At 32.4% G+C, this 72,089-nt stretch overlaps 2 protein-coding genes and 1 long non-coding RNA gene across 8 annotated transcripts; 2 read left to right on the top strand and 1 right to left on the bottom strand.

Moving 5' to 3' along the window:
- The first annotated feature begins 31,614 nt into the window (after nucleotides 1-31,614).
- LOC139890023 (cationic amino acid transporter 1-like) lies at nucleotides 31,615-33,426 on the top strand. The gene has a single exon (XM_071872929.1). It carries the CDS (start codon nucleotides 31,615-31,617, stop codon nucleotides 33,424-33,426), a length of 1,812 nt encoding a protein of 603 aa, XP_071729030.1.
- Nucleotides 33,427-33,679: 253 nt separating this feature from the next.
- On the bottom strand, nucleotides 33,680-34,238 carry LOC139893500 (protein EARLY FLOWERING 4-like). Its single transcript, XM_071876666.1, has one exon. The coding sequence runs from the start codon at nucleotides 34,192-34,194 to the stop codon at nucleotides 33,826-33,828; it is 369 nt and encodes a 122-aa protein (XP_071732767.1). The 5' UTR covers nucleotides 34,195-34,238; the 3' UTR covers nucleotides 33,680-33,825.
- A 470-nt stretch (nucleotides 34,239-34,708) lies between these two features.
- LOC139893501 (uncharacterized) lies at nucleotides 34,709-39,004 on the top strand. 6 transcript variants are annotated; one of them, XR_011774568.1, is made up of 10 exons: nucleotides 34,709-34,913; nucleotides 35,085-35,143; nucleotides 35,287-35,336; nucleotides 36,415-36,544; nucleotides 37,077-37,137; nucleotides 37,334-37,364; nucleotides 37,635-37,751; nucleotides 38,008-38,108; nucleotides 38,235-38,391; nucleotides 38,734-39,004. It is a non-coding gene; the product is annotated as an uncharacterized lncRNA (long non-coding RNA). The 6 variants fall into 6 exon arrangements; XR_011774567.1 differs by having other exon boundaries at nucleotides 37,077-37,364; XR_011774565.1 differs by lacking the exon at nucleotides 37,334-37,364.
- Nucleotides 39,005-72,089: the final 33,085 nt, after the last annotated feature.

Consider the following 72,089-nt stretch of genomic DNA (forward strand, 5'->3'; position numbering starts at 1 on the left):
TCCTTGAAAAAGGATTATCGTACCAAAGACGAAAGAAATTCTTCAGTGATATAAAACACTATTTCTGAGAAGATCCACATTTGTTTAAAAGTTGTCCCGATGGAATAATACGCCGATGTGTATTTGGAGATGAAGCTAGTAAAATATTAAATCATTGTCACACAGGACCAACAGGAGGGCATTATGGGCCTCAACTAAAAGCAAGGAAAGTTTATGATGCTGGATTCTATTGGCCTACAATTTACAAAGACGCACACTTTCTTTGCAAATCCTGTGATGCTTGTCAAAGGGCCAGAAAAATAAATCAACGTGATGAAATGCCACAAAATGTCATCCAAGTATGTGAAGTATTTGACATTTGGGGTATTGACTTTATGGGTCCATTTCCAAAATCTCATAATAATCTATATATACTCGTAGCCATTGATTATGTATCTAAATGGGCGGAAGCACAAGCTCTCCCAACTAACGATGCACGAGTTGTAGTCAACTATTTAAAACGTCTTTTTGCAAGGTTTGGAACACCGAAAGCTTTGATAAGTGATCGGGGTACTCATTTCTGTAATAATCAACTTGAGAAAGTTCTTAAAAGATATGGAGTAACTCATAAAATCTCCACCGCATATCATCCACAAACAAGTGGACAAGTTGAAAATACCAACCGAGCTTTAAAACGTATTCTAGAGAAAACCGTAGGATCAAATCCGAAGGAATGGTCCATTAAATTGGAGGATGCACTCTGGGCTTTTAGAATAGCCTACAAAACTCCAATTAGAACCACACCTTTTAGACTTGTTTATAGAAAAGCATGTCATCTTCCAGTAGAAATTGAACACAAAGCATTTTGGGCTTTGAAGACATGTAATCTTGATTTACATGAAGCCGGACATCTACGATTAAGTCAACTAAACGAATTAGAAGAATTAAGACATGAAGCATACGATAATTCGTTAATCTATAAAGAAAGAATGAAGAAATGGCATGATAAAAGAATCAGAAGTTCAAAAGAATTTAAAGAAGGAGACAGAGTTCTTCTTTTCAATTCACGATTCAAGCTATTTCCTGGAAAATTGAAATCAAGATGGTCTGGACCATTCATGGTCAAAAGAGTTTTCCCATACGGAACGATAGAATTAATAAATTCAAATGGGATTGAATTTAAAGTTAATGGTCACAGAGTTAAACATTACATACATGGTCCGATGGAAGTTGACAACGAAGTTAATCACAATTTCGACACAACAGCTAACTAAGTATGGGGAGAATCAAGTCTTTAAAGGATAATATGTATTTCTGTTAGAGTTAGATTGTCTGTTTTCGTGTAGTTCTCGAAAATGGAACCCGAATGGTCTTTCCCTAGCAGACCCTAAAGAACTAGTCTTCTCCCCCCATTCTGAATTTTTTTTTTTTTTTTTAGGTTTTTACAAAATTAAGACTGCCTGTGAACTAAACCATGGTCTAATGCTACACGCTTTGATCACTAAAAGAAATAATGACATACTACCAAGTGAAATAGTATCAGTAATCAGAGAAAGAATGGACGGAGTTAGAAAAGAATCCAGATGCGAAGATAATAAGTTACAATTTGGTAAAGGAAAATCAAAATCCGCAGCGAAAAGAAGAGCACGACACCTAGAAAGATGTCACAAATGCGGAAAATGGTCACATGGAGGTAAATGTTTAAATAATCAAACCTATTCAAATACCGAATTTGTTACTTTATGCAGAGACAGACCATTCATATGTTTAGAAGAAAAGACACTGAATGCTCGAGGTTACGCCTATGTAGCTATGGAAAACCAATTAAACCGACTATCTTATGAATAGGATAGATCATATAACTAAGAAATCTATTTCACAAGTATGTCTGTACAGTTTTTATTTTTATTTTTATTTTTAACCTTTTGATAATAAACGCTAATTTGTTCGCTAAAAAGTATTAAATTGGTATTGAATAAAATTAGGTTTGGCGACCGAAATTATTGATATCATTCAAAAATTTATTACATCACTGCGAAATTTAACGTTTATTCTTAAGGTATAAATATCTTTAAACAATCAAACACAAAATATTTCAAAAATTCGTCATGAGTTAAATTAGGTCTTGGAACCGAAATTACTTTACCGAAAAGAGGGGCGCATATTTTTGATAATATTTGATTGATTAAAGTGGGATAAAAAGACAAAAAGATTTTTAATTTTATTTTTACCATGTTTTTAAAATTAATATTTAAATCTTAAATTAATATTGTAAACTTTGTAAAACAATATTTTTAAAATTGTAAATATTTGAAAAATTAATATAAGTTTGGTGTGAATTTATAATATGAATTTTTAAATTAAGTTTGGTGTGAATTTTTAAAATATAAATTTTTAATTTTATGCATTTTAAATTTTAAGTTTAGTGTGAATTTTTAATATTAATTTTGAATTTCATATTTAAGTTGTGTGAATTTAAAAACAAAAATTTACTTTATCTCATTAAGTTAAAAATATGATTTTTAAAATTCGTCGTAAGTTGAAGACTAGGTCTTTGAACCGAAATTGCTTTACCCGAGGGAGGGACGAGAACTTTTATTATCATTATTTTTAATCTTATTGAATTAAAGTATGCCAAAAACATTAAAAAACCAAAAATCTTAGCTTTTAAAACAATCGCTACAAAAAGACAAATTTTAAAATTTTGTCGAGGGACGGACTAGGACATCGATCCGAAACGACCTCGTCCTAAATAACAAGGGAAACAAAATTTTAAAATTAATTACTTAATTGTTTTAATAAGTTAAAGTTAAAAAAAAAAAAAAAAATTTACCAAGCTCCGCGACTCGCGGAGTTTGGAGGATTAATCCCCGCGACTCGCGGGAGGACCGGAAATCAGAAAAAAAATAAAGAGCTGCAAACTGATCAGTCCACACCCTCAAAACCGAAAAACACAACGAAAAAAGACTCCGAAAATACACCAAAAACACCCCAAAAATCACAATTTTTAACCGTTAATCACCAAATTTTTTACTAAAATCATGTTGAGAAGGATGCTATCTAGGAATTACTAAAGAAAAACGGTAAATTTCTACACCTAAACACCATTTAATCCGAAATTAGTGTTCTTGTGCCATTTTTTTACCCAATTTGATTTTGATGCTTTTTAGTGTAATTAGTCTTAAATTGTTTATGTATTATGCTTGTATAACCTAGATTGATGTTGTTTAACATGATTAGAAGCCTTAAACTTCAAATTTTGAGTAATCTAGGGTTTGTGTTCTTGAGCAAATTTGGGGCCATTTGAGACTTGTTTAATTGCTAGTAATGATTATTTTGACATGTTGTTTGAGTTGAATGCTTATGAACTTGGCGAACATTTTCGTATATGCTTATTTGAAAAAGTGTAGATTTGATAAAAATGTGAAAATAAGCTTAAGTTTAATATAAATTGATAATGTCATTGTAATTATTTTGATTGATGATTTTGCTGACACTAATGCATATTTGGATGCACAAAAATTGTGTTTGATGTGTTTTGCAGACTGAAAGGGGTGAATCTTCATCCCAAGCCCGTAATGCTCCTGCTGAGAATGCGGAACAACAGGAGGTGGATAACTACTACAAGCAGGATATACCTCATCCAGTCATGACCTTTTCTGATATGCACTTGGAAGAGTTGCACCCGAACCTGAGATTTGACAGACTTTGGATAGATTATCCAAAATATCAAAGGGGTTTGCATACTCTTCATTCTAAGGTTGTTTAGGTACCGAGGGTCATAGAATGGGGACCCTTAGAAGCTGTAGAATTGGCCGGGCCAATTAGGGAATTACTTGTACAGAGGTATGGTAATTCTACTTTTAATGACTGGGTACGTTTATTCACCATGCATAGACCTGTATATAAAGTATGGTGTGAAGAATTGTTATGTAGTATAGAGTTGAATGATCGGGTAGCTAGTTTAACCGATCGTTCTTTTATTAGATTTTTGTTAGGCGGTTCGATGCGCCACATGTCTTTACTGGACATGGCTCAGGCTTTACGTATATATACGCCTGAGGAGTTAGCATCTGCCGATTGTAGAGGGTTGATACTAAATGGTAGAAAGATAGATGAAAATTTTGATACACACGGTGTGTGGAGTCAAATGACAAGCCATCACCGTTTCAAAGGGGGAAATTACTCTTATTTGGATATAGATAGAGCCGAATTAAGAGTGATTCATAGGTTTTTAGCTAATTCGATTACACAAAGGGGTAAGAATAAGGAAAAAGTAAATGAACAGGATTTGTTTTACCATATGTGTATTCGAGACCCACAAAGCGCTGTAAGTATACCATATTGTGTGAGTTATTATTTATCAGCTATGGTTCGAGGGATGCGACCGCATAGCATAATAGGAGGTGGTATTTTTATTACTTTGATTGGTGAATATCTCGGTGTGGATATAAGTCGGGGGGGATTATTAGTAGAAGAACCGGAACCCCGCGATACTATAGGTTTAAATGTATACCATGGTGCGAAAGTTTTGAAGAGGCGAAATAACGCCACAGTACGATACCATGGTAGACATCCACAGGTGGAGAGAAACCAACAGCAAGGTAATGTAGGAGAGGGGAATGAGATGCAAGAAATGCAAAGGTTTATAGCTTCTCAGGAATACGAAAATGCTAGACAGAGAGCATTTGAAGATTGGCAAGTTCATCAGAACCAAATCATAGCTCATTGCCAACATATAGGTAGAAACTATATTCCTACACTGAAACCCATCTTCCCTCCCTGGTCTATAGAGATGCAGCCACCATATCCTACGTATAACGCTGCCGAAGCATTCTATAGCACCTATGGTTATGCCTGGAATCCCTATTGGTACCAGTATCATCCCTAGTATAATTTTTTTTTTTTGTAATTTGTAATTATTGATACGTTTAATACTTTTGTTAATATTGTAATCATTTTTATAATTATCTAACTTTTATTCTTAGATTTTAATAATTTTTGAATGTGGGGTAATATACCAAACTTCAAAAATATGTATATATGTTTGCAGTTGATCTTATGTACACAACAGGGTAAAACAACGCATTTTCAAAGACTGGCATTAAGTTCAGCAAAAGCAACTAATTTTGACGACAAGATGCAAAATATATGTGAAATAACAACAAGACGGAATGAACAAATGATGTGCACCATTTATCATTCAGCAAACAAACGCCAATATATTTGGAAACTTTGGTAAAAATTTAATCATTTTCACACAAATCACCCTCAATAATTTAAATTGTTACTGATTTCTTGCAAATGAGGGCATTGCAAGATCTTAAGTGTGGGAAGGGGTTAAATTCTTTCGGATTTTAAAATTTTTACTTTATACACTTGGTTACCATTAAAAATACTAGTAAAGCAGTAGTTGTATTAGAATCTAGTGCTCTCTGATAATAAAGAACAGCCCTAGTCTTATATACTGACTACCCAATTCTAGTAAAATTTTTCAAAATTTTCAATTAAATGAACTCAAAATCATGTTTATACATATTTATGAACAATAAAACTAGGTTTTAACACCGAAATTATTGTTACCTCGGAAAGGACATAAATTGAGAAACAAACTAAAATGTTAAAATTCATTTAAAATGGAATAGAGGACGATAAAAAGGAAAATAAAAGCCAAGTGTGGGAAAATTTACCAAGTTATCTTAAACATATGTCACATATATCTGTAACAAATAACTGAAAATACTTTTGCTTTGGACTAAACTAAACTGTTTTACCCGATGAAAGAAAAGAAAAGATGGATCTACACGATGAATCAATTCCATCATTAAAAGGAAGTAAAGTCTTCCGAAAAAGACACGCGCTTCTTGATTTAGGTCATGAAGTTGTCGTCCAGACCAGCTGTAGGTTGACGAAAAATCTAGAAAAGTCATCACTAAAATCAGCAGGAAATCTACGGACCTCAGCATTAAACAGGGTCGCCAAGTGGTCAGATTTATCCTAACCATGAGAAGGATTTATCTTGTACAATGGGGGGCACCATGCAAATTAGCTTGATAAGACTAATGAATCAGATCCCCAGAAACGATAATCTCCTTAAAAGATCAAAAATCAGCTTTTAAGCCTGATATTACTCAATCCTTGAGATTGACCTTAAAGATTGAGAATTACAAACTCATGGAATTCAATGATATCTAAACTTGAGCTTGAACGAGAAAATATTTTGATCAAAATTACAAACCGATTTGTTTTCTGAAAACCCTATTTTCAATGCGTTCATTACCATTGAACGTAAAATCCTAGGAATTCACTTGGAATTCATTAGGTCACCAGAACTAAAACGGGTGTCAACCGTAAGAACGGTGGTTGCATAGTGGTCAAAGACAGGACCTTGTGCCAGACCGAAAAATTATAAGGGTGAGCTTTACTATTGCTCCTACCAAGGATAGTAATTACGTCCGACACATTATAGACCATAATTAAAAGCATGTCAGGGGACATTGCCTTAACAGTTGCTTGTTCAACGCTTTCCTTTACAACCGGACGGTAGTTTACCGAAAGGTAATATACGGGACAAGTAAACTGGACGTGTTGCTTTCCAAATACAAGGTTAGCAAGTGGGTGACACAAAACCATAAGTTTTGAGCTAAAATTTTCAAATCTGAAATCCACCAAACCCACAAAAATATTTTGCAAACACCGGTAAAGGGTTATTCCGGAAAACTTATCTAGGGTAAAAAACTAGATTTAATTTTCAAAAGATCAAATGTTTTCATAAAGATCCAATTTCCTTAATGGATCTAAATTTTTATAGTCATGTGGGACTGTAAACCATATCGTTACTACCATTGTTTATACCGCCGTATAGAAATCACTGATGTACAAAGTGTGAAGAATAAAGAAGTGATTCTAGTATTTCAAGACGATATTGCTTGAGGACAAGCAACGCTCAAGTGTGGGAATATTTGATAATGCTAAAAACAAACATATATTTCATAGCATTATTCCTCAAGAAAGACAAGCTTTTAGTTGCAATTGTTCTATTTACAAGTGATATTCGTTTAAATAATAAAAGGTGAAGACAAAAGACAGATTCGACGAATTGAAGACGCAAACGACCAAAAAGCTCAAAAGTACAAAAGACAATCAAAAAGGTTCAAATTATTGATAAGAAACGTCTCGAAATTACAAGAGTACAAGATTCAAAACGCAAAGTACAAAATATAAAATTGTACGCAAGGACGTTCGAAAATCCGGAACCGGGACCAGAGTCAACTCTCAACGCTCGACGCAACGGACTAAAAATTACAAGTTAACTATGTATATAAATATAATATAATATATAATTAATTATATTAATTATATATATATATTATATTTATAAATAAAAACCGTCGGCAGAGAAAGACTCCAAAGTTGTGAGCTGTAATTTCAATCTCTGCGACTCGCGGAGTTTGAAGGCAAAAATGCCGCGAGTCGCGGAGCCCCAAAATGAAATTCTGCCTATAAAGCCAACCGAATTCTGATCACTTTTTTTCATCTTTTTCTTCTTCTCCTCATACGTAAAACATATATATATATTTATAATTTATATTTTAATTTTAATTATAATTCTAATAATAAGGGTATGTTAGCGAATGTTGTAAGGGTGTAAGTCGAAATTCTGTCCGTGTAACGCTACGCTATTTTTAATCATTGTAAGTTATGTTCAACCTTTTTATATTAATGTCTCGTAGCTAAGTTATTATTATGCTTATTTAAAACGAAGTAATCATGATATTGGGCTAATTACTAAAATTGGGTAATTGGGCTTTGTACCATAATTGGGGTTTGGACAAAAGAACGACACTCGTGGAAATTAGACTATGAGCTATTAATGGGTTTTATATTAACTAAACAATACCTTGTTAATTTAATATACAAACTTATAATTCGACGTATTTATATATAACCACATACGCTTGACTGGGTACGGTGGGCGGGATATCTATAAATACCAATAATTATTCATTTTACCGGATACGGAACTGGATTAATAGTTAATAAACTTGTTGAAACAGGGGTGAATTACATTCAAGGGTAATTGGTGTAATTGTTAACAAAGTAGTAAAACCTTGGTTTACACGCAGTCGATAACCTGGTGTATTCATTAAACAAAGTATTAAAACCTTGTTACAATTCGAATCCCCAATTAGTTGGAATATTTGACTTCGGGAATAAGAATAATTTGACGAAGGCTTTCGCTCTTTATATTTATGACTGATGGATTATTATGGACAAATCCGTATGGACATATTAAATAATCCAGGACAAAGGACAATTAACCCATGGGCATAAAACTAAAATCAACACGTCAAACATCATGATTACGGAAGTTTAAATAAGCATAATTCTTTTATTTCATATTTAATTTCCTTTATTTCATATTTAATTGCACTTCTAATTATCGCATTTTTATTTATTGTTATTGTATTTAATTGCACTTTTAATTATCGTAAGTTTATTTTATCGCACTTTTATTATTCGCAATTTCATTATCGATATTTACTTTACGCTTTAATTTAAGTCTTGTATTTATTTTTAATATTTTACATTTGGTTTTAACTGCGACTAAAGTTTTAAAATCGACAAACCGGTCATTAAACGGTAAACCCCCCCCCCCTTTATAATAATAATATTACTTATATATATATATTTGTATTTTTATAAAAGTAAACTAATATAGCGTTAAGCTTTGTTTAAAAAGATTCCCTGTGGAACGAACCGGACTTACTAAAAACTAAACTACTGTACGATTAGGTACACTGCCTATAAGTGTTGTAGCAAGGTTTAAGTATATCCGTTCTCTAAATAAATAAATATCTTGCGTAAAATTGTATCGTATTTAATAGTATTTCTTGCAAAAATATAAGCTATTTTATATACTACCCCGCTGCACATCAAACACCCATTAAATGAATATTAATTTCTGTTTTTACGAATGAATTGAAGAAGACAAAGCCGATTCTTTTGTTCCTTTTTCTTTCTATTTTAATTAGACCCATTATGTAAACCAACCTATGTGTTTTATTGTTGAAGTTACTTTTGACGAATGATGATATCCATCCATTAAATTATTCAATGAATAAAGGAGATGAGCTGTAAAGGAGATGACAGCTAATTGTTTCACTTTTCCTTTCTTTTGTGGCTGGTCCCATCGACAGGAAAAAGAAAACACAAGGTTAAAACTGCTACTGTTCTCCTGGCCTACTATAATGTTTGACAAACAATAATCCAAAACCATCATTCTTATTATTCATCGTCTCTGTGATTTTTAAACTGCTACGGTTTTAAGAAAGAAGGATGAAGAAGGTACCGATGATGTTGAGATCGACGATTTAATTATGATAATGAGTATTCGATGTTGAAAAGAATGATGATGATTATAAAGTTACAGTTAGATACATGAAATAATTCGATATGATCACGAGAATGATGTTGATAATGATTAGATGATACATGATGATAAGGTTAACGACTTGATTATGATCGTGGTATGTTATATTGATGGTAACGGTGAAAAACGATAATGTTGTTGTTGTGTTGCTGTACGAAACCCAAAAACCACCACAGAAGTCGACTACTATTGTTTCCGTTATGATTCGAGCTAATTGCTGCTGCTTCCTGTTCGTATACCATATAACCTAAACTCACGATCCATGTTTCTACTTCATTACTACTACTGGACTCAGTTTCCTTTCCAAACATGATTGGGCCAATTGATATTAAATGGACTTAATCAAAATGGGCTTAGTTATTTTGTCACTTAGGCGTAGTTTTAATGTTGGGCCATATCAAACCCACTTGAGTTGCTACTACACTTTTGTTCTCAATTAACTCCCAAAACCGAAACCCATGGTCGACTGCTGTTGCTAATCGTGTTCATATTTCTACTGTTGCAAACCGAGAACAAAATCACCCTTCATTTGATCATTCCTCGGTAAACGACTGAACTTTATGTTTTAATAAATACTTTATATTATGAACAATTTGTTAAACTCAAAAATGGTTTTGATTATAATAAAAATAGTTATGAATAGAAATTTAATATGTTTATTAATTAATAAGTTTATTATAATATAATTACGATTATGCCTAAGATTATGAATTACATATTGATATCATTAAGTTCATTATTGTGATTAATAAGTTTATTTATAGGATATAAATATGATATTAACATATAATGGGGATGATGGTATAATTTAAGCATTTAAGATGAAATGTATGATCTTAACATTATGATCTAAGTATTATAATTATTATTATAATTATTATCATTTTTATTATTAATTTTATTATTAATATCATTATTATTATTAAGTATTAAGTATTATTATCAAAACTATTATTTTCATTATCATTATTATTAAACTTATCATTTTATTAAAATTATTATTTTTATCATTATTATTATTATTATTATTAGTATTAGTATTATTATTAGTATTAGTATTAACATTTCTTTTATTATTATTCTTGACCTTATTATTATTATTATTATTATTATTATTATTATTATTATTATTATTATTATTATTATTATTATTATTATTATTATTATTATTATTATCATTATTAGTATTTTTATTATTACTATAAATTATTTTAGTATTATTATAAGTATTATTTATTTTACAAACAAAAGATATTTATATAGAAATATATTTATTACATATATCATAAGTATATCTAATTTACTAATTGATATAAAAATAACATATAGAGATATATATATATATATATATATATATATATATATATATATATATATATATATATAACATTGGAAATAGTAAATACAGTACTATTTTAAATAAGGAATATATTAAATAATTAATATATATATATATATATATATATATATATATATATATATATAACCTAGTCTGAACGCTATTGTATGTTCGTTATATGTTTTAATATATATAACTGATATAGGTTCGTGAATCCGAGGCCAACCCTGCATTGTTCAGTTTCGTAGTATGAATATTTTTACTACAAAATATTCGATGGTGAGTTTCATTTGCTCCCTTTTACTCTTTATATTTTTGGGACTGAGAATACATGCGTTGTTTTTATAACTGCTTTATTAAATGCTTTTGAAATATATTTTGAACTGCGAATACATGAAATGCTTTTATAAATGTTTGACGAGATAGACACAAGCAAAACATTCCTCGAATGAATTATTATGCAGACAGAAGTTCTGCAGATTATTATTGAATTATGAGGACATGATAATTGCCACCATTGAATTATGTGGACATGATAATTGCCATCAATTGATGTGAATGTTATGTATCGAGAGAATGATTTTTATACACAGGTTATGTGTATTAGTTTTTGTGCACGAGATATGTGTACGGTTACTAAGATTTGTGAAAATGGTTTCGTACACGAGAAAGGTGTACTGTATTTAAAAGATATCGCATGTACATTACAGGTGGGTATAGGATTCGGGCCCATTTGTACCATGCAGCATTTAAATCTTGTGGTCTATCAAAATGACGAATTTTATTATTTTATGATAAACTTATGAACTCACCAACCTTTTGGTTGACACTTGAAAGCATGTTTATTCTCAGGTATGAAAGAAACATTCCGCTGTGCATTTGTTCATTTTAAGGACATTACTTGGAGTCGATCATCGCTCTGGGATCAAATGTTGATGACTTCGTCCAGATGGATTAGGACGGGGCATGACAATATGTATGTCTAGGTATGTTTCTGGTTGTTGGTATGTGGTCATATATGTTTACTGTTCTTTTAGTGTAACATTCCTCGTTGTCTGGAGCTCCGCACAACAGTCTAAGGTACGTTTCCATATATATATATATATATATATATATATATATATATATATATATATATATATATATATAATTTTATTTATTTATTTATTTATTATTACCATTATTATTATTATTATTATTATTATTATTATTATTATTATTATTATTTATTATATATACGGCCCTATTTAAAGGAGGCAATTTCAAGCGTCGATTTATTGGCGACTTGACTGCCGCTTAGGAGCTAAATTGAACTCCAGGCTTGATTAAAACCCATGTAAATTTGATTTTACCATTTCCATGGCGTCTCTTTTTTTATTACTTTTTATCATGCAGGTATTTATTATATTATTTGTATTATCTATTAATTTCATTTTATTTAAATTATTTACTTCATTTAAATCTACTTTTTTTTTTTGGGTCGGAGGTCCTCTTGGAAGCAATCTCTTTATCCGGCGAATACAGAGAGGGAGGACTTTCCTTACTCTTGTGAGTGTTTCACTTGGGGTGGAGAAATGATTTTTCTTTATTCTAGGATAGAGGAAGGACTGTCTACGTTTCACCTCCCCCATACCTCACTCATGTGGGATTGGGTCTGTTGTTGTTGTTGTTGTATATCCAACGATTGATTAAAATCTTCACTACGAAAATAATGTATATTAGGTAGCCAATAAATAACATTTGTTAAGTAAATTATATGTGTTATAATTCAGTAGGCTTATAACTACCTTTAGTGGCTTAGTTCTTGACTGTAGACTACTAATAAGTATATAGAGAGAATATGAGAGAATATGAGAGAATATATTTAGTGTGTGTTTTATAAACTCATAACACACATATTTATACTCAAAAAATCTACTATACAATATCTATAATAATAATAAAATTAACATCCAATTTAACTTTTATAACACTCCCCCTTGGATGACAATTTTATTAGAGAATAACTAGTACTGCCTCGTTAAAAACCTTGCTAAAGAAAACCCATTGGGATAAAACTTTAGCTAAGGGAAAAAGAGTGCAGCATAGAGTTGACTCCCCTTCAAGTAGGCAACGCCTGAATTGTTACATCTTCTGAACACGCCTCATGCCAATATTATGAATGTGTGTTCTGAAAATAGCAGTTAGCAGTGCTTTGGTATAAAGATCAGCAGAGTTGTTGATTGAACGTATCTCATTTTAATCTGGTTGTCTTTTACGATATCTTGAGTATATGAGAAAAATCTGAGGTTTTCATCTGAAACTGTATCATCTAAATCTTTTATGTACAAGTTTGGCCCTCGTGATTTGTCTACAGTCTCCTTCATGGTTTGTTCAAACCGTTGTTTCAGTTCCTATTCCCTTTCAGTCTTTTTCTGAGCCTTACCAATATACCATTCTTTTCCATCAAACTTATGACCGTTAAGACCGTTTATAGCTTTAGCGCCTCGTCAGCATTTATGTTTTGTTCTGTCATTTTTGATACTCTTCTTTCATTTGTATTATGTAAGCTGTATTATCTTCATATATAGTTGTTACGCTTTTATAGCGTTCTAGTCCACAAGAATCAATAATGATTTGTATCATTGATCTTAACTAAAATCATTCCCGAGTAGCTTCATGTAATGCAATCACTTCGGCATGATTTGATGATGTTGCAACAAGTGTTTGTTTTGAGAACGTCATGATATTGCGGTGCCTCCATTTAGGAATACATATCCAGTTTGAGATTTAGCTTTATGTAGATCGGATAAATAATCTGCATCTGTATAACCAAACAAATCTTGTTTCGAGTTGTTAGAATAAAATAATTATAAATCAGTAGTTCCCCGAAGGTATCAAACTATTTGTTTGATCCCATTCCAATGTCTTTTGGTAGGGGCTGAGTTGAACCTTGTCAACAAATTAACTGTAAAAGAAATGTCAGATCTTGTATAATCTATAAGATACATAAGAACCTCAATTGCACTAAAATATAGAACTTCCGATCTGTTAAAATTTTCATGATCTTCGCAGGGATGAAATAGATCAGTGTCAATATTGAGTGATCTAACAACAATGAGTTTGTCTTTAAAAAAAAATGTTTTAAAATCTTTTCGGTATAAGTTGTTTGATGTACAAGTAAACTATTAGGCATATGCTCAATTTGCAATCCAAGGTAATACTTGGTTTTTTCAAGATCTTTCATTTCAAAATAATTCTTTAGAAGTTGAATGATTTCATAGATCTCTTTATTTGTTCATATGATGTTAAGAACATTGACATAAACAACTACGATCTCATATCCGAACATTGTTTTTATAAAACATACGTGCAAAATAAGTTTATATTTATACCCTTTTTTTTTATCAAGTAGTCATTTAATCCGTTATACTATTGTATCAACCCATATAAAAATCTTTGTGATTCAATGGAATACATTTCTTTAGGTTTTGCGTTAGATGTTTCTGATACCTTAAACCCTTCAGGTATATTCATATATATCACTATCAAGTGATCCATATAGATAAGTAGTAACAACATCCATGAGATGCATTTAAGTAACTACCAAGTTGATTAAGTATCTAATAAGTAATTGTATCCATTACATAAGGATAAGTTTTCCTCATAATTCATTTCTGGTCTTTGTGGGAAACCTTGAGTTACAAGTCTAGTTTTGCCTTGTATCTTCATTTGCACATTTCTTTTTCGGATAAAAATTCATTTATATCCCATACGTTTCACATCTTTAAAAGTGATAACGATTGATCCGAAAACTTTTCTTTTATTGAGTGATTCTAATTCAGCTCTTATTGCTCCTTTCCATTGAGCTCAATCATGTCCATTTTGTATATTCAATGACAGATTTTAGTTCCAGATCATCATCTTTATTCATGATGTCATTGTAACATTATATGAAAATATCTCATCAAGATTTTTCATTTCATTTCAGTTTCATAATATTTCATAATTTATTGCAATTTATGTATTTACATTTATCAATATCCTCTGCAGAAGGAGTATTGATTTGTGGTTCTTGTTGAACACTTTCTTTTACCTCATTATCAGCTGATTTTTTTTCGAGGATTTTTATCTTTGGAACCAATTGGTCTCCCACGTTTCTGCCGTAGCAAAGACTCATGAGTGACATTATTGCCAGCTTTTGTAATTTCAATTCTAGCTGAAGCATTTACTGCTGGTATATATGATTTAGTCACTTATTTTTTTTGTATCTTTAAATGCATAAAGTAATTAATTTGCAAGTTCTTGCATATGCATTATATTTGAACTTTCTTTTCGCATTCTTTTGTGCGATGATCAATATTCCTTAATTGATGTTCACACCATGAAATATCATTTTATTTATATTTCATTTCTCCCCCTAATATAGGGAACAATGTTTCATTAAAGTGACAATTGACAAAACTTGCTGTAAAAACATCACCCGTCATGGGTTCAATATATCTTATGATTGAAGATGTTTCATATCTAACATATATTTCAATCCTTCTTTGAGGAACCATTTGTTGTGGGTGTTCAATTAAAAATACACTGCACAACCAAATGTTTTAAGGTAGAAAATATTTGGCTCTTGGTCAAAATCAAGTATTAAGTGAAAATATTTACGACTTCCACATGGTATAATGCGAATTAATGTCGCAGCATGTAAATTTACATGTCCACATATAAATATTGAGAGATTTGTACTCATTATCAATTGTCTAGTTATTAGCTGTAAGCGTTTATCTATTGATTCAGCTAAACCAATTTTGTGTATGCACATGAGCAACTGGATGTTCAACAACAATCCCTGTAGATATATAATGATCATTAAATGCTTGAGATGTTAACTCACCAGCATTATCAAGTCTCATCCTTTTAATGGTGTAATCAGAATAATGTGTTCTCAATTTAATAATTTGTGCAAGAAACTTTGCAAATGCCATATTACGGCTTGATAACATACAAATATGAGACCATCCGCTAGATGCGTCTATTAGAACCATGAAATATCAAAATGGTTCACATGATGGATGAATTGGTTCATATATCTTACCTTGAATTCTTTCAAGAAACATTTGTGATTCTTTTTCACAATATACTTTTCATTAATCACCATATGTGCTTTCCATTAATCACCATATGTGTTTTTTTTTTTTTTTATAAATCACCATATGTGTTTTTTTTTATCATATATCCTTTTCACCATATACGCTTTTAATCATATGCGCTGTGTTTTTCACCATATGCGCTTTTAATCATATGCGATTTTCATCATATGCATTGTGCTTTTCATCATATTCGCTTTTTATCATATGCGCTTATCATATGCGATGCGCTTTTTATCATATGCGCTTTTTTATGTGAATAGTAAATTAATTAATTTCGTTTTACTATTCATATGAATTAATTTAGATTTACTATTTTGTTAATTGAGTAATATATTGATGATGTAGCGTGAGGGTACGAAATAGTATTATTTTTAATACAAAATACTACAAAATATGACACAAGTTTTATTAATTTACGGATGGGATATACCTAAACCTTGCTACAACACTATAGGCAGTGTACCTAATCGTAGAGTAGTGTAGTTTTTAGTAAGTCCGGTTCGTTCCACAGGGAGCTGGTGATACTTACTATATTTTTAACTATATTTATACAAAATATATATAATTATATAAGTAGTAATATTATTATAAAAGGGGGGTTTTACCGTTTAATGACCGGTTTGTCGATTCTATATTTTAAGCGTAAAGATAAATGACGATAATTAAAGTGCGTAAAATAATGACAATAAATAAAATGACAGTAAATAAAATTGCGAGTAATAAAATGACAGTAAATAAAGATACGATGAGAAATATAATAAAAGAATTATGCTTATTTAAACTTCCGTAATCATGATGTTTGACGTGTTGATTTTAATTTATTACCATGGGTTAATTGTCCTTTGTCCTGGTTTATTTGATACGTCTATCTGGTTTTTGTCCATAATAGTCCATCGGTCATAAATATAAAGTGCGAGTATCCTCGTCAAATTACCCTTATACCCGAAGTCAAATATTCCAACTGATTAAGGATTTAAACTGTGACGCAGTTATCACTTCTGTCAACAATTACACCATTTATCACTGTATGTAATCCACCCCTGTTTTAATTAGTTTATGAATATTAATTCATCCACTTGATCAGAATGAATAATCAATTACCCAACCCAATTGATTAATTAAATGATTATAACAGATTCCATATGAACATCACTAAATAGGACAACCATAACCATTATTAATTATTAGGTTAATTAATTTGAAGATAGTTTCGATAGACTCCAATGAGTTGTCACTCAATTAGACAATACCCCCCATCTATTAATAGTCAATAGTTCAATTTCCACAAGTGTCGGTCTTTTGCCCAAACCTTAATTATGGTCCAAAGTTCAATAACCCCTTCTTAATATTTTAGCCCAACATCACGATTACTTTGGCTCAAATAAGCATAATAATAACTTAGTTACGATACATTAATTTAAAAAGGAAGAACATAGCTTACAGTGGTGATTAATCGCGTAGCGTTACACGGGCAGAGTTTCGACTTTAAAACCCGTAAAATATTTCTTACAATAACCCAATTATTATTAAACTTAAATTAAACTTAATATTATAAATATAAATATATATATTCTTACAGAGGGAAAGAAAGAAAAATGAAGTGAAGGTGTTCTTTTTCATTACTACGTGAATTCCATTTTATAGGCAAATGTTGATTTGAAATTTTCACTTATGACCCCTTAACTATGCTCAATTAACAACTTTTTATTATTTATTATTATTCTTATTATGAATTATTTAAATATTATATTATATTCTTGTGCATAGTTGACTTGTACTTTCAGCTCCGTTGCGTCGAGCGTTGATAGTTGGCTCGGGTACCGGTTTCGGATTTTCGAACGTCCTTTCGTATAATTTAATATCTTGTACTTTGCGTTTTGTAACTTGTACTCTTGTCATTTTTAGACGTTTCTCATCAATAAATTGAACCTTTTGAATTGTATCTTGTACATTTGAGCTTTTTGGACGTTTTGGTCTTTCAAATCTTCGTTTTTGTCTTTAAATCTTCATTTTCGAGCGATTTGCGTCTTTCGTCTTCGCACTTATTTATTTAACTATTACAACTAAAAATAAGGAAATTACATTTAAAAACTTTACATATTGGAACGATATTGCTACTAAATATATGTTCATTTGGAGCACTATCAAATATCCCCACACTTGAGCGTTGCTTGTCCTCAAGCAATACAGAACTTGAAATAAAAACATACATGAATCACTTTTTTATTCATCACATTTTGTACATCAGTGATTTTGATATAGCGGTATAAACAATGACAGTAATGATGGTTAAAGGTGGGTGTGTCATCCACAGTTGCCTCGGGTTTAGGTCAACGACACTTGCAATCAAATAGCCGATTTACTTTCGGTTTCCAAAGCAAAGTGCACATTTGAAAGGTGGTTTACAGTCCCACATGACTATGAAAATGTAGATCCTTAAGGAAATTGGATCTTTATGAAAACATTTGATCTTTTTGAAAATTTAATCTAGCTTTTACCCTAGATAAGTTTTCCGGAATAACCCTTCACCGGTGTTTGCAAAATATTTTTGTGGGTTGTGTGGGTTTCAGATTTGAAAATTTTAGCTCAACACTTGTGGTTTTGTGTTACCCACTTGCTAACCTTGTATTAGGAAAGCAACACGTCCAGTTTACTTGTCCCGTATATTACCTTTCGGCAAACTACCGTCCGGTTGTAAAGGAAAGCGATGAACAAGAAACTGTTAAGGCAATGTCCCGTGACATGCTTTTAATTATGGTCCAAAAACGTGTCGGATGCTTTTACTATCCTTTGTAGGAGCAATAGTAAAGCTCACCCTTATAATTTGTCGGTTTGACACAAGGTCCTGTCTCCGACCATGCTATGCAATCACCGTTCTTACGGTTGACACCCGATTTGGTTCAGGTGACCTAATGAATTCCAATGAATTCTCAGGATTTTACGTTCAATGGTAATGAACGCATTGAGAATAGGTTTTCAGAAAACAAATCGGTTTTATTTTTGATCAAAATATTTTCTCGTTCAAGCTCGAGTTTAGATATCATTGAATTCCATGAGTTTGTAATTCTCAATCTTTAAGGTCAATCTCTAGGATTGAGTAATATCAGTCTTAAAAGCTGATTTTTGATCTTTAAGGAGATTATCCTTTCTGGGGATTTGATTCATTAGTCTTATCAAGCTAATTTGCACGGTGCCCCCCCATTATGCGAGATAAATCCTTCTCATAGTTAGGATAAATCTGACCACATGGCGACCCTGTTTGATGCTGAGGCCCGTGGATTTCCTGCTGATTTTAGAGATGACTTTTCTAGATTTTTCGTCAACCTACAGCTGGTCTGGACGACAACTTCATGACCTAAATCAAGAAGCGCGTGTCTTTTTCGGAAGACTTTACTTCCTTTTAATGATGGAATTGATTCATCGTGTAGATCCATCTTTCTTTAAAATATATTACAGTAAACCGGGTAAAACTGATTAGTATCGTCCAAAGCAAAAGTACCTGCAATAATTCTTATACAAAAATGTGATAGATAGTTTTTAATTGAATAACTTGGTACATTCTCCCCACACTTAGCTTTTATTTATTCTTTTCTTTGCCTTTTTATTCTCTTCTATCCCATTTTAAATGAATTCAAGCGTTTTGGGTTGTTTCTCAATTTATGTCCTCGAGGTAACAATAATTTCGGCATTAACACCTAGTTTTATCGTTCATAAATATGTATAAACATGATTTTGAATTCATTTAGTTGAAATTTTTTTCAAATTTTCACAAAATTTGGCAATTAAAACAAGTGTAAACCCGAAAGAATTTATAACCCTTCCCCACACTTGAGATCTTGCAATGCCCTCATTTGCAAGAAATCAGTAAAAATTTAAATTCATGAGGGTGATTAGTGTAGAAAAATGATTAAAAATACCGAGTTTGCAAACATATTGTTGTTATTTCACATTTGATATTTTGTTTCTTGTCGTCAAAATTAGTACCTTTTTCTGAACTTAATGACAGTCTTTGAAAGTGCGTTATTTTACCCTGTTTTGTATATAACATAAAATACAAACATACATAATTTTGAAGTTGGGTATATTACCCCACGTTCAAAAATTTATAAAATCTAATATTTTTTTTTGGCATACTTTAAATCAATTAAATTAAAAATAATGATAACAAAATTTCTCGTCCCGACCTCGGTTAAAGTAATTTCGGTTCAACTACCTAATCTTCAACTCACGACGAATTTTAGAAATCATTTTTTTACTTAATGAAATAAAGTAAATTTTGTTTTTAAATTCACACAAAACTTAAATTTAAAAAGCATATTAATTTCATATAAAACCTATAAAATAAAAAAAAATCAGAATGGGGGGAGAAAACTAGTTCTTTAGTGTCTGCTAGCGGAAAAGACCAATCGAATTCCATTCTCGGAACTACACGAGAACAGAACAACTAACTCCAAACAGCATTTTCTTTTTAGAATATTTGAATCTCCTCACACTTAGGTAGATGTGGTGTTGAAATTGTGATTAACTTCATCGTCAATTTCTCTTGGACCATAATCAACTTGCATATCTGTGACTTTTGCTTTAAGCCAGTGACCAGCTTTTTCCGTAATATCCACAAATTCAACTAGCTTCGCCTTTTCTTTAGGCGACAGATTGGATACTAACCGGTTATATAACTTAAAGTTTCCCTTACTTTTAGCATCAATAACCCGTTTAAAAAGTTTCTTCATTGAACTGTTAATAACGGGGTTATTTAATTTCGTATCAACTATGGGGTTCTTTATTATCAAGTCATCATTAGGTGTTACTTCATTTTCCCCACACTTAGGCGTTCTATTATTGTTAAGCATTACCGTTGGAGTTGGTAAAACAACATGGTTCTTACCAATCATTTTTGTCGGTTCAACGGTTTTGGTTTGTGGATATTTAGACTGTCGAATCATAAAGGTGATCGATTTCTCATCATTACTAAGTGTCATTCTACCCTTTCTTACATCAAATAACGCCCCGGTGGACGCTAAGAATGGTCGACCTAAAATTAGAGGAACGTTTGAGTCCTCTTCTATGTCAATGACAATGAATTCGACTAGAAAGGTTAAATTACCTACTTGAACGGGTAGGTTGTCAACAATTCCAACTGGGTGCTTAATGGTTTGATCAAGGAGTCGAACACTCATATCCGTTGGAGTTAACTCACCTACACCTAATCTCTTATATAATGAAAGAGGCATAACACTCACACTTGAACCTAAATCTGCTAGTGCATCATACATGACACAGTCACTAAGTAGACAAGGAACAATAAATTCACCCGGATCACCTACCCTAGGTGGAGGATTTGGTGGAACTGTCTTCACCGGGTTACTTCTATTGTTTTTGTTTCTTGCACTTTTTTATTCTTCTTCTTCTTCTTTCCAGAGGTATCACAAACTTTATTACCTATTACTTGCTCATACTCAACTCCTTTTCTTGGAAACGGGATGGGTGGTCAGTATGGTGCCACCACTGGCTTTACATACTCGGGTGGTGGTGGTGGTGTAACTTCTTTATTGTTACTTACATCTAAAACTTTCCCATCTTCTGGTATTGGTTTTTCAGAATTTGTTGATATCATGTTAACATTTTCATTCCGAGGATTTACTTCATTATTACTCGGTAGCTTTCCTTGTTCCCTTTCACTCATCAATCTAACAAGAGTACCTACTTGTTTTTCTAGATTCAAAATGGAAGCTTGTTGAGTTCTAAATGACTGATCAAACCTCTCATTCGTTTGGGTTTGAGTTTCAATAAATTGTGTTTGAGATTCAACTAGCTTAAATACCACTTCTTCCAGATTTGACTTCTTCTCGTCGGTTTGTTGTGGTGGTTTATACAAGCCAGGTCTTTGTTGATTGAAAGTGTTGTTTTGAGTTGGTTGGTTATTCGGACCTTGTTGGTTATACGAGTTATTGTCGGGTCCTTTTGGATTGTAAAGAATGTTTTGATTTCGATTGAAGTTTGGCCTTGGCGGTTGATAATTATTCTGATAACTATTTTCCAGCCTTTGGTTCATGTAGACAACATTCTCACGTTGTTCCATCGTTTGTTCAATGTGACAGTCTTTCATTAAGTGTGGTCCACCGCATTGCTCACAACTGATTCGTATTGCGTGAATATCTTTATTCATCTTTTCCATTCGTCTCTCGAAAGCATCTATTTTTGCGAAAATGGAATCAAAGTTATGGCTAGAATCGGCTCTAACCGCTTTAGATGAACGATATATATCTTTCTCTTGGTGCCACTCATGAGAGTGGGAGGCTGTGTTATCAATAATTTTGTAAGCTTCAGTTGCGGTTTTCTTCATAATGGAACCACCAGCTGTTATGTCGATGTCTTTTCGTGTAGCAACGTTGACACCTTGGTAGAATATTTGTACTATTTGATAAGTGTCTAAACCGTGTTGAGGACATCCTCTCAACAACTTTCCAAATCTTGTCCACGCCTCATATAGAGTTTCATTTGACTTTTGTGTGAACATAACAATTTCTCCTTGAAGTCTCACGGCTTTAGATGCCGGAAAGAATCTTTTAAGAAATTTCTCAACTAAAACATCCCATGTGTCAATCGCCCCTTCAGGTAACGATTCTAACCAATCTTTGGCTTCTCCCTTTAAAGTCCAGGGAAACAACATGAGATAGATCTGTTCATCCTCAACTTCTCGGATTTTGAATAGTGTACAGATCCTATTAAACGTACGAAGATGTTCGTTTGGATCTTCCTTCGGCGCACCACTATATTGGCACTGATTAGTTACCATGTGTAGGATTTGTCCTTTGATTTCATAATCTGGCGCATTAATGTCTGGCTTAATAATGGCGTGACCTTGACCCGTGCGTGTGGCTCTCATTCGGTCTTCCATACTTAGAGGTTCCAGATTTTCCATAATTGAATTTGTGAATACGAATCACTAGAAGATTCTGATTTAATGGTTTGTGGTTCAGGAGGAATGATTAGTGGTTCTGGATCTTGGAATTGTCCCTGAATATTCTCCGAATTCTCAATTGTGAGGTCGGGTTCAAAAGATGGATTATCGGAAATTTGAGTTGGAGTTCTTGGTCGACTAGATGATGATTCTAAAGAAAAATCAACGGCGACAATATTGGCTAGATGTCTTGATCGAGTTATAGGTGGTGAACGTATGAAAGGTGGTGAACGTTTTACTCGGTGCATTCACTGAATATCCTATTAGTTTTTAAAAGGAAAGAAAAATTATATAAGTTATCCAATTAATAGACTTTTCTGATTTTGCCCACGTTTCGAATAGCCAAAAGATGCAGCAAAGGGGCAGGATTCGTTTGGTCTCAATATAATTGAGTACTGTTTGGCTCCAATAACCCGGTCCACGTACAAATCCAACTATTACTACGAACCAGAAAATTTTGATGTCTATCAATTTAACCACTTAAAATAAATTTTCGTAATTTTAAGAAATTTAGATAAGAAGTAGAATAAAAATCTTATCCTAAAACTAGAATAGCGAGAAATAAGAAAGAAAAAGATTGCGCGTCGAAAAAGGTCGAAAAATAAAAGGTCGAAAAATAGGCGTCGAAAAATAAAAATAAGAAAGTAGCGCGAAAAACGGCGTCGCAAAATTCTAAAGCACATAAATCTTAGTCTAAGGAATAAACACTTAAGGGATTTTACGGCAAACCTAAAAATTCTAGAAATAAAAATAACTATGGCAAAACTAAACTTAATACTAAAAATTGTAACTAGAGTCTAAAAATCTAAAGGTAATAAAAAAAAAACTTTTTTTTTAATTTTTTTTTATTTCGTTTTTTAAGGATTTTAAAATTTTTTTTGTTTTTAAAAAAAAAAATTTTTTTTATATAATTTTTTTTAAAACTTTTTTTTTTTAAATTTTTTTAAAAAAAACGATTTTTTTTACAATTTTTTTTTTAAAACGAATTTTTTTTTACACAAATTTTTTTTTTTTTTTAAAAACGAAATTTTTTTTCCCTTAAAAAAAACGATTTTTTTACCCAATTTTTTTTAAAGGAATTAATAATTTTTTTATTATTATTATTATTTTTTCAAAACTTTTTTTTTAACTCATTTACTATTTATGAATAGTAAATGAAAAGAAATTAATTAATTTACTATTCACATGAAAGCGACATGATAGAAATTATTAATTGCAAGTTACATAATATACCCTTGAAATATTTAATAAATACGACTTTTTAAAACTTTTACGATTCAAAATAGTAAAGGAAAGAAATTAATTAATTTACTATTCACATGAAAGCGACATTGTAGAAATTATTAATTATAAGTTACATAATATACCCCTGAAATATTTAATAAATACGACTTTTTAAAACTTTTAAAACTTTTACGTATCAAATTTGATTCTAAAATATTATTATATTATTATATTTTATTTCAATATTATTATATTTATTAAATTAATATATTTAAATTAATATATCTTTAATCAATCAAAAACTAAAAAAAAAACTTTAATACCCCGTGAAAACACAAAAAGTGTCCCCGAAATTACTTTTTTATAACTATATTTTTACAGATATAAATTAAAAATATAGCGTTTTAGCGCTCCCCGGCAGCGGCGCCAAAAACTTGATGATGTAGCGTGAGGGTACGAAATAGTATTATTTTTAATACAAAATACTACAAAATATGACACAAGTTTTATTAATTTACGGATGGGATATACCTAAACCTTGCTACAACACTATAGGCAGTGTACCTAATCGTAGAGTAGTGTAGTTTTTAGTAAGTCCGGTTCGTTCCACAGGGAGCTGGTGATACTTACTATATTTTTAACTATATTTATACAAAATATATATAATTATATAAGTAGTAATATTATTATAAAAGGGGGGTTTTACCGTTTAATGACCGGTTTGTCGATTCTATATTTTAAGCGTAAAGATAAAGACGATAATTAAAGTGCGTAAAATAATGACAATAAATAAAATGACAGTAAATAAAATTGCGAGTAATAAAATGACAGTAAATAAAGATACGATGAGAAATATAATAAAAGAATTATGCTTATTTAAACTTCCGTAATCATGATGTTTGACGTGTTGATTTTAATTTATTACCATGGGTTAATTGTCCTTTGTCCTGGTTTATTTGATACGTCTATCTGGTTTTTGTCCATAATAGTCCATCGGTCATAAATATAAAGTGCGAGTATCCTCGTCAAATTACCCTTATACCCGAAGTCAAATATTCCAACTGATTAAGGATTTAAACTGTGACGCAGTTATCACTTCTGTCAACAATTACACCATTTATCACTGTATGTAATCCACCCCTGTTTTAATTAGTTTATGAATATTAATTCATCCACTTGATCAGAATGAATAATCAATTACCCAACCCAATTGATTAATTAAATGATTATAACAGATTCCATATGAACATCACTAAATAGGACAACCATAACCATTATTAATTATTAGGTTAATTAATTTGAAGATAGTTTCGATAGACTCCAATGAGTTGTCACTCAATTAGACAATACCCCCCATCTATTAATAGTCAATAGTTCAATTTCCACAAGTGTCGGTCTTTTGCCCAAACCTTAATTATGGTCCAAAGTTCAATAACCCCTTCTTAATATTTTAGCCCAACATCACGATTACTTCGGCTCAAATAAGCATAATAATAACTTAGTTACGATACATTAATTTAAAAAGGAAGAACATAGCTTACAGTGGTGATTAATAGCGTAGCGTTACACGGGCAGAGTTTCGACTTTAAAACCCGTAAAATATTTCTTACAATAACCCAATTATTATTAAACTTAATATTATAAATATAAATATATATATTCTTACAGAGGGAAAGAAAGAAAAATGAAGTGAAGGTGTTCTTTTTCATTACTACGTGAATTCCATTTTATAGGCAAATGTTGATTTGAAATTTTCACTTATGACCCCTTAACTATGCTCAATTAACAACTTTTTATTATTTATTATTATTCTTATTATGAATTATTTAAATATTATATTATATTCTTGTGCATAGTTGACTTGTACTTTCAGCTCCGTTGCGTCGAGCGTTGATAGTTGGCTCGGGTACCGGTTCCGGATTTTCGAACGTCCTTTCGTATAATTTAATATCTTGTACTTTGCGTTTTGTAACTTGTACTCTTGTCATTTTTAGACGTTTCTCATCAATAAATTGAACCTTTTGAATTGTATCTTGTACATTTGAGCTTTTTGGACGTTTTGGTCTTTCAAATCTTCGTTTTTGTCTTTAAATCTTCATTTTCGAGCGATTTGCGTCTTTCGTCTTCGCACTTATTTATTTAACTATTACAACTAAAAATAAGGAAATTACATTTAAAAACTTTACATATTGGAACGATATTGCTACTAAATATATGTTCATTTGGAGCACTATCATATATATATACATCATATACTTGTGACTCCGAAGGCTCAAATGAATTTGACCATATAGTTATACGTTGTACCTTGCACATTAATTTTCAGTAGAAGCTTTAGATGCATATTATTTTCAGTAGAAGCTTTAGATTCACTTTTTTTTAATCACCAAATACCACAAACACTTTGTTTGCGTTTGTTCATAGTCATCAATGAAAACCATTTTCTTTAATTTTATTTTATACAATAAAATTAACGCATCATTATTCTTTTCAAAAACAATAATCTATTGTTATTGTTCACTTGTGCCATGTTTAACAACAAAAGTCAACAACCTCTATCTTGTTTGTTGTGGCAACCAAAAACAACCTTTGCTTTTGTTACCGAGAATCCAAGACCAAAAAACAATTAATTTTTAATTAATCTTTTATCAAAACCATAAATGATTTTATTGATCTACGTTGATATGGCCATAAAGAATTGACGGCTGACCTACTTTTGTAAGTGTATTTCGGCTATCATCCCGAAAACGCACAACGACTTTTTTTTTTATGAACTATTTGTTTCATATCTAGCTTAGGCAATTATTGTGAACATTTGGTCCCTATAAGAGCATTTATTTTTAGACTTTTAGTTGATTTGTACTTGTCACAATTAGGGATAGCACCCGCGGGTCGTGGATGCGGATCCATTGGATCCATCACCCGTACCCGCGGATTTTTTTTAAGAGACATCCAATTGAACCCTTGTTCGTTGAAACAATTTGACTATATTTTTACTCCCCATTATTAAACGGGCCATTTTGATGCACACTCTTAAAAAAATAATTTGTTTTTTAAGTTTTATTATTCAACCTTCTTTTTTCAACGGTCACGTTTTTAACAAAACATTTGACAAGTTTGAAAAAAAGTTTTTTATTGATTATCATCAAAAGTTTTCTATTGTCACTCTACTGGATGGAATTATGGCATACAACCAAAATTGCAACCCAACACTACATAAGAACAAAAAGGTTGTTTTTAATTAACATATGTATATGTGTTAAACTCGGAATAATAATAACTTATTTTAGAAAATTAACATAAGACATGTTGAAACATTTTTGTCACATTTAGCTCATCAAGTCTAATACTTATCATTGATAGATTTTATCACGTCTAGGAGATGTTTACTTTTTTCTTGTATTAAGTCCTACTTTCATTTACCTTTGTTTGGAAATTTTTTTTTTTTTTTACTTTGCTTTCCCCCTTTCTGTAAAACTCATTTAAACACTTTCTTTGTTTTTTTTTTTAAAAAAAAACTTCCTTTTTTTTACGTTACCCGTAAATTATAAATATATAAAAAAAACTTTTTGTTTAAATTTTTTTTCTAGTTTTTAAAAGGCCACTTGACCAATTTTTTAATTCTTTCACAACACCTGATATCGTGATCGTGACCTTTCACCAAAGCAAGAGATATTCTTGATAAACTAAACACGGACTCGTGTTTGAAATTGTCGGCCACAAAAAAATTCATTTGATAAAAGTATATATATTTTTTTTTAGTTATAGAAGGAGACCACTTCATTTTCAATACTTCATTTTTGACAAAAAACTATTCCATTTTACCATCCCCTTTTTTTTTTCTTCTTACTTTAACTTTTAAGATATACTTTTAATAAAAATACAAACTACTTTTTCTTATTTTAACTTTTAAGATTTACTTTTAATAAAAATACAAACTACTTTTTGTATTTTAACTTTTAAGATTTACTTTTAATAAAAGTACAAACTACTTTTTCTTATTTTAACTTTTAAGATTTACTTTTAATAAAAATACAAACTATTTTTTTATTTTAACTTTTAAAATTATAAATTTAAGAATAAACATTAGTATGCATGAAATAAATAATGATTAATTGCATAAGTAATCATAAATGTTAGATAACATATAAAGACCCCGTCGTATTCGTATTGATCGGAATTAATCTCGACCCATGGTACCGTGTTGTCAAATGACGTGTTGCGTACATAAAGTACCGTGTTGTCAAATGACGTGTTGCGTACAATCATGAGGTCTTATTAACATAAATATAAATGTTAGTGAAGTTAATAAGAGTTAGATTACAGAAAATATAATTCAGGTGGTATAACCGACCATATATAACTTAAATAACATAAATATAAATGTTAGTGAAGTTAGTAAAAGTTAGATTACAGAAATATAATTCAGGTGGTATAACCGACCATATATAACTTAAATAACATAAATATAAATGTTAGTAAAGTTAGTAAAAGTTAGATTACAGAAATATAATTCAGGTGGTATAACCGACCATATATAACTTAAATAACATAAATATAAATGTTAGTAGTCCAAAATTTGATATATTCGAGTCTGAAAATTATTAATAATTTCATACCTTGATTAGTGATTCGAGATCGTTTGAGATATCTTTTAATTACACTAAGCTTTTCGTGCTGATAACGTGTTATAATTCAGTAGGATTATAACTACCTTTAGTGGCTTAGTTCTTGACTGTAGACTACTAATAAGTATATAGAGAGAATATGAGAGAATATGAGAGAATATATTTAGTGTGTGTTTTATAAACTCATAACACACATATTTATACTCAAAAAATCTACTATACAATATCTATAATAATAATAAAATTAACATCCAATTTAACTTTTATAACAATATGTATTATTTTACTTAAGGTATGTTATATAAATTAAAATTAAAACAAAAGAGCATTCTAACTTCACTTTTGCTTTTCAAATCAAAATCAAATCAAATCAAAAAATCAAAATATATATAAAAATAAATTCTAGCTTCTTTTGCACAATTATTAATAAGAATTCTACTTTAGTGTAGAATAAAAATAAAAATAAACATCATGGAATGTCGTTAAATTATTTAACTTTATATAAAATAAAATATGTTTAGGTCGAACCTAATTGACCGAACCAATAACTAAGCAAACTTAATGGGTAGTTGTGATCATTTTGGATATAAATACGGAATATTACAGTAACAACTAACCCAATTTTATGATCAGCTTTACTTCAAAGTTTAAGTTGACAAATCCTAAAACAAGCACTATATATATATATATATATATATATATATATATATATATATATATATATATATATATATATATATATATATATATATAGTGGGAAATTTGGATTTTGGTCTTTATTTATGCTAACAACGTACTTATACTCTTACAGTAGTAATTCAACTACACTACTATATAATTTCATCGAATACATCAAGTTTAGCTAAAGAAATTTGTACTTCATTTTCAAAAACTAAAAAAAAAAATGTTGAAAAAGAATTACTCGAAAAGAAAAGAGAAAAATGTATAAAGAAACATATAAACAGTTAAATAATTTATATACAATCTCAAAGTTAAAGAAAAGTAAAAAAAATAAAAATAAAATAAAGTTAAAGAGTCCTTTTAAATATAGCCATAAAGGCTACCAAGTATGCGTTGCCCCCACAATATGTAAGCCTTGTGTTGGAACGGTTCCACGTTCGTAAAATAATCGGCGTGGGTTCGAATCTTAGGGGGAAAGTTCTTTCCAGGATTTTGTTGTGGTGACAAGGTGCATGCCGTAAGTCATTCCTTTAATCAAAAGCACACCGGGTACGCATTGCGCGATGGTGTGTGAGGAGTTTCCTTCTAACATGTGCGTGTGAGTGACATATGATCACGAAGATGCTTAAGTCTCATTTGGGTAACGCCGATATTACCTTTAGAAAAAAAGAAAAGAAATATAGCCATAAAGACTATGTTTAAATTACTAAGACGTGGATATTTATTTGTACTTTATTAATAATTATATTCATTATTTGCTAATATGCAATAATCATTTTCCTAACCTTAGTGTATTAGTACTGTACAATAACTACAATTTATACTTTTAAAGATACCTCTTAAGATTAGATAAGTCATTAACATAAATGAAAACCTTAACCTAACATGCATAAACAAGAACAAAAATTGCACATTCATTATGTAAAAATACGCAACTAAACATATAATGTGACCACTTGAGCATAGGTCAACTTGTCACCGAGTTTCTAATGAAGTATGAGACCAATGTTCAATTCTTGATAACGGTTAAAGTCTTATTGTCCTTTGTAGTGTTTCGTGTAATTATCTTTGTATACTTCTTTGTCGTTGTCTGCTAGGCCTTTTTACTCATTATACTTGTACAGACACTTCACACTTCAGTTTGTTTGTATACATACTTTCTAGCTTTTTTTAAAAAAAAAAAAAGAAAAAGAAAAGAAAAACGGTTACAAATGAATTAATTGGGCTATTGACTAGAAGAGGCGTCAATATGCGCAATTCACTCGATTACAGGTCTCGTCCCTCGGAACGCTCGTTACCCAGGATTTTACTCGCTAGTGGGAACGCAATGTGATTGTCGCTAGAGAGGTTTTCTCTCCGAACAAAAAAAAAACATATAATGTAAATATTTATTATTTATTTTTAGTATATTCCAACATGTTTGTAATTAGTAAATGTGTGAAACATTTTTATTTTTTACTTTACCAGTACTTGTACGCCGCCGCACCATATTATTCGGTTCTCCCTTACAATATTTATTCGCTTCACCTGTAACGTTTTCTTTTTAGTATCACACTTTCTACTTCCATTTTACAATTCGATTTCTCCGCCGCTTCAACAAGGTACAACTACATTCTTAAACCCTAGCTTCTATTGTACAACTACCTAATGCATGATTATTCATTCTTTCTACTAGCTCTGTTTTGTTTAAACTGTTAATTAAATTAATGCCTCAATTGCTTGACTATGTGGTTCTAGTTTATGATTTTAATTAATTTTAATTTGTTTTTGTTTTATGCACAAACCACGTGTGCAGATTGTAGAATGTTTTTAAGCTGAGTATTATATTCATCATCAAATCAATATTGTTTTTATCCATATCATATGTCTGTCAACTTTTTTTGATTCTGTTTATTTTGTTTACTGTAGTTTTAAACAATAAAATAATAATTTGCATTTGTTTTGTCTATTTCATTGTAAAATTTTTGTTCATTTTGATTGTTACAAAACCGTGTTCAGTTTGAGTCATTTGATTTAGTGACATGATAACCTAATAAATTTAAAAAATTGATGACGTGGAGGTAATCTAGTGAGGTGGCAGCTGACATGTCATTTTTATTTGTAGAAATGAAATGCTAGGTTTACAAGTAGTGTACAAAACTTTGATTACAAAATGATGTCCTGATTATTTGAAAAGTGAATTGTATATATTTTGTAACTTTAGCGTTTGTTTAATTTGATAACTTACAAACAGGATAAATATGGTGAATTATAATGGAGATGCTACTAATGAACAAGGCAATAACATCGCGAATCCGAAAAAAAGATCTTGCGGGTTCACAAAAGACGATTTCTTACCTGAAGAATCATTTCAAAGCTGGTCAAACTACAGTAAGGCCTTACTGGAGACCAAAACACGACTGAAAGACCGTGTTCTGGCCCGTTCGTCAGACCAACTTGAGCTCCACGATATGCGGGCCCGTAGCCAGAACGAAATGAGAAAGACACTTAACTGGTTTGATCTTATTTGGTTTGGTATTGGTGCAGTCATGGGTGCTGGAGTTTTTGTCCTTAGTGGGGAAGCAGCCCGGGATTTAGCGGGTCCAGCTGTTCTGTTATCATATCTCATTTCGGGCTTTGCTGCTTTACTTTCGGTTCTCTGTTATACCGAATTTGCTGTCGAACTTCCTGTTGCTGGTGGCTCGTTTGCTTATCTACGAGTCGAACTTGGTGACTTTATCGCTTATATTGCAGCTGGAAACATACTTTTTGAATACGTTGTAGCCGGAGCCAGTGTGGCCCGTTCGTGGACCTCATATTTTGCTACATTGTGCAATCACGACCCAAATGACTTTCGCATCAGCGCCACATCATTATCAGTCGGGTTTAACCAACTTGACCCAATTGCAGTTGGTATCTCAATTCTTATCTGTATCATTGCGTGTTTCAGCATCAAGGGTTCATCTAGGTTTAATTCAGTCGCAACAATACTTTATATGACTTTAATGGTTTTCATACTTGTAGCAGGGTTCACAAAAGCAAACACATCAAATTTTCAACCTTTTACGCCTTATGGTATACGGGGCGTTTTAAAGGCGTCATCCGTTTTATTCTTTGCGTACGTCGGGTTCGACGGGGTTGCGACACTTGGTGAAGAAACCAAGAATCCGTCTCGAGATATACCACTCGGGTTAGTCGGATCCATGATGATCGTCATCACTATTTATTCACTTTTAGCGACGGTTTTGTGTCTCGTGCAACCGTACAACCACATCGACCGAGATGCACCCTTCACAATCGCATTTCAAGCAGTCGGTATGAATTGGGCCAAGTATATAGTCGCGTTAGGTGCGTTAAAGGGTATGACAACGGTTCTATTGGCTAACATTATCGGTCAAGCTAGATATTTCACTCATATCGCTCGAACCCACTTGGCTCCACCGATTCTAGCCGTGATCCACAAGAAACGTGGAACACCAATGAACGCCACCATCATCATGACATCAGCAAACTGTCTAGTCGCGTTCTTCACAAGCCTCGACATTTTAGCTAACCTTCTTTCGATCTCGACGCTCTTCATTTTCTCACTTGTAGCAATCGGATTACTTGTAAGACGATATTACTCAACAGGGGAGACAACAGTCACAGATCGAAATAAACTAATCGTGTTCTTAACTTTGATCATATGTTCTTCAATTGGTGTATCAATTCAATGGGCATTGAATGTGGATTTTTGGGCGGGTTACGTGATTATGTCTGCAGTTTGGTTTTTATCCACATTGGGATTACAGTTACTTGTGAAGCAAGCTAAAAAGCCGAAACTGTGGGGTGTACCGCTGGTACCATGGTTGCCATCAGCGAGTGTTGGGATTAATGTGTTTATTATGGGCTCGATTGATGGTGCATCGTTTTTGAGGTTTTTAGCGTGGACCGGGTGTTTGCTTGTGTATTACTTTTTTGTAGGATTACATGCTTCGTATGATGCGTCTAAAGATGGTTTGCAGGTGGAGATTGGTCCTGTGAAAAGCTCTGAAAATGTTGAACTGAAGACGATAACTACTACTGCAAAATGAGTTGCTATGTCATGTGTAATGATATATTTACACAGTTTTGTTACAGTTATTGGTTATTGAGATCATAAGTTAACATACTGCAGTGTTTATGTGAAGTATCCCCAATTGTAATGTTATTGATCTTAATTGTTGTGGCCCTTGAATAATAATTTGTATGAAAATCTAAATGATCTGGTGTAAAACAGTAGAAACAATATTAATAAAACCCTAAATTTGTATAACTCCAAATAACATATACAATAATCATACCATATGATATAATAATAAAAAACATAACATATATATTACACTCATATTTCATTTCATCCATAAACAGAATCATAATTATCAAAATTAACTTCCAAATACTCAAAATTAACATTATTATTATTATTATTATAATCATACAACAGAAACAGATTAAGTCTTACAAGTATTATCCGGATCATTCTCCAAATTCCGTGGATGAAACACACTCGAAAAATTGGTAGAAAGATTGGAATAAAGCGCTACTATTTTTGACACATTATTATTAATCTCTTGAATTAAAGCAACATTACTGACCATATTTTCATGAATTTTTGACCGATGATTCTCGTTAACTTGTTCAATCAAAGCTCGATTCCGATCCAAAACGGATTGAACTTCACGGAAACTGTCGGTGAAACTGGTCCAAACAACCTCGGATTCTTCTTCGCTGTTGCCGTGATCTTGTGGTTGTTGAACGTTTGATGATTCGTCCATGGTGGATTCAACGGCAGATGAAGAAGGAGAATCGAGGGTTGTCATTCAATTAATCCATTTTTCTAAATCGGGTTTGATTTGACTCATGTTTTCTCGCTCATCAAATCCTTGTAAACTTCAATCGGGTCGTCGGGTCAAATAGTGCTGGGTAATTGGATTTTGACCTGCATTTTGGGCTTTTAAGTAATATAGGCCCATAGTAAAAGATGACAAAATCAGTCCAATATGCTATTGAATAAACACTCCAAAAAAGAAAACTTAATTTAAAAATTTTAAGTAACAAAATACCTAAAAACGTGTAACACAACCATCAAACTCTCAAGTTATATCTATGTATCTATTATAGTACCATCTATCTATAAATTCTATTATAATGCTAAAATGATGATGTCATAATAAAACTATTTTTTTTCATAAAAAAAACTAAAAAAAATTTTGAAAAATTTTGAGGACATGTGAATAATGTCATTAATTTAAAAATTTATATAATTAAAATTTTAAATATATAATCTATTACGGAGTAATAAAAACGCACGCTCTCCTAATTGTTGGGCAAAAAAATAAACTCATGCTCTCAAAACCCTAGAAAATTAATTGTGCAGATGTAGATCAAAACCCTAGGAAATCTATACTAAATCTAACCATCGATCACTGTAAGAGGATACAATTGAGGTTTTCTTCATCCTTCTAATCCTGTAGCTACCAAAATCAGGTCACAAATTTCTTTTTCAGAGATCTAAATGGTTATCTGCAACCATCCAACAGTAAGTAATATCTAAAATGTGAATCATCTACTTCCTCATCAAAAGCACGCCTCTTCAATTCAATTCCTTCTAAGAATTTTGAAAATAGTTTTAAAATCTGAATCTTCTTCTTCATCTCTGATTTCTACTAATTCTGTGGTGGTGTTCTTTACTTCTGGCTTTGGTGATCAGAATAAAAGATATGGACTATTCAAGACTTTTGTTCGAGATATATAGAGCAGAGCCGCAAAGTAAATCAATTCTATATATTGTTACTATTGATATTTTTTGAGTTGACTCTCAATTTATGCATTTAACTGTATATTTTTACACCATTTGTTATTGAGTTGATAATTTGAGTTGTAATTTGGTTATTATTACTGATTTTGTGCAGGTCTTGAAAATTTTGGACTGGATCCTACCAAAGGTCATACAAAAAATCAGGTGTGTATTGATATTAGATACATAGTTATTTTTGTAAATTGGTTTTTTAGTAGATACTCTGTAACTTATAAAGTAGTTTTTTCACTCATGCGTATGTATTGGAACTGATTATGTTAATATGTATGTTGATGTTGGTCTTGTGGCCCATAAATAGAATTATAGTTTTTGGTAGTCAAAAGCTGCTATTTGCGTATTAAAATTTGATGATTCTTTGATCTATATAAAATGTGTTTACAGTTATCTTCTATTTCGTGGTGTCAAAGTTATTTCTTTCCATGTTTTGTAAATTTAACTTTATGAATCAATGATATTATTTTCATGCTTTGTGCCTTTGATGGGATTTAGACGAAGGAACCTCATCTGTTGCTGCTACACTGTTTGGTTTTTTAAAGAAGTTTTGAATGTTTCCAAAGAAACTTTTGACCAGAGATTAACCCTGCTAACATACATTGTGGTTTTGTGTAGTTACCAAAATATTAATGAGTAACAAAAGCACATAAGGTATGTTATAGTATCTTATCTATTTCAGCGTCTTTATTACTGCATAAGTTTTGCATTTTGTTTTAGATTTTATAAGACGGTTAGAGTGGTAGTATAGTAAGAGAGATGGTTGAACGCTAATAACGTGAAGTTGTTTTATGATTTATCACCATCCGTGAACAATTTTGTATTTTGCTATATCGTTCTAAGAAATTTAGAGGTGGCAAAATGGGTGGGTCATACGGATTCGGTAACATGTTAAAGCACATAAGGTATGCATGGTTTTCACATGTTCTTCTAAGATTAATGTATGCATTCATGTGTGACGGTTTTGGGACTATAGTTTTTTATTGTAGTATTGGATTGTGGTTGTTTTGAATAGTTTATTGTACCAAATGTTCTCTCCACCGCCCAACAACGTATATAGAAATGCAAGAACATCTGATCTTGCTCAAGGTAAACATCCAATTGAACGTATGATTTTACTCAATAGAACCAATGCATCCAACATCTGATTTGCTCAAGGTAAACATTCAATTAAAGATGCTCAAGGTATACACAATAGAACCAATGCATCCAATATCTACTTTTTGCATAGGTGGTTGAAATGGATGACACATTTTGAAGGATCAAAATAGCTAGATGAACGTTCACTGTAGCTGGTTGAAATGGAAGACACATTTTGAAGGTCAAAAAAGATAAATGAATGTTCCTCGTGTTTTTCAAAGGTTATTTAGTTATAATGCTTCTCTTTTGATTTTGTTTTGAAAAGTTGTATATGACCAACATAATGTTTCTTTATAAATTTAGTGTTAATTATAATGTTATTGCAAAATTTAAATGTACTAATGTCAACTTTTAAAGTTTTTTTATATGTTTGATTATATCTTAGGGTTTATGTTTAACTTTTCAGGGTTTATAATTTTTCTATGATTCATCTCTTTGGTCTATTGATTTTATATTCAGGATTTTATATTCTCTATGATTCACTTCTTTGCTTGCTCCAGGGATTCAAATTTGTGAATCTAGACTCACAAAAACATTTGAAATCGAGTTCTTATCGAATATGTTGTCACCTGGTGGTATAGAGCCTTCGAATTGTCACTGAAGCTGAAGCTGTTGCCTATTAGGTGTTCGATGAAATGCTTACATGCTCTTAATTCCTAACTACTTTATCTTTCAAAGTTATTGTTTTCAATATTGCTTAAAACTTCAAATATGATATGCATAACTAATGTAGTATTATTATGTACATTTCAGTCCATTACCTCATCAAGAGCTAAGATAGGTGAGGTGTTTCATGAGTTCATATTACTTTCAGGTAATAAAAATTAGTTTCACACTACACTGATGTATCAACCAACTGCTTTACTAAGTATTTTATACCACAAAAGCTTCAGGCCCAATATAGTGTATGTGGATAATATTATTCATCTAATATTGCCATGTTGATCAGTTACATGTCTATAAATCAAATTGTGTAGACCATCTAATGTGCATTGATATTTTGTATATAGTTTTCAGGACCCAATCTGGCACCAAAATAAGGTATTATGGAGTATATTTTTAAAAAATAAACCTATATTTATAAATAGTACAGTTCATATAGATTATTCATATAAATTACGGTTGGCAATTTTAGACCATTTGCTAAAGCAAAAATATGGCTTTTAAATGAATCAGGTCCAACCATTTAAATAAAGAATTAAGCTACTGCCTAAACATGTTCTTTATGCTTATGTACTTTCTTTAGCTTAGTTGAGGCAGTTTCATAAATATAATTTATGTCAATTCATTAGTTTTGTTTGTTCTCTTTAGCATAAGCAATGAAGATGATGCTCTTTTCAAATGATCATATGGTACCTGCTCTGAATTAATAAGTTAAGAAAATCACTACACTACAAGGAAGAGTAAAGAGTAAAGAAGGAATAGAAGGTACTGATTCGTGACAATTGAGTCCTTTAAAATAGTTAAGTAATAAAAGTCAAGGTCAATCCTTTTCTCAGGTTAACTTTGTTTTTTTTAATGTTAAAATAGTTATGTGCAACTTTTTAATATAGCCTGATACACTTACATAATTTTCATGAAACGTGTTTGATGCAAAGAAATAAGTAGTTCGACTTTATTCATCTCTTTGCTAAGAGGTTTACACCAAGAAATATGTATTGGTAATGATATTTGTTTTGGTCAGAGTTGGCTCGGTTGAAGAGGTGATATTGGAGCGGACAAAGCAGAAAATGGGCATTGATGATAAAGTGATATCGGTAGGATTGTTCGCCATAACTTTCAGAGGTTGGTCTTTGAATTGATTTGGCCCGTTTGGGATAATCCAATGATCAAAATGTCCATGTCTATATATCAGTGGGTCAAAATTGCCACCTATGGGGTGATATTATTGGTATTTGTTTGCCTTTGTAGCTCAAGATCAGATAAGAGTGATGGCATTATGAGAAGATAGATGAGGAAAGAAGACAAAAAGATATGCATGTTTAGCTAGCCAACCTAGAAATCACGAGGTTCCAAGTGAACTGGGGTTATACTAAACCTGACAACCCGAAAGAAATGAGGTTAACAAGTTTGACTATGAAACATAGACCTGGAAAATAGGTATTGTAGAAAATAGGTAGTGTTTGTATTGGTAGTAGGAGAAATGTTACATTTTAAATATGGTTTTAATTAGCTGTCGATTTCGTTTAAGTACCCAAACGAGTTAGATACTGTCGACCAATTTGAAGTCAACTATTTACTAATATGATGGTAATCCATTCTAAAAAAACTTTTTATTTGGTAATCAATATATTTATATGTGGGTACAAACTTCACGATATCTAATGTCTTAGTAATATATACTCCCAGAATGCGTGAATTCATTTATGTATTTTTATCAATATATTCTTATAAGGCTTCTTGTGTGTAGGTAACTGTATACATGGAGGGACACTGATAGGTGTTGCCTACTGAAATCAAGAGGGTTTAGCCCTGTAGATGCAACACATATTTCGCTAACTCAGTTGATGCCCTTTTCAAGGATTTGAAGTAATGCCCTTTCTTCTTTCAGGCTATCTTTCTCAAAGAGATTCTGCTGTAGATGTAATATCATGTCAAAATCTTTGCTTTGCGGGTGATTATTATTCATGTTAATTATATAAATATCTTTTTGACAAACCCGTGATTTCACGGGTCATTTCACTAGTATAAATATAAATCTCTAAAATAATGATGTCATAAATAAGAATTATTCAAGTTTAAAAATAATTTAAAAATAAAAAAAAATGTAAGCCCCCGTAATTATGTTATTAAAATAATTAATTATATTTAATAAGAATATTATTAACATGTTAATTGTATAATATATTAAGCATTATGTACAACCTTATAATAAAATACATATGATCATATATACAATATATGAAACATTATGTACAATCTTATGGTAAAACACACTCATAACCATATGTACAAATTTTGAAGCATATTGTACAACTTTTATATGATAATTGTATTTTAATTTTTAAAAAAATTTCAAGAGGCATTTGTTATTACTAATAATAATTATTATTAAAAATATAAATACTCATTTTTAAAAGCAAACTTTACGAAATTAATTACGTTACATATGTATGCGAAATACATGTCTCAATAAAAAGTTTGTAATGCACGCTTTTATAACAAGAAAAATAGTAATTCTGATAAAAATTTGAAGAGGGTGGTGGGAGAATAAATGTAGTTCATTTATTCTGACCAAATTAAGTATATCAATATGTTTTTAAAAACAACGAAAAGTTTCTTAATCGAAATCCTTGGTTACACTGTCTATTAAACTAAATGACTTTAGTATTTTCATTCACTTAATACCTAAAACATATCATTAAACTGTTTCGTTTAAACAAACTCGTGATTCCACGGATCATTTCACTAGTATCTTTTATATAAGACTGATCTCAACCATGATAAGTTTTCTTACTAGAACTAGTATCAGTGTCATATTAGCACTTTCTCACCAGGATTAACTCATGACCAAATACTCCAAATCATGACATATTTTCTCATAAATTAAAACCCAATGTATCATAAATTAAAACCCATTGTACATATTCCAATCCATTTGTCCTCAAACGTGCGTCAGAAACGAACAAACAAGGGCGGCAGTTCAAGGCGGCATCTGGGCGGGACCGAGGACTAGCTAGTGGCATTGACGCCCTGCAGGGCTTGATTGAGAGCGGCCTCCAACACTCAACCGTTAGGACTGCTCTAAGAAGTATGTTTGATTTGAAGGTTGAAGTAGCGGTAAGAATAAAAATGACTAAACACAATAATCGGTGAAGAGTCTCAATAAAAATAACTATCTGTCCCTTCAAGTTCTAACTTCTTTTTCATCGTTGCCACAAATGCACTTGTGCCTTAGATAAATTGTGTTTCGTGAGCTGATCACGAATGGAGTGATTTCTGTTGATTATGTTAGGTCACAACAAAATTTGGAAGGTCACTTGAAAAAAAGAATTATCCCGAGACTTAAGTGCGCACAAGTGGGCTAATAATGTGGGATTTAAGTCCAATTAAATCTTCAAAAGTGAGACACATAATTCCCTTCTAGTATAACGCTAGGAGCTGAATTCCATGTGGAAAGCTTACTTTCTGAAGATTGAAACACATGTATATGTATATTATGATCCCAAGGTATGTGATTGGACCAGTAAGATTAAGTGAGGTTGAAATGAAACTTCTTAATAGTTTTCTTGAAAAATTGCATTTTGGGAGCAAGATTAAAGAAAAATACCTATATGAACATGAAGTTTTGCCGCTTCAAGAAAGCTTTGGACTTAGTTTTTCATATGTTCATGAATGAATTGGGACACATGGATTATGAAAGTGTCAAGTTTTTATTATAGAGAGTACGAAACTGATGTGTATATTATCTTCCCGTGTTCATATGGATTGAAGGGTTCAAACGTTAGAGCACCCTGATTTTCTATGGTGGAAATTAAATATCTGAAACATTTCCATTAATGCATTGGTTTCACTGTATATTAAATTTTAGTAAATCAAGGATTACACAATAATGGGGAAAATTGTTGGTGATTTTCGCGTTTTCCAATAAATGATTTTAGCGGAAATGGATTTGCTAGGTAGAAAGTGATAGCAATCCATTATACTCCAAAGCGAATTTGGTGAACTGTCGAGTACACGTTAGTAAAGAGTTAGATGGATTGTGAAAGGTGAAAGTGAACTTGGTTAACTTGGAAAAGGTCGCATGGTGCTTTGAACAATCTGCCAGGACTTGAAGCACAATGGCGTGCCATGCTGAATTGTAAGGCGCCACGCCGTAAGACAGCTGCAGGAATCAGTAGGCAACTAATACATTTGGGCCCCACACAACTTAATGTGGTGCCGCGCAGTTGTCCTGCCTGCAGCAGCCGTTGCAAATTTTGACTGAAAAGTTGCAATGGTTCACCAAAAGTTGTACAATTTTCCTGGATGTTAAGGCACGATTTTTTCAAGGATTTAAGCCTATAATGACACCATTTCACGGGTGTCTTTTTCCAAGTGTTGTGTAACTTGAATGTGACTCTTACGAAAGGTTGTAATTCTTCGATTGCACCTTTTCGACTATTATAAATAGATAATTTATTTTTCTGGAATTCTGGTTGGCTTTTCATACATTCTAACATATAGAAAATCTATCTATAATTGTTTTGATTTATTATCTTTTAGTTTGGACGATAAATCCTTCATTTTCTTATCCAATCAAGATTCCATGTAACCCGAAGCTAATAGGGTTGAAATACTTGATTACGAAGGTGTTTCACGATTCAAGGAACAATTCGGTGATCATATTCTACAGCGCTAACCCTATGTTTCTAATAGAATCTTAATTCGTTGGCATAATGTTCCATGTAAGGCCAGTAACTAAGAAACATAAACTCTTGTAATTGTTTTTTTCTAACGTCTTGCTAGTTTTTTAATAATATTTTTGTTCTGCCGTTAAAAAAAACTAAGAAACGTAATTAAACTACACCCGTCCCCAATTAAGTGCAAAAAAATCGCTTAGACTCCACACATGCAATATGCCTTCTTCGTAATCTTAACATTTTTCCTACAATCATCATTTTTTCTGGGTTCAACACCACTTGGGCTTACAAACTGTTTTGCAGTATTAAAGCCTTAAAGTGTTAATTCATGGTAGGTAGATCTGCTACAGATTATGTTGAAAAAATTGACTTTTTAATTTTTTTTTTTTTGAAAAGCAACAATTATATAGAACCAACACGAGAGTTACCGATGGAGCTATGATACCACAACGAAAGGCACCTATAAGCTCAACAGCACGAGAAACTTGGTTACAATTACAAACAAATACCATCAACTCGTTGGAAACTAAGATAAAAAGACGGATTTGTAAGCCAATCATTCCATTCCATCTTTTTACCTTTTGCTCTTTTAGTAATCCACTCGAAAGAAAGAATTTGTAGCTCATTTATCGCCATTGGAATGTTCCAACCTTTCCCTTGAAAAATCGAATTATTCCCGTTTTTCCATATTTGATACGCACAAACTGTAGTGACCCGAACTTTTCCATGTTTATATATATTAAATGAAATTAATATTTACATGATTAAATGTTTCCAACATGTTAAGCAATCAAAATTGTTAAGACTTAATTAATTGAAATAGGTTTCATATAGACAATTGACCACCCAAATTGACCGGCGATTCACGAACGTTACAAGTTCGTAAAAACTACATGATGTTATATATATAGACATATATATGGTTAACATGAAATTATGATAAGTAAGTATCTTACTAAGTGTATTAACAATGAGTGATATACATAAAAAATGAGATTATTGAATTAAGAAACTCGAAACAATATATATATATATATATCTATTATCGTTATAACAACGTCTTACTAAATACATATGAATCATATTAAGATATAGATACACTATGTTTAACATGATAAAATGATAATTAATTATATCATTAAGTGTGTTAACAATGAACTACATATGTAAAAACAAGATTACTAACTTAAGGATTTCGAAACGAGACATATATGTAACGATTATCGTTGTAACGACATTTTAATGTATATATTGTAGTGACCCGAACTTTTTCATGTTTATATATATTAAATAAAATTGATATTTATATGATTAAGTGTTTCCAACATGTTAAGCAATCAAACTTGTTAAGACGTGATTAATTGAAATAGGTTTCATATAGACAATTGACCACCCAAGTTGACCGGTGATTCACGAACGTTAAAACTTGTAAAAACTATATGATGTCATATATATGGATATATATAGTTAACATGATATTATGATAAGTAAAAATATCATTAAGTATATTAACAATGAACTACATATGTAAAAAAACAAGACTACTAACTTAATGATTTCGAAACGAGACATATATGTAACGATTATCGTTGTAACAACATTTAACTGTATATATATCATACTAAGATATATTAATATATCATAATATTATGATAATGTAATAATTTAACATCTCTTTAGATATAATAAACAATGGGTTAAAAAGATTTAACAAGATCGTTAACCTAAAGGTTTCAAAACAACACTTACATGTAACGACTAACGATGACTTAACGACTCAGTTAAAACGTATATACATGTAGTGTTTTAATATGTATTCATACACTTTTGAAAGACTTCAAGACACCTATCAAAATACTTCTACTTAACAAAAATGCTTACAATTACATCCTCGTTCAGTTTCTTCAACAATTCTACTAGTATGCACCCGTATTCGTACTCGTACAATACACAGCTTTTAGATGTATGTACTATTGGTATATACACTCCAATGATCAGCTCTTAGCAGCCCATGTGAGTCACCTAACACATGTGGAAACCCTCATTTGGCAACTAGCATGAAATATCTCATAAAATTACAAAAATATTAGTAATCATTCATGACTTATTTACATGTAAACAAAATTACACATCCTTTATATCTAATCCATATACCAACGACCAAAAACACCTACAAACACTTTCATTCTTCAATTTTCTTCATCTAATTGATCTCTCTCAAGTTCTATCTTCAAGTTCTAAGTGTTCTTCATAAATTCTATAAGTTCTAGTTTCATAAAATCAAGAATACTTCCAAGTTTGCTAGCTTACTTCCATTCTTGCAAATCCACTTTGAGTAATCATCCAACCTCAAGAAATCTTTCTTATTTACAGTAAGATATCTTTCTAATATAAGGTAATACTCATATTCAAACTTTGTTTCAGTTTCTATAACTTTAACAATCTTATTTCGAGTGGAAATCTTACTTGAACTTGTTTTCGTGTCATGATTTTGCTTCAAGAACTTTCAAGCCATCCAAGGATCATTTGAAGCTAGATCTACTTTTCTCATTTTCAGTAGGTTTATCCACAAAACCTGAGGTAGTAATGATGTTCTTAACATCAATCGATTCACATATATAAAACTACCTTATTCGAAGGTTTAAACTTGAAATCACTAGAACATAGTTTAGTTAATTCTAAACTTGTTCGCAAACAAAAGTTAATCCTTCTAACTTGAATTTTAAAATCAACTAAACACATGTTCTATATCTATATTATATGCTAACTAAATGATTTAAAACTGGAAAACACGAAAAATACCGTAAAACCGGATATACGCCGTTGTAGTAACACCGCGGGCTGTTTTGGGTTAGTTAATTAAAAGCTATGATAAACTTTGATTTAAAAGTTGTTCTTCTGGGAAAATTATTTTTCTTATGAACATGAAACTATATCCAAAAATCATGGTTAAACTCAAAGTGGAAGTATGTTTTTCAAAATGGTCATCAAGACGTCGTTCTTTCGACTGAAATGACTACCTCTTACAAAAATGACTTGTAACTTTTATTTCCGACTATAAACCTATACTTTTTCTGTTTAGATTCATAAAATAGAGTTCAATATGAAACCATATCAATTTGATTCACTCAAAACGGATTTAAAACGAAGAAGTTATGGGTAAAACAAGATTGGATATTTTTTTGATTGTTGTAGCTACGGGAAATATTATAACAATTCTATACAAATCATATCCTAGCTAAGTTGTATTGTATTATACATGTATTCTAATATATTATGTAATTTTGGGATACCATAGACACGTATGCAAATGTTTTGACATATCATATCGACCCATCTATATATATTATTTGGAACAACCATAAACACTCTATATGCAGTAATGTTGGAGTTAGCTATACAGGGTTGAGATTCCAAAAATATATATACTTTGAGTTGTGATCTAGCCTGAGACGTGTATACACTGAGTCGTGGATTGGGTCAAGATAATATATATCAATTTATTTTCAGAGTTAAAGCCAAAAATAGGCTACAACCTTACACAAATGTATCGATGTCGCCCACAAACTCATTTTCGACCTACTGTCGCCTACAAACTTATAAAAAATGTGCTAGTATAAACAAAATACTTTTTTTAACCGTCGACCAAAATGGTTGATACGTGGCTTCTAAGTAGTCATGACACGTCGGTGATACATCGAAACAGAACTGAAAGTATATGGGCAACATCGGAACAGAACTGAAAGTATATGGGCGACATCGAAACACAACTGAAAGTATATGGGCGACATCGAAACACAACTGAAAGTATATGGGCGACATCGGGACATATAAAATGAATAAAAAAGTTAAATAATTAACTTTACCGGTTCAGCAGGTAACCGGTAACAAATGTTAACATCAGCACATTTTTTATAAGTTTGTAGGCGACAGTAGGACGGAAATGAGTTTGTGAGCGACATCGGTACATTTGTGTAAGTTTGTAGCATATTTTTGGCTTTAACCCTATTTTCTGTACATCTAACTATGGACAACTAGTTGTAGGTTACTAACGAGGACAACTGACTTAATAAACTTAAAACATTAAAACGTATTAAAAATGTTGTAAATATATTTTGAACATACTTTGATATATATGTACATATTTGTTATAGGTTCGTGAATCGACCAGTGGCCAAGTCTTACTTTCCGACGACGTAAAAATCTGTGAAAGTGAGTTATAGTCCCACTTTTAAAATCTAATATTTTGGGATGAGAATACATGCAAATTTATAAATGTTTTACGAAATAGACACAAGTAAATGAAACTACTTTATATGGGTGAATGATCGGAGCCGAATATGCCCCTTCTTAGCTTGGTAGCCTAAGAATTTGGGAACAGACCCCTAAATTGACGCGAATCCTAAAGATAGATCTATCGGGCCCAACAAGCCCCATTCTGGAATTTGAAATGCTTTAGTACTTCGAAATTATCATGTTCGATGGGTGTCCCAGAATGATGGGGATATTCTATATGCATCTTGTTAATGTCGGTTACCAGGTGTTCACCGTATGAATGATTTTTTTATCTCTATGTATGGGATGTATTGAAATATGAAATCTTGTGGTCTATTATTTCGATTGATAAATATATAGGTTAAACCTATAACTTACCAACATTTTTGTTGACGTTTAAAGCATGTTTATTCTCAGGTGATTATTAAGAGCTTCCGCTGTTGCATACTAAAATAAGGACAAGATTTGGAGTCCATGCTTGTATGATATTATGTAAAAACTGCATTCAAGAAACTTATTTTTGATGTAATATATTCTTATTGTAAACCATTATGTAATGGTCGTGTGTAAAGGGTATATTTTAGATTATCATTATTTGATAATCTACGTAATGCTTTTTAAACCTTTATCGATAAAATAAAGGTTATGGTTGTTTTAAAAATGAATGCAGTCTTTGAAAAACGTCTCATATAGAGGTTAAAATCTCGCGACGAAATCAATTAATATGGAACGTTTATAATCAATATGAACGGGACATTTCAGTTGGTATCCGAGCGTTTGTCTTAGAGAACCAGAAATTTGCATTAGTGTGTCTTATGGAGTTTGTTAGGATACATTAGTTAGTCTGGACTTCGACCGTGTTTTCTTTAAAAACGATTGCTTAACACTTTTGTTGGAAACTATATATTATTAACATGTAAATATTATGTGATATATTAACCTCTTAATGTGTTTGATATTATGTGATAGATGTCTACCACTAGTACAAATCCCATCGACTTACCTAATAATAATGAAGAGTCGAATATAATTTGGGAAGATTCACAAATTCCCGAAGAGGAACCGGAAGAAGAGGAACCGGAAGAAGAGGAATCAGAAGAGGAGGAACCGGAAGAGGAGGAACCGGAAGAAGAAGAGGTTCCGGAGGATGAAATTTTGATACCTACAGTAAATTGATTAAATAAAAGAAAATCATCAACCAACGGACCAAAGTTAAAAATGGTCAATGGTGTTTCCGCCGAGGAAGCAAAATATTGGGAAGATTACTAATTTTCCGATGAATCGGATCCCGATGAGGATTCCGATGATGTTATAGAAATTACCTCGACCCAATTTAATATGGCAAAAGAAAATAATAAGGGAAAAGGTATAAAAATAGAGAAACCTGATTCCAACCCCGATGAACTTTATATGTATCGGCAACGTCCGTATTTCCTAAATTGTAACAATAACCCGGGAACCTCTAAACCACCAGGTTTTTCTAAACCATTGTGGAAAATGACGGCTCGTATTAGAGGAACATCATATATCCCTAGAAAATTAGGAAAACGAACCAAGTCCGAAGAAGAAGAAAGCAGTGATTCAGATTAGAGGGTTGTAATCATGTTGTGTATTATATGTATTGTAGTGTGCTTGTACTTTTATGTTCTATGTAAAAATTGCTTGTATTGTTTGTTAATTATCTTTTACGAATCTAATCCTTGTCTATTTTACAGTATAAAAACACAAAATGGACGTTAAGGATAGACAACCAAAAATTTTAGAAAACCTACCAGGAGATATGATTGATGAAATCTTGTCTAGAGTCGGGCAGAATTCATCAGCACAATTAGTTACGGCAAAATTAGTTTGCCAAAGGTTTGAAAGACATTCCAGGCATGCCTTAGTATATAAAAGGCTTTCCATTGAAAGATGAGGTATATCACATTGGGGAGACTTTAAGTTACGCCAGGTTTTCTTTAAGGCATTTACTGCGGGAAACCCAGATGCAATTTTATGCTACGGGTTACGAACTTATTTTGACTCAACATATCCCAACATAGGATTTCGTGAATTAGAAAGAGCTTCTAACATGCAACATAAAGAAGCATGTTATGCTTACGGGTTAATGATGTTCGCTTCTTACCAAAGTGAGAAAAAGAACATCGGATTGCAACTTTTAAATAAAACCTTCCCACAAGTGACGGATTCAGTAGTTGGGGTGAGAAACAAGGTTTTTAGATTATTACGGGGCTGTTGGACATTACAAAACCCTCGTCCTTTTGACGACATTACAACATGCTGCCTAACCAATGGTCATAACGGTTATTTTCCACAAGACCAAGGATGGGATGTTGTCTTTGTAAAACCAAAATGCATGACTTGTTTCTGGACTTATGAATTACGTGTCTTTATTTCCTTTGCTGAACAACTTGCGTATTAACTAAATTTTTCTTCAAAACTGTCATGTATCAAAGTGTACTATATTTCATGTTATATGTAATATAGCGAAGTTGTAAGTTTGAAGAATATTTGTATGTGATATATTATTATAATCAGTTTTTCATATGGAATTGTAGTAGTTGAATTGTATATTAGCTACTAAGTATGAACTTAACGGGTAGGTAGTACCCGAATTTAAACTTATAAAACGCTAATATGAAGAAAAAGCTTTTATAAATGAGTTCATATTATGCTACGAAATACTATTGACTACTCTTAATATTCTGTATGATTAACTCGATTCTGTTGGCTATTTTAAAGAAAATGGCACCGGCGACTCGTCAGAATTTGAACATGAGCGAGGAAGACTTCCGTGTTTTCCTTGCAGCAAACATAGCCGCAGTACAGGCTGCGATGCAAAATAACAATAACTCTGGATTTAGCAGTGGAACTAATTCCACAAGAAATCGTGTAGGATGCTCCTACAAAGAATTCACTGCCTGCAAACCTTTGGAATTTGATGGAACCGAAGGACCAATTGGATTGAAATGGTGGACCGAGAAAGTCGAATCGGTATTTGCCATAAGTAAGTGTACTGAAGAGGACAAAGTTAAGTACGCTACACATACCTTCACAGGTACTGCGTTAACGTGGTGGAACACCTATCTTGAATAGGTAGGACAAAATGCTGCTTACGCACTACCGTGGTCGGCATTCAAACAATTGATGAACGAGCAGTACCGTCCTAGAAACGAAGTCAATAAACTCAAGGCAGAACTTAGAGAGTTACGAACACAAGGGTTCAACATTACCACATATGAACGACGATTCACAGATTTGTGCCTATTGTATTCGGGAGAGCTTCGGAGATGAAAAAGAGAAGATCGACGCGTTTGTAAAAGGGTTACCAGTAAGGATTCAAGAAGATGTGAGTTCACACGAGCCCGCTTCTATACAGAAGGCAAGTCGAATGGCTCATAAACTCATAAATCAGATTGAGGAAAGAATTAAAGAGCAGGCGACCGAAGAAGCCAACACGAAACAATTCAAGAGGAAGTGGGAGGAAAATGATGACAAGAGTCACCAGAACAACAACAATTACAACCACAATCGCAACAACTATCCCAACAACCGCAACAACAATCGCAACAATAACCGTAATCCTAATTATAACTACAACAAACATCCCAACAATAACAACAACTACAACAACCGTTCCAACAACAATAATAATCTCAACAACAACCTCAATAACAACAACGGCAACAAAAACCAAAAATGCCAAAGGTGTGAAGAGTACCACCAGAATGGGTTCTGCATGATATTTTGCACCAAGTGTAAAAGAACTGGCCATGGTGTGAAAAAGTGTGAGGTCTACGGACCAAAGTTTAACAGAACTAAAGGAACAAATAGTGGCGAAACAAGTAATGCCACCTTTGTTTGTTATGGATGTGGAAAACTGGGCCACATTAGAAGTAATTGCCCGAATCAGGGGAATACTAATGGGCAGGGCCGTGAAAGAGTTTTCAATATTAATACGGCAGAAGCGCAGGAAGAGCCGGAGCTTGTTACGGGTACGTTTCTTATTGATAATAAATCTGCTTATATTTTATTTAATTCGGGTGTGGATAGAAGCTATATGAGTAGAGATTTTTGTGCTAAGTTAAGTTGCCCATTGACGCCTTTGGATAGTAAATTTTTACTCGAATTAGCAAACGGTAAATTAATTTCAGCAGATAATATATGTCAGGATAGAGAAATTAAACTGGGGGATGAAACGTTTAAAATTGATTTAATACCAGTCGAGTTAGGGAGTTTTGATGTAATAATTGGCATGGACTGGTTGAAAAAGGTGAGAGCAGAGGTCGTTTGTTACAAAAATGTGATTCGCATTATGCGTGAAAAGGGAAAACCTTTAATGGTATACGGAGAAAAGAACAACGCGAAATTAAATCTTATTAGTAGTTTGAAGGCACAAAAACTAATAAGAAAAGGTTGTTACGTCATTCTAGCACACATCGAGGAAGTTAAACCTGAAGAAAAGAACATCAGTGATGTTCCCGTCGCAAAAGAATTTTCCGATGTATTTTCGAAAGAATTACCGGGATTACCCCCACATCGATCCGTTGAATTTCAAATAGACCTTGTACCAGGAGCTGTACCAATAGCTCGTGCTCCATACAGACTCGCACCCAGCGAAATGAAAGAATTACAAAGTCAGTTACAGGAACTTTTAGAGCGTGGTTTCATTCGACCAAGTACATCACCATGGGGAGCTCCTGTTCTGTTTGTTAAGAAGAAAGATGGTACATTCAGGTTGTGTATCGACTACCGAGAGTTGAACAAACTTACCATCAAGAACAGCTACCCACTACCAAGAATCGACGACTTATTTGATCAACTACAAGGCTCGTTGATTTATTCGAAGATTGATTTACGTTCTGGGTATCATCAAATGCGGGTGAAGGAGGATGATATTCTAAAGAATTCTTTTAGGACGCTTTACGGTCATTACGAGTTTATGGTTATGCCGTTTGGGTTGACTAACGCACCAGCTGTGTTCATGGACCTTATGAACCTAGTGTGTGGACTATACCTTGACAAGTTTGTCATTGTTTTCATCGATGACATACTTATTTACTCAAATAATGACCAAGAGAACGAAGAACATTTGAGAAAAGTGCTAGAGTTGTTAAGGAAAGAAAAACTGTACGCTAAATTTTCAAAGTGTGCATTTTGGTTGGGAGAAGTTGTAGTGACCCAAACTTTTCCATGTTTATATATATATTAAATGAAATTGTTATTTACATGATTAAGTGTTTCCAACATATTAAGCAATCAAACTTGTTAAGACTTGATTAATTAAAATAGGTTTCATATAGACAATTGACCACCCAAGTTGACCGGTGATTCACGAACGTTAAAACTTGTAAAAACTATATGATGACATATATATGGTTATATATATAGTTAACATGATATTATGATAAGTAAAGATATCATTAAGTATATTAATAATGAACTACATATGTAAAAACAAGACTACTAACTTAATGATTTTGAAACGAGACATATATGTAACGATTATCGTTGTAACGACATTTAATGTATATATATCATATTAAGAGATATTCGTACATCATAATATCATGATAATATAATAATTTAAAATCTCATTTGATATTATAAACATTGGGTTAACAACATTTAACAAAATCGTTAACCTAAAGGTTTCAAAACAACACTTACATGTAACGACTAACGATGACTTAACTACTCAGTTAAAATGTATATACATGTAGTGTTTTAATATGTATTCATACACTTTTTAAAGACTTCAAGACACTTATCAAAATACTTCTACTTAACAAAAATGCTTACAATTACATCCTCGTTCAGTTTCATCAACAATTCTACTCGTATGCACCGGTATTCGTACTCGTACAATACACAGCTTTTAGATGTATGTACTATTGGTATATACACTTCAATGATGAGCTCTTAGCAGCCCATGTGAGTCACCTAACACATGTGGGAACCATCATTTGGCAACTAGCATGAAATATCTCATAAAATTACAAAAATATGAGTAATCATTCATGACTTATTTACATGAAAACAAAATTACATATCCTTTATATCTAATCCATACACCAACGACCAAAAATACCTACAAACACTTTCATTCTTCAATTTTCTTTATCTAATTGATCTCTCTCAAGTTCTATCTTCAAGTTCTAAGTGTTCTTCATAAATTCTACAAGTTCTAGTTTCATAAAATCAAGAATACTTCCAAGTTTGCTAGCTTACTTTCAATCTTGTAGAGTGATCATCCAACTCAAGAAATCTTTCTTATTTACAGTAAGATATCTTTCTAATACAAGGTAATACTCATATTCAAACTTTGATTCAATTTCTATAACTATAACAATCTTATTTCGAGTGAAAATCTTACTTGACTTTTAAAATCAACTAAACACATGTTCTATATCTATATGATATGCTAACTTAATGATTTAAAACCTGGAAACACGAAAAACACCGTAAAACCGGATTTACGCCGTCGTAGTAACACCGCGGGCTGTTTTGGGTTAGTTAATTAAAAACTATGATAAACTTTGATTTAAAAGTTGTTCTTCTGGGAAAATGATTTTTCTTATGAACATGAAACTATATCCAAAATTCATGGTTAAACTCAAAGTGGAAGTATGTTTTCTAAAATGGTCATCTAGACGTCGTTCTTTCGACTGAAATGACTACCTTTACAAAAATGACTTGTAACTTATATTTCCGACTATAAACCTATACTTTTTCTGTTTAGATTCATAAAATAGAGTTCAATATGAAACCATAGAAATTTGATTCACTCAAAACGGATTTAAAATGAAGAAGTTATGGGTAAAACAAGATTGGATAATTTTTCTTGTTGTAGCAACGTGAAAATTGGTAACAAATCTATATTAATCATATCCTAGCTAACTTATATTGTATTATACATGTATTCTAATATATTATGTAATCTTGGGATACCATAGACACGTATGCAAATGATTTGACATATCATATCGACCCATGTGTATATATTATTTGGAACAACCATAGACACTCTATATGCAGTAATGTGGGAGTTAGCTATACAGGGTTGAGGTTGATTTCAAAAATATATATACTTTGAGTTGTGATCTAGCCTGAGACGTGTATACACTGGGTCGTGGATTGATTCAAGATAATATATATCAATTTTTTTCTGTACATCTAACGTTGGACAACTAGTTGTAGGTTACTAACGAGGACAGCTGACTTAATAAACTTAAAACATCAAAATGTATTAAAAGTGTTGTAAATATATTTTGAATATACTTTGATATATATGTACATATTTGTTATAGGTTCGTGAATCGACCAGTGGCCAAGTCTTACTTCCCGACGAAGTAAAAATCTGTGAAAGTGAGTTATAGTCCCACTTTTAAAATCTAATATTTTTGGGATGAGAATACATGCAGGTTTTATAAATGATTTACAAAATAGACACAAGTACGTGAAACTACATTCTATGGTTGAATTATCGAAATCGAATATGCCCCTTTTTATTAAGTCTGGTAATCTAAGAATTAGGGAACAGACACCCTAATTGACGCGAATCCTAAAGATAGATCTATTGGGCCTAACAAACCCCATCCAAAGTACCGGATGCTTTAGTACTTCAAAATTTATATCATATCCTAAGGGTGTCCCGGAATGATGGGGATATTCTTAAATATGCATCTTGTTAATGTCGGTTACCAGGTGTTCACCATATGAATGATTTTTATCTCTATGTATGGGATGTATATTGAAAAATGAAATCTTGTGGTCTATTGTTACAATTTGATATATATAGGTTAAACCTATAACTCACCAACATTTTTGTTGACGTTAAAAGCATGTTTATTCTCAGGTGAATATTAAGAGCTTCCGCTGTTGCATACTAAAATAAGGACAAGATTTGGAGTCCATGTTTGTATGATATTATGTAAAAACTGCATTCAAGAAACATATGTCAATGTAATATATTTCTATTGTAAACCATTATGTAATGGTCGTGTGTAAACAGTATATGTTAGATTATCATTATTTGATAATCTACGTAATGCTTTTAAAACCTTTATTGATAAAATAAAGGTTATGGTTGTTTTAAAAATGAATGCAGTCTTTGAAAAACGTCTCATATAGAGGTCAAAACCTCGCAACGAAATCAATTAATATGGAACATTTATAGTCAATATGAACGGGACATTTCAGTTGGTATCCGAGCGTTGGTCTTAGAGAACTAGAATTTTGCATTAGTGTGTCTTATCGAGTTTGTTAGGATGCATTAGTGAGTCTGGACTTCGACCGTGTTTACTTGAAAAATGATTGCTTAACAAATTTTGTTGGAAACTATATATTTTTAACTTGTGAATATTATGTGATATATTAATCTCTTAACGCGTTTGATATTATGTGATAGATGTCTACCTCTAGAACAAGTCCCATTGACTCACCTAATAATAATGAAGAGTCAAATGTAAATTGGAATGATTCGTGGACTGATTCACAAGTTCCCGAAGAGGAACCGGAAGAAGAGTCGGAACCGGAAGAAGAATCGGAACCGGAAGAAGAAATAGAACCAGTGGGGGAAATAATAAAACGGTTAAGTAGAAGAAAATCCTCAACCAACCGACCAAATTTAATTATGGTCAATGGTGTTTCCGCCAAGGAAGCAAAGTATTGGGAGGATTACCAATTCTCCGATGAATTGGATCCCGACAAGGATTCCGATGATGTTATAGAAATTACCCCAACACAATTTAATAAGTCAAAAGAGAACAATAAGGGAAAGGGCATAAAAATAGAGAAATTTGATTCCAAAACCGATGAACTTTATATGTATCGTCAACACCCGTATTTCTTAAGTTGTGACAATAACCCGGGAACCTCTAAACCACCAGGTTTTTCTAAACCAATGTGGAAAACGACGGCTCGTATTAGGGGAACATCATATATCCCTAGAAACTTGGCAAAACGAATCAAAACCGAAGAAGAAGAAACGAGCGAGTCGGAATAAGATAGTTGTATTCGTGTGGTGTAATATATGTAATATAGTGTGCTTATGCTTTATGATATATGTAAAAATTGCTTGTATTAATAAGTATTTATTTTTATGAATCTAACTCTTGTCTATTTTACAGTATAAAAACACAAAATGGATAGACAACCCAATATTTTAAGAGTCCTACCCAGAGACACGATTGATGAAATCTTGTCTAGAGTCGGTCAGAATTCCTCGGCACAACTATTTAAGGCGAGATCAGTTTGTAAGACATTCGAAGAACGTTCCAAGAATGCCTTGATTTATAAAAGAATTTCGATCGAAAGATGGGGGATATCACATTGGGAAATCCATAAGTTACGATGTGTTTACTTTGACGCATATATTGCGGGGAACCCAAATGCTATTTTACGCAACGGGTTAAGAAATTATTTTGACTCAATATATTCGAATATAGGACTTCGTGATTTAGCAAAAGCGGCTAACATGCAACATAAAGAAGCATGTTATGCTTACGGGTTAGTAATGTTTGCTTCTCACCAAAGTGAGAACAAGAACATCGGGCTACAACTATTAAACAAAACGTTCCCACAAGTGACGGAGTCGGTAATTGGGGTAAGAAATGAGGTTTTTAGGTTATTACGAGACTGTTGGTCATTACATAACCTTCATCCTTTTGACGACGTTACAACACATTGTCTTACTATCGGTCACAATGATTATGTTCCACAAAACCAAGGATGGGAAGTAGTATTAGTAAAACCAGAATGCATGACTTGTTTCTGGACGTATGAATTACGTGTCTTTATTGCCTTTGCTGAACGCCTTATTTATGTGCTATATTTCATGCTATATGTAAAAAAAGCAGTATTGTAAGTTTGCAAGTTATTGTATAAAGGTTTGAATATGATTTTTTTTTTGTGATTAGTTTTTCATATAGAATTGTAGTAGTTGAAATGGTATGTTAGCTACTAAGTATGAACTTAACGGGTAGTTACTACCCGAATTAAAGAGTATAAAACGCTAATATGAAGAAAGAGCTTTTATAAATAAGTTCAGATTACGCTACGAAATACTATTTACTACTCTTGATATTCTATATGATTAACTCGATTCATTTGACTATTTTGAAGGAAATGGCACCGACTACTCGACACACCTTGAATATGAGCGAAGAGGAATTTCGTGCCTTTCTTGCTTCAAACATAGCCGCAGTACAGGCTGCGCTACATACCAACAATAACCTTGGATCTAGCAGCACAGGAAATCGTGTAGGATGCACCTACAAAGAATTCACTGCCTGCAAAGCTTTGGAATTTGATGGAACCGAAGGACCGATCGGATTGAAACAGTGGACCGAGAAGGTCGAATCGGTGTTTGCCATAAGTAAGTGTATTGAAGAGGACAAAGTGAAGTACGCTACGCATACCTTCACAGGTTCTGCGTTAACATGGTGGAATACCTATCTAGAGCAAGTGGGACAAGATGATGCTTACGCACTACCGTGGTCAGCATTCAAGCACTTGATGAACGAGAAGTACCGTCCCAGAACCTAGGTCAATAAGCTCAAGACAGAACTTTGAGGGTTACGAACCCAAGGATTTGATATTACCACGTACGAAAGACGATTCACAGAATTATGCCTATTGTGTCCGGGAGCGTTCGAAGATGAGGAAGAGAAGATCGACGCGTTTGTGAAAGGATTACCGGAAAGAATCCAAGAAGATATAAGTTCACACGAGCCAGCCTCCATACAACAGGCATGTAGAATGGCTCACAAACTAGTGAACCAGATTGAAGAAAGAATTAAAGAACAGACTGCTGAAGAGGCCAATGTGAAGCAAGTCAAAAGAAAGTGGGAGGAAAACGGTGATAAGAATCACCAATACAACAACAGCAGCAATTACAACAATAATTGCAACATCAATCGCAACTACAACAAATGGCCCAACAACAACAACAACAACAACAACAACAACAACAACAACAACAACAACAACAACAACAACAGCAACTACAACAATCATCCCAACAACAATAATAACCGCAACAACAACAACAATCAGAAGCAGCTATGCCAAAGGTGTGAAAAGTATCACTCGGGGTTCTGCACCAAATTTTGCAACAAGCGTAAAAGAAATGGTCATAGCGCGGCGAAGTGTGAGGTCTACGGACCAGGGGTTAACAGAACGAAAGGAACAAATGGTGTCGGAACGAGCAATGGCGGAGCAAGTAGTGTCGGAGCAAGTTATGCCAATGTAGTTTGTTATAAATGTGGAAAACCGGGCCACATTATTAGAAATTGCCCGAACCAGGAGAACACGAATGGACAAGGCCGCGGAAGAGTTTTCAATATTAATGCGGCAGAGGCACAGGAAGACCCAGAGCTTGTTACGGGTACGTTTCTTATTGACAATAAATCTGCTTACGTTTTATTTGATTCGGGTGCGGATAGAAACTATATGAGTAGAGATTTTTGTGCTAAATTAAGTTGTCCATTGACGCCTTTGGATAGTAAATTTTTACTCGAATTAGCAAATGGTAAATTAATTTCAGCAGATAATATATGTCGGAATCGAGAAATTAAACTGTTTAGCGAAACATTTAAGATTGACTTGATACCAGTAGAGTTAGGGAGTTTTGATGTGATAATCGGTATGGACTGGTTGAAAGAAGTGAAAGTAGAGATCGTTTGTTACAAAAATGCAATTCGCATTATACGAGAAAAAGGAAAACCCTTAATGGTGTACGGAGAAAAGGGCAACACGAAGCTACATCTTATTAGTAATTTGAAGGCATAAAAACTAATAATAAAAGGTTGCTATGCTGTTCTAGCACACGTCGAGAAAGTACAAACTGAAGAAAAGAGCATCAAAGATGTTCCCGTCGCAAAAGAATTTCCCGATGTATTTCCGAAAGAATTACCGGGATTACCCCCACATCGATCCGTTGAATTTCAAATAGATCTTGTACCAGGAGCTGCACCAATAGCTTGTACTCCTTACAGACTCGCACCCAGCGAGATGAAAGAATTGCAAAGCCAATTACAAGAACTTTTAGAGCGTGGTTTCATTCGACCAAGCACATCACCGTGGGGAGCTCCTGTTTTGTTTGTCAAGAAGAAAGATGGTACATTCAGATTGTGTATCGACTACCGAGAGTTGAACAAACTTACCATCAAGAACCGCTACCCACTACCGAGAATGGACGACTTATTTGATCAACTACAAGGCTCGTCTGTTTATTCAAAGATTGACTTATGTTCCGGGTATCGTCAAATGCGGGTGAAAGAAGATGATATTCCAAAGACTGCTTTCAGAACACGTTACGGTCATTACGAGTTTATGGTCATGCCGTTTGGTTTAACTAATGCACTAGCTATGTTCATGGACCTTATGAACCGAGTGTGTGGACCATACCTTGACAAGTTTGTCATTGTTTTCATTGATTACATACTTATTTACTCAAAGAATGACCAAGAACACGGTGAACATTTGAGAAAGGTGTTAGAAGTATTGAGGAAGGAAGAATTGTACGCTAAGTTTTCAAAGTGTGCATTTTGGTTGGAAGAAGTTCAATTCCTCGGTCACATAGTGAACAAAGAAGGTATTAAGGTGGATCCGGCAAAGATAGAAACTGTTGAAAAGTGGGAAACCTCAAAAACTCCGAAACACATACGCCAGTTTTTAGGACTAGCTGGTTACTACAGAAGGTTCATCCAAGACTTTTCCAGAATAGCAAAACCCTTGACTGCATTAACGCATAAAGGGAAGAAATTTGAATGGAAGGATGAACAAGAGAAAGTGTTTCAGTTATTGATGAAAAAGCTAACTACGGCACCTATATTGTCATTGCCTGAAGGGAATGATGATTTTGTGATTTATTGTGACGCATCAAAGCAAGGTCTCAGTTGTGTATTAATGCAACGAACGAAGGTGATTGCTTATGCATCTAGACAATTGAAGATTCACGAATAAAATTATACGACGCATGATTTGGAATTAGGCGCGGTTGTTTTTGCATTAAAGACTTGGAGGCACTACTTATATGGGGTCAAAAGTATTATATATACCGACCACAAAAGTCTTCAACACATATTTAATCAGAAACAACTGAATATGAGGCAGCGTAGGTGGATTGAATTGTTGAATGATTACGACATTGAGATTCGTTACCACCCGGGGAAGGCAAATGTGGTAGTCGACGCCTTGAGCAGGAAGGACAGAGAACCTATTCGAGTAAAATCTATGAATATAATGATTCACAATAACCTTACTACTCAAATAAAGGAGGCGCAACAAGGAGTTTTAAAAGAGGGAAATTTAAAGGATGAAATACCCAAAGGATCGGAGAAGCATCTTAATATTCGGGAAGACGGAACCCGGTATAGGGCTGAAAGGATTTGGGTACCAAAATTTGGAGATATGAGAGAAATGGTACTTAGAGAAGCTCATAAAACCAGATACTCAATACATCCTGGAAAATGGAAGATGTACAAGGATCTCATGAAACATTTTTGGTGGCCGGGTATAAAAGCCGATGTTGCTAAATACGTAGGAGAATGTTTGACGTGTTCTAAGGTCAAAGCTGAGCATCAGAAACCATCAGGTCTACTACAACAACCCGAAATCCCGAAATGGAAATGGGAAAACATTACCATGGATTTCATCACTAAATTGCCAATGACTGCAAGTGGTTTTAATACTATTTGGGTAATAGTTGATCGTCTCACCAAATCAGCACACTTCCTGCCAATAAGAGAAGATGACAAGATGGAGAAGCTAGCACGACTGTATTTGAAGGAAGTCGTCTCCAGACATGGAATACCAATCTCTATTATCTCTGATAGGGATGACAGATTTATTTCAAGATTCTGGCAGACATTACAGCAAGCATTAGGAACTCGTCTAGACATGAGTACTGCCTATCATCCACAAACTGATGGGCAGAGCGAAAGGACGAAACAAACGCTTGAAGACATGCTACGAGCATGTGTTATTGATTTCGGAAACAGTTGGGATCGGCATCTACCGTTAGCAGAATTTTCCTACAACAACAGCTACCATTCAAGCATTGAGATGGCGCCATTTGAAGCACTTTATGGTCGAAAGTGCAGGTCTCCGATTTGTTGGAGTGAAGTGGGGGATAGACAGATTACGGGTCCGGAGATAATACAAGAAACTACCGAGAAGATCATCCAAATTCAACAACAGTTGAAAACCGCCCAAAGTCGAGAAAAGAGCTACGCTGACATTAAAAGAAAAGATATAGAATTTGAAATGGGAGAGATGGTCATGCTTAAAGTTACACCTTGGAAATGTGTTGTTCGATTTGGTAAACGAGGGAAAGTACATCCAAGGTATATCAGACCATTCAAGATTATTGATCGTGTCGGACCAGTAGCTTACCGACTTGAGTTACCTCAATAACTCGCGGCTGTACATAACACTTTCCACGTCTCGAATTTGAAGAAATGTTTTGCTAAAGAAGATCTCACTATTCTGTTAGATGAAATCCAAATCAACGAAAAACTTCAATTCATCGAAGAACCCGTCGAAATAATGGATCGTGAGGTTAAAAGACTTAAGCAAAACAAGATACCAATTGTTAAGGTTCTATGGAATGCTCGTAGAGGACCCGAGTTCACCTGGGAATGAGAAGATCAGATGAAGAAGAAATACCCGCATTTATTTCCAGAAGATACGTCAACACCTCCAACTGCTTAAAATTTCGGGACGAAATTTATTTAACTGGTAGGTACTGTAGTGACCCGAACTTTTCCATGTTTATATATATATTAAATGAAATTGTTATTTACATGATTAAGTGTTTCCAACATATTAAGAAATCAAACTTGTTAAGACTTGATTAATTGAAATAGGTTTCATATAGACAATTGACCACCCAAGTTGACCGGTGATTCACGAACGTTAAAACTTGTAAAAACTATATGATGACATATATATGGTTATATATATAGTTAACACGATATTATGATAAGTAAACATATCATTAAGTATATTAATAATGAACTACATATGTAAAAACAAGACTACTAACTTAATGATTTTGAAACGAGACATATATGTAACGATTATCGTTGTAACGACATTTAATGTATATACATCATAATATCATGATAATATAATAATTTAAAATCTCATTTGATATTATAAACATTGGGTTAACAACATTTAACAAGATCGTTAACCTAAAGGTTTCAAAACAACACTTACATGTAACGACTAACGATGACTTAACGACTCAGTTAAAATGTATATACATGTAGTGTTTTAATATGTATTCATACACTTTTAAAAGACTTCAAGACACTTATCAAAATACTTCTACTTAACAAAAATGCTTACAATTACATCCTCGTTCAGTCTCATCAACAATTCTACTCGTATGCACCCGTATTCGTACTCGTACAATACACAGCTTTTAAATGCATGTACTATTGGTATATACACTCCAATGATCAGCTCTTAGCAGCCCATGTGAGTCACCTAACACATGTGAGAACCATCATTTGGCAACTAGCATGAAATATCTCATAAAATTACAAAAATATGAGTAATCACTCATGACTTATTTACATGAAAACAAAATTACATATCCTTTATATCTAATCCATACACCAACGACCAAAAACACCTACAAACACTTTCATTCTTCAATTTTCTTCATCTAATTGATCTCTCTCATGTTCTATCTTCAAGTTCTAAGTGTTCTTCATAAATTCTACAAGTTCTAGTTTCATAAAATCAAGAATACTTCCAAGTTTGCTAGCTTACTTCCAATCTTGTAGAGTGATCATCCAACCTCAAGAAATCTTTTTTATTTACAGTAAGATATCTTTCTAATACAAGGTAATACTCATATTCAAACTTTGATTCAATTTCTATAACTATAACAATCTTATTTCGAGTGAAAATCTTACTTGAACTGTTTTCGTGTCCTGATTCTGCTTCAAGAACTTTCAAGCCATCCAAGGATCCTTTGAAGCTAGATCCATTTTTCTCATTTCCAGTAGCTTTATCCAGAAAACTTGAGGTAGTAATGATGTTCATAACATCATTCGATTCATACATATAAAGCTATCTTATTCGAAGGTTTAAACTTGTAATCACTAGAACATAGTTTAGTTAATTCTAAACTTGTTCGCAAACAAAAGTTAATCCTTCTAACTTGACTTTTAAAATTAACTAAACACATGTTCTATATCTATATGATATGCTAACTTAATGATTTAAAATCTGGAAACACGAAAAACACCGTAAAACCGGATTTACGCCGTCGTAGTAACACTGCGGGCTGTTTTGGGTTAGTTAATTAAAAACTATGATAAACTTTGATTTAAAAGTTGTTCTTCTGGGAAAATGATTTTTCTTATGAACATGAAACTATATCCAAAAATCATGGTTAAACTCAAAGTGGAAGTATGTTTTCTAAAATGGTCATCTAGACGTCGTTCTTTCGACTGAAATGACTACCTTTACAAAAATGACTTGTAACTTATATTTCTGACTATAAACCTATACTTTTTCTGTTTAGATTCATAAAATAGAGTTCAATATGAAACCATAGCAATTTGATTCACTCAAAACGGATTTAAAATGAAGAAGTTATGGGTAAAACAAGATTGGATAATTTTTCTTGTTGTAGCAACGTGAAAATTGGTAACAAATCTATATTAATCATATCCTAGCTAACTTATATTGTATTATACATGTATTCTAATATATTATGTAATCTTGGGATACCATAGACACGTATGCAAATGTTTTGACATATCATATCGACCCATGTGTATATATTATTTGGAACAACTATAGACACTCTATATGCAGTAATGTGGGAGTTAGCTATACAGGGTTGAGGTTGATTCCAAAAATATATATACTTTGAGTTGTGATCTAGCCTGAGACGTGTATACACTGGGTCGTGGATTGATTCAAGATAATATATATCAATTTTTTTCTGTACATCTAACGTTGGACAACTAGTTGTAGGTTACTAACGAGGACAGCTGACTTAATAAACTTAAAACATCAAAATGTATTAAAAGTGTTGTAAATATATTTTGAATATACTTTGATATATATGTACATATTTGTTATAGGTTCGTGAATCGACCAGTGGCCAAGTCTTACTTCCCGACGAAGTAAAAATCTGTGAAAGTGAGTTATAGTCCCACTTTTAAAATCTAATATTTTTGGGATGAGAATACATGCAGGTTTTATAAATGATTTACAAAATAGACACAAGTACGTGAAACTACATTCTATGGTTGAATTATTGAAATCGAATATGCCCCTTTTTATTAAGTCTGGTAATCTAAGAATTAGGGAACAGACACCCTAATTGACGCGAATCCTAAAGATAGATCTATTGGGCCTAACAAACTCCATCCAAAGTACCGGATGCTTTAGTACTTCGAAATTTATATCATATCCGAAGGGTGTCCCGGAATGATGGGGATATTCTTAAATATGCATCTTGTTAATGTCGGTTACCAGGTGTTCACCATATGAATGATTTTTATCTCTATGTATGGGATGTATATTGAAATATGAAATCTTGTGGTCTATTGTTACAATTTGATATATATAGGTTAAACCTATAACTCACCAACATTTTTGTTGACGTTAAAAGCATGTTTATTCTCAGGTGAATATTAAGAGCTTCCGCTGTTGCATACTAAAATAAGGACAAGATTTGGAGTCCATGTTTGTATGATATTATGTAAAAACTGCATTCAAGAAACATATGTCAATGTAATATATTTCTATTGTAAACCATTATGTAATGGTCGTGTGTAAACAGTATATTTTAGATTATCATTATTTGATAATCTACGTAATGCTTTTGAAACCTTTATTGATAAAATAAAGGTTATGGTTGTTTTAAAAATGAATGCAGTCTTTGAAAAACGTCTCATATAGAGGTCAAAACCTTGCAACGAAATCAATTAATATGGAACGTTTATAATCAATATGAACGGGACATTTCAGAAGTTCAATTCCTCGGTCATATAGTGAACAAAGAAGGTATTCCGGTGGATCCAGCAAAGATTGAAATCGTTGAAAAGTGGGAAACCCCGAAAACTCCGAAACACATACGCCAATTTTTAGGGCTAGCTGGTTATTACAGGAGATTCATCCAAGATTTTTCCAAAATAGCAAAACCCTTGACTGCATTAACGCATAAAGGAAAGAAATTTGAATGGAAAGATGAACAAGAGAAAGCGTTTCAATTGTTGAAGAAAAAGTTAACTACGACACCTATATTATCATTACCTGAAGGGAATGAAGATTTTGTGATATATTGTGACGCCTCAAAGCAAGGTCTCGATTGTGTATTAATGCAACGAACGAAGGTAATTGCTTATGCGTCTAGACAATTGAAAATTCACGAGCAGAATTATACGATGCATGATTTGGAATTAGGCGCGGTTGTTTTTGCATTAAAGACTTGGAGGCACTACTTATATGGGGTCAAACGTATTATATATACCGACCACAAAAGTCTTCAACACATATTTAATCAGAAACAACTGAACATGAGGCAGCGCAGATGGATTGAATTGTTGAATGATTACAACTTTGATATTCGTTATCACCCGGGGAAGGCAAATGTGTAGCCGATGCCTTGAGCAGAAAGGACAGGGAACCTATTCGAGTAAAAGCTATGAATATAATGATTCACACTAACCTTACTACTCAAATAAAGGAGGCGCAACAAGATGTTTTAAAAGAGGGAAACTTAAGGGATGAAATACCCAAAGGATCGGAGAAGCATCTTAATATTCGGGAAGACGGAACCCGGTATAGGGCTGAAAGAATTTGGGTACCAAAATTTGGAGATATGAGAGAAATGGTACTTAGAGAAGCTCATAAAACCAGATACTCAATACATCCTGGAACAGGAAAGATGTACAAGGATCTTAAGAAACATTTTTGGTGGCCAGGTATGAAAGCCGATGTTGCTAAATACGTAGGGGAATGTTTGATGTTTTCTAAGGTCAAAGCTGAGCATCAGAAACCATCAGGTCTACTTCAACAACCTAAAATCCCGGAATGAAAATGGGAAAACATTACCATGGATTTCATCACTAAATTGCCAATGACTGCAAGTGGATTTGATACTATTTGGGTAATAGTTGATCGTCTCACCAAATCAGCACACTTCCTGCAAATAAGAGAAGATGACAAGATGGAGAAGTTAGCACGACTGTATTTGAAGGAAGTCGTCTCCAGACATGGAATACCAATCTCTATTACCTCTGATAGGGATGGCAGATTTATTTCAAGATTCTGGCAGACATTACAGTAAGCATTAGGAACTCGTCTAGACATGAGTACTGCCTATCATCCACAAACTGATGGGCAGAGCGAAAGGATGATACAAACGCTTGAAGACATGCTATGAGCATGTGTTATTGATTTCGGAAACAGTTGGGATCGACATCTACCGTTAGCAGAATTTTCCTACAACAACAGCTACCATTCAAGCATTGAGATGGCGCCGTTTGAAGCACTTTATGGTAGAAAGTGCAGGTCTCCAATTTGTTGGAGTGAAGTGGGGGATAGACAGATTACAGGTCCGGAGATAATACAAGAAACTACCGAGAAGATCATCCAAATTCAACAACGGTTGAAAACCGCCCAAAGTCGACAAAAGAGCTACGCTGACATTAAAAGAAAAGATATAGAATTTGAAATTGGAGAAATGGTCATGCTTAAAGTTGCACCTTGGAAAGGCGTTGTTCGATTTGGTAAACGAGGGAAATTAAATTCAAGGTATATTAGAACATTCAAGGTTATTGATCGTGAAGGAACAGTAGCTTACCGACTTGAGTTACCTCAACAACTCGCGGCTATACATAACACTTTTCACGTCTCGAATTTGAAGAAATGTTTTGCTAAATAAGATCTCACTATTCCGTTAGATGAAATCCAAATCAACGAAAAACTTCAATTCATCGAAGAACCCGTCGAAATAATGGATCGTGAGGTTAAAAGACTTAAGCAAAACAAGATACCAATTGTTAAGGTTCGATGGAATGCTCGTAGAGGACCCGAGTTCACTTGGGAACGAGTAGATCAGATGAAAAAGAAATACCCGCACTTATTTCCAGAAGATACGTCAACACCTCCAACTGGTTAAAATTTCGGGACGAAATTTATTTAACGGGTAGGTACTGTAGTGACCCGAACTTTTCCATGTTTATATATATTAAATGAAATTGATATTTATATGATTAAGTGTTTCCAACATGTTAGGCAATCAAACTTGTTAAGACGTGATTAATTGAAATAGGTTTCATATAGACAATTGACCAACCAAGTTGACCGGTGATTCACGAACGTTAAAACTTGTAAAAACTATATGATGTCATATATATGGATATATATATAGTTAACATGATATTATGATAAGTAAAAATATCATTAAGTATATTAACAATGAACTACATATGTAAAAAAACAAGACTACTAACTTAATGATTTCGAAACGAGACATATATGTAACGATTATCATTGTAACAACATTTAACTGTATATATATCATACTAAGATATATTAATATATCATAATATCATGATAATGTAATAATTTAACATCTATTTAGATATAATAAACAATGGGTTAACAATATTTAACAAGATCGTTAACCTAAAGGTTTCAAAACAACACTTACATGTAACGACTAACGATGACTTAACGACTCAGTTAAAATGTATATACATGTAGTGTTTTAATATGTATTCATACACTTTTGAAAGACTTCAAGACACTTATCAAATACTTCTACTTAACAAAAATGCTTACAATTACATCCTCGTTCAGTTTCATCAACAATTCTACTCGTATGCACCAGTATTCGTACTCGTACAATACACAGCTTTTAGATGTATGTACTATTGGTATATACACTCCAATGATCAGCTCTTAGCAGCCCATTTGAGTCACCTAACACATGTGGAAACCCTCATTTGGCAACTAGCATGAAATATCTCATAAAATTACAAAAATATTAGTAATCATTCATGACTTATTTACATGTAAACAAAATTACACATCCTTTATATCTAATCCATATACCAACGACCAAAAACACCTACAAACACTTTCATTCTTCAATTTTCTTCATCTAATTGATCTCTCTCAAGTTCCATCTTCAAGTTCTAAGTGTTCTTCATAAATTCCATAAGTTCTAGTTTCATAAAATCAAGAATACTTCCAAGTTTGCTAGCTTACTTTCAATCTTGCAAATCCACTTTGAGTGATCATCCAACCTCAAGAAATCTTTCTTATTTACAGTAAGATATCTTTCTAATATAAGCTAATACTCATATTCAAACTTTGTTTCAATTTCTATAACTTTAACAATCTTATTTCGAGTGGAAATCTTACTTGAACTTGTTTTCGTGTCATGATTTTGCTTCAAGAACTTTCAAGCCATCCAAGGTTCCTTTGAAGCTAGATCTACTTTTCTCATTTCCAGTAGGTTTATCCATAAAACCTGAGGTAGTAATGATGTTCTTAACATCATTCGATTCATATATATAAAACTACCTTATTCGAAGGTTTAAACTTGAAATCACTAGAACATAGTTTAGTTAATTCTAAACTTGTTCGCAAAAAAACATTAATCCTTCTAACTTGACTTTTAAAATCAACTAAACACATATTCTATATCTATATGATATGCTAACTTAATGATTTAAAATCGAAAAACACGAAAAACACCGTAAAACCGGATATACGCCTTCGTAGTAACACAGCGGGCTGTTTTGGGTTAGTTAATTAAAAGCTATGATAAACTTTGATTTAAAAGTTGTTCTTCTGAGAAAATGATTTTTCTTATGAACATGAAACTATATCCAAAAATCATGGTTAAACTCAAAGTGAAAGTATGTTTTTCAAAATGGTCATCAAGACGTCGTTCTTTCGACTGAAATGACTACCTCTTACAAAAACAACTTGTAACTTATATTTCTGACTATAAACCTATACTTTTTATGTTTAGATTCATAAAATAGAGTTCAATATTAAACCATAGCAATTTGATTCACTCAAAACGGATTTAAAACGAAGAAGTTATGGGTAAATCAAGATTGGATATTTTTTGATTATTGTAGCTACGGGAAATATTGTAACAATTCTATACAAATCATATCCTATCTAACTTGTATTGTATTATACATGTATTCTAACATATTATGTAATCTTGGGATACCATAGACACGTATGCAAATGTTTTGACATATCATATCGACCCATCTATATATATTATTTGGAACAACCATAGACACTCTATATGCAGTAATGTTGGAGTTAGCTATACAGGGTTGAGGTTGATTCCAAAAATATATATACTTTGAGTTGTGATCTAGCCTGAGACGTGTATACACTGGGTCGTGGATTGGGTCAAAATAATATATATCAATTTATTTTCTGTACATCTAACTATGGACAACTAGTTGTAGGTTACTAACGAGGACAGCTGACTTAATAAACTTAAAACATTAAAACGTATTAAAAATGTTGTAAATATATTTTGAACATACTTTGTTATATATGTACATATTTGTTATAGGTTCGTGAATCGACCAGTGACCAAGTCTTACTTCCCGACGAAGTAAAAATCTGTGAAAGTGAGTTATAGTCCCACTTTTAAAATCTAATATTTTGGGACGAGAATACATGCAAATTTATAAATGTTTTACGAAATAGACACAAGTAAATGAAACTACTTTATATGGGTGAATGATCGAGGCCGAATATGCCCCTTTTTAGCTTGGTAGCCTAAGAATTTGGGAACAGACCCCCAAATTGACGCAAATCCTAAAGATAGATCTATCGGGCCCAACAAGCCCCATTCTGGAACTTGGAATGCTTTAGTACTTCAAAATTATCATGTTCGATGGGTGTCTCGGAATGATGGGGATATTCTATATACATCTTGTTAATGTCGGTTACCAGGTGTTCACCGTATGAATGATTTTTTTATCTTTATGTATGGGATGTATTGAAATATGAAATCTTGTGGTCTATTATTTCGATTGATAAATATATAGGTTAAACCTATAACTTACCAACATTTTTGTTGACGTTTAAAGCATGTTTATTCTCAGGTGATTATTAAGAGCTTCCGCTGTTGCATACTAAAATAAGGACAAGATTTGGAGTCCATGCTTGTATGATATTATGTAAAAACTGCATTCAAGAAACTTATTTTTGATGTAATATATTCTTATTGTAAACCATTATGTAATGGTCGTGTGTAAACGGTATATTTTAGATTATCATTATTTGATAATCTACGTAATGGTTTTTAAACCTTTATCGATAAAATAAAGGTTATGGTTGTTTTAAAAATGAATGCAGTCTTTGAAAAACGTCTCATATAGAGGTCAAAACCTCGCGACGAAATCAATTAATATGGAACGTTTATAATCAATATGAACGGGACATTTCATATATATCATATTAAGATATATTCATACATCATAGTATCATTATAATGTAATAATTTAACATCTCATTAGATATAATAAACAACGGGTTAACAATATTAAATGAGATCGTTAACTTAAAGATTTCAAAACAACACTTACATGTAACGACTAACGATGACTTAACCACTTAGTTAAAATGTATATACATGTAGTGTATTAAGATGTAATTGTACACTTTTGAAAGAATTCAATACACATATCAAAGTACTTCTACTTAACAAAAATGCTTACAATTACATCCTCATTCATTTTCATCAACAATTCTACTCGTATGCATCCGTATTCGTACTCGTACAATACACAGCTTCTAGATGTATATACTATTAGTATATACACTTCAATGATCAGCTCCTTAGCAGCCCATGTGAGTCATTAAACATGTGGGAACCATCATTTGGCAACTAGCATGAAATATCTCACAAAATTATAAAAAATATTATAAATCATTCATGAATTATTTACATGAAAACAAACTTACACATCCTTTATATCTAATCTATATACCAACGACCAAAAACACCTACAAACACTTTCATTCTTCAATTTTCTTCATCTAATTAATCTCTCTCAAGTTCTATCTTCAAGTTCTAAGTGTTCTTCATAAATTCTATAAGTTCTAGTTTCATAAAATCAAGAATACTCTCAAGTTTACAAGTCTACTTCCAAGCTTTCTAATCTATTTCAAGTGATCATCCAATCTCAAGAAATCTTTCTTATTTACAGTAAGATATCTTTCTAATTCAAGGTAATACTCATATTCAAACTTTGGTTCAATTTCTATAACTATAACAATCTTATTTCGAGTGATTATCTTACTTGAACTTGTTTTCGTGTCATGATTCTACTTCAAGAACTTTCAAGCCATACAAGAATCCTTTGAAGCTAGATCAATTTTTATCACTTCAATTAGGTTTACCTACTAAACTTGAGGTAGTAATGATGTTCATAGCATCATTCGATTCATATATATAAAACTATCTTATTCGAAGATTTGAACATGTAATCACTAGAACATAGTTTAGTTAATTCTAAACTTGTTCGCAAATAAAGTTAATCCTTCTAACTTGACTTTTAAAATTAACTAAACACATGTTATATATCTATATGATATGCTAACTTAATGATTTAAAACCTAAAAACACGAAAAACACCGTAAAACTGGACATACGCCGTTGTAGTAACACCGCGGGCTGTTTTGGGTTTGATAATTAAAAACTATGATAAACTTTGATTTAAAAGCTATTCTTATGGGAAAATGATTTTTCTTATGAACATGAAACTATATTCAAAAATCATGGTTAAACTCAAAGTGGAAGTTTGTTTTCCAAAATGGTCATCTAGACGTCGTTCTTTCGACTAAAATTACTACCTTTACAAAAATGACTTGTAACCTGCATTTCCGACTATAAACTTTTACTTTTTATGTTTAGATTCATAAATTTAAGTTCAATATGAAACCATAGCAACTTGAATAACTCAAAACGAATTTAAAACGAAGAAGTTATGGGTAAAACAAGATTGGATAATTTTGCTTGTTGTAGCTACGTGAAATTTGTAACAAATTTATACAAATCATAACTAAACTAACTTATATTGTATTATACATGTATTCTAACATATATTATGTAATCTTGGGATACCATAGACACGAATTCAATGTTTTGACATATCATATCGACCCATCTATATATATATATATATATATATATATATATATATATATATCGGAACAACCATAGACACTTTATATGCAGTAATGTTGGAGTTAGCTATACAGGGTTGAGGTTGATTCCAAAATATTATATATACTTTGAGTTGTGATCTAGCCTGAGACTTGTATACACGAGGTCGTAGATTGATTCGAGATAATATATATTGTTTTATTTCTGTACATCTAACTGTGGACAACTAGTTGTAGGTTACTAACGAGGAATGCTGACTTAACAAACTCAAATCATTAAAACGTAATAAAAAATGTTGTAATTATATTTTGATCATACTTTGATACATATTTACATATTTGTTATAGGTTCGTGAATCGACCATTGACCAAGTCTTATTTCCGGCAAAGTAAAAATCTGTAAAAGTGAGTTATAGTCCCACTTTTAAATCTAATATTTTTGGGATGTGAATACATGCAGTTTTGTAAATGTTTTACAAAATAGACACAAGTACTTGAAATTACATTCTATGTTAGATTATGAATACCGAATATCACCCTTTTAGCTTGGTAGCCTAAGAATTATGGAACAGACACCCTAATTGATGCGAATCCTAAAGGTAGATCTACGGGCACTAACTCCCCCCATACTGGAAAATTGTATTCTTTAGTACTTCGAGTTATTAATACAGATGGATTTCTGTTTTGGGGATATTCTATATGCATTTTGTTAATGTCGGTTACCAGGTGTTCAACATATGAATGATTTTTATACAGATTGTATGTTATTGAAAGATGAAATCTTGTGGTCTATTATTACGATTTGATATATATAGGTTAAACCTATAACTCACCAATATTTTTGCTGACGTTTAAAGCATGTTTATTTTCAGGTGATTATTAAGAGCTTCCGATGTTGCATACTAAAATAAGGACAAGATTTGGAGTCCATGATTGTATGATATTG

Source organism: Rutidosis leptorrhynchoides, chromosome 2 (assembly GCF_046630445.1).
Source record: "Rutidosis leptorrhynchoides isolate AG116_Rl617_1_P2 chromosome 2, CSIRO_AGI_Rlap_v1, whole genome shotgun sequence".
Lineage (NCBI taxonomy): Eukaryota > Viridiplantae > Streptophyta > Magnoliopsida > Asterales > Asteraceae > Rutidosis > Rutidosis leptorrhynchoides.

What these genes read in the sequence shown, in the direction of transcription:
- LOC139893500 (XM_071876666.1), bottom strand. Translation starts at nt 34,194, where the DNA reads ATGACAACCCTCGATTCTCCTTCTTCATCTGCCGTTGAATCCACCATG.
- LOC139890023 (XM_071872929.1), top strand. Translation starts at nt 31,615, where the DNA reads ATGGTGAATTATAATGGAGATGCTACTAATGAACAAGGCAATAACATC.